A 66722-nucleotide genomic window follows, 5' to 3' on the forward strand; every position below is an offset into this window, starting at 1 on the left:
GCGGAGGGAATTAGAGTGGAATAACCTGCCCGCTGTGGTCCGGGGAGGCTGCGGCAGCAGACGGTCAAGGCAGGGCTGGGAGGGGACTCTGCCTGTCACGAAATGAGCTGATGCCAGTGCCCAGGGAGAGGGGCAGATGGCCCTGTGGACCCACCTGTGGGACCCTCTGGGGGTGGAAGCCCAAGGGTGAGCCCCCGAGGTGGTTATCCTGACGTGGTTAGGATGAAAAGCCTCATCTTTCCTCCGCCCCGACGATGGCATCTCTTTGCACGGCAGTGCCAGGGCGGTGAGCAGCGTCCCGCCAGCCGGCTCCCAGGCATCACTGCAAGGTACAGGCTGTGCCGCGGGGGACAGAGGGCACTCACTCGGCTGCTCACACCGTCACCCAGCCCGGGTGGGCTCCCGGGCACGGATGACCCCATGCTGGGGGGAGAGGACGGTGTGTGGGGTCGGGATTACCCATGGGCAGGAATATCCCCATGGCTGCGGCAGCTGTAGGGATATTCCCCACCGCAGGATCGCAGCCACGAGGGGGGACACTTCCCCAGGCCCTTTTCACCAAGCTCCCTCCAAAGGGATGAGAGGGGACCAAGATGGGGACTCACTGCTCCGGACAGGCTCCGCCAGCGCCTCCTTGCCCATGGACTGCGCCTCCCGCATCTGCCAGGGGAGAGGAGCGTTTTCCAGCCTGTAAACCCCCCGCAAGCACGCTCCAGAGCCCCCCCAGGCAGCCATACCTTCATCTGATCTTTCAGGTACTCAGCTCGGGCCATCAGGGTCTGGATCTGGTGCAGAGAGAGGAAAGTCCCTTCAAAGCCATGCCAACGGGGACACGCCGCTGTCCCACGGCGGGCACTCACCTCTGCGTGGAGCAGCTCCCGTCGCCTCCCTGCAGGCTCCGCTGCAGAGGGAAGAGGGATGCGCTGTCACATCGGCCACAGGCACAGGATCCATCCCTGCCCTGCAGCACCCGCCACGGCCACAACTCACCGGCCAGGAGGAGCAGCAGCTCCCCCAGGCTCTGCTGGTAGAGCTCCAGGGTGTCACCGTCATCTTTGCCTTCCTCCTCCTGCAAGAGACCCTGGAGGTAGGGCTGCAGCCGGGGGGATACACCGGCTCCCTCCCCACCCGGGTTTGCTCTTTCTCTTTCCACTCGAGGGGAGAGGGGACCCCCAAATCCACGACTCACCTTAGCGATGGCTGCAGAAGCCATTTCCAGTGCACTGCAGAGCCGAGGCTTGTCCTTGGCCATCTCTGCAAGACGGGACATTGCATTGGGGAGCACCCCTGGGAGGCACCCTTCAGCCCAAAACCCCATCAGGTGCCCCCTTCCTGCTCCACCGATGCCAGGGGGGTCCCCAAAAACCACTACCTTTAAGGAGCTCTCTGGCTGGGTTCTCTTGCTGCAGGAGGTTCTTGCTGCTGGAGGTGACCAACGCCTTCAGCTCCTCCGCTCGGGAGATGTACTGCCCCACCTGCCCACAGCGCGGGGGTGAGGGGGCCCCCGCCACGGGGGGCAGAGGATGGGGGGCATCTTGCCAAGCTAAGCTGGGCAGGGAAGGTGGGGGGATGCTGTCCCCCACCTCCTCAGGGATTTTTGGCTCACCTTGGCACGGATGGCTTCTTTCCGGCGAGCATCGCTTTCATCTGGGAGGGAGAGCGATCGAACACTGGGGTGGGTGGGCTGCAAACTGGCCTCCCCCAGGGTGCTGCCCTCCCAACGCACCCAGCACTGCCCAGGACCCATGCAGCCCCCTGAAAAGGGTGGACTTACAGTGCAGAGCTGGCACAAAATACTCCAGGGCTTTGCAGTAGAGGGAGAGGGCAGCAGAGGCGTCCCCCTCCTGATCCTTCTTCACCGCCTCCACCACCAGGTCGGTCTGGGGGAGATGAGGTGGGGGCTCAGGGCTCGGCCCCCCCACATCCCCAGGGAGCAGCACCCCAGCACCCCGCTCACCGCCTTGCAGAGGCTCTCAGGGCCAGGGACGTGCTCCATATCCACGAAAGGGTGGGCAAAGAAGCCCTCGAAGGAGATGCGTTTCAAAGGGTCTCTCTCTAAGAGCTGTCCTAAGAGATCCCGACACTCCGGGGAGAGCGGGGGCCGGCTGGGCAGCTGGGGAGGGATGGGGGCTGAGACCACCGGCCCCACTGCAGCCCCAGCACGGGGACAGGCTACGAGATCCCACCCGGCTCCATCCCGTCCTGCGTTACCTCAACAGCCCGGTCACTGCGGATCTTCTCCTCTAGCTCAGCGAAGGAGCGGGAGGCAAAGGGCGGCCTCCCAAAAAGCGCTTCTGCAGGGGGAGAAAGGGAGCGGCGGGGGGAGATGGAGAGGGGGAAACTGGCCCCGAGCTGAACCCCGAGGGGGATAAAAGCAAAAGCCTACCGTAAAGGATGACGCCCACCGACCACAGGTCCACCCGGGCGTCGTACTGCTGGCGGCACACCATCTCGGGGGCCATGTAGAGCGGGGAGCCCCGCAGAACGTGCTTCTCGTCCCACGGTGACATGTGCTGTGCAAACCCGAAATCTGCAGGAGAAGGGGCAAGGAGAGCTCGTGGCGGGGTGGGGGGAGAAGGAATTACTACCCCCAGCCCCTCCCTGGGGACCTGCCCTGACCTGCCAGCTTCAGCTGGGGGTTCTCCGGGGCGCTCAGGAGTATGTTCTGTGGCTTGAGGTCCAGGTGGGAGATGTTGCGGTCATGGAGGAACTTCAGGGCGCAGGCTGGGCGGGCAGACGGGCACGTGGCAGGGGGGATGCCACCGCAGTCCTGCCCCCCAAAATCCCCGGGGAGGGTGCCTGATGGAGCCGGTGTGGATGCTGGGCAGGGTGACCTTACCAAGCTGCTGCAGGAAGATGCGTGCCACCTTCTCGGGAAGGATCCTGCGCATCCGGATGAAGCGGGAGAGGTCCCCCCCAGCGCAGAACTCCATGATCAGGTAGATGTGGTCGCTGTCCCACTGTGAGGCAAAAGGACTCCGTCACACTGCCCCAGCCGGTCCCGTCGTGTGTCCCACCCACGCTGGGCCCACCTGGACCGGTTTGCCCGGTTGCTGGCACCAAGCCCCACAGATACAGCCTTGGGGAGCCAGGCTGGACCCCAGGACCTGAGCTGGACGGGTGTTGGCTCAGTGTCCCCCTCGGGAAGCCCCCAGCCCCACCTGGAAGTCCTTGAGCTCCACGATGTGCGGGTGGCGGATGGTCTTCAGGATCTCGATCTCCGTCAGCAGGTTCTCCACCGACGCCCGGTTGAGGCTCCTCTTGCTCACGCACTTGATGGCCACCACTTCACGCGTGTCCCTCTGCCCAGGGGAGCTGACGCTGGAGCCCCCCCGTACCCCCCTCACCCAAACAGCCACCCTGGGGGGCCTTCCCCAGCCTGCCAGAGGGGACCCGGGGGGGGGGGGGGGGGGAGCCGCTAGCAAGGGACAGGTCCCAGGCTGGGGGCAGCAGGTCCCATAGAGGGGCTATAGGGAGGATGCCCCATGCGGGGGGCTGTGAAAAGGGCGGGAGGGGCGCAGAATTAGGGGGTCTGGCGGGGGTCCCCGCAGCGGGCCCGGCCCTACCTTCCTGTAGGCCTTGTAGACGGTGGCGTAGGTGCCGGCGCCGAGGCGTTCGGTGAGGATGAACTCGTCCAGGCGCGGCGGGGCCCAGCCGGCCCCGGCCATGCCCGCCCCGGCCCCGGCCCCGGCCCCGGCCCCGCTTCCGCCTTCCCGGCGCGCCCCGGCCCCGGCCCCGCCCCGCCCCGCCCCCGCCGGCAGGAGGGGCTGTGTTGAGCACATATACATTTTATTATTAGTTTGTTTGTGGGTTTGCTTTTTTTTGTTTTTTTTTTTTTTTACATGAAAAGATCAGACGCGGAGGAAAAAAATAATACATGAGGAAGGGGGTGTAAAAACGCTGATTTCTGGGTGAGGAGGCTGGGAGGCCCCCGGCCCTGCCTCCTGGGCAGGAGGGGACAGAGGGTCAGCCCCTCCTGGGCAGGAGGGGACGCCAGGCGGCGGGTCAGCCCCTGCCCCTCAGCCCCCTCCAAAGGGTCGCCCCCTCTCGGACGCGGCTTTCGAAGCCAAACGCTTTCCCAGCTGAAAAAGAAGAATGCGTGGGAGGAGGAAGGCGGGGAGGAGTTGTCCCCGGAGAAAAACGCATTGATGCTCTGGGCTGGCAGGCGCTCAGGGACAGCGCGGGCACCGCGTGGTGTTGGAGCTGGCGTCTCCAGTGCCGCTGCTCCCGAACAAAAATCCCTCCTCCCCTCCCTCCCCTGGTTTAAGGCCACGGTGAAGACTCGGCCCCGCTGCTCCCTTCTCCCCCCCTCCGTGCCTGGGGCCACGGGTGCTGGCGAAAGGGCACAGGAGCCCCGAGGGCCGTCGTCTGCAGGATCCTCCTGGAAGCGGAGGGGGGATCTGCCACGGGGAGGACAAGGGGAAAGACAAAGACGTTTCCCCTCCTCTCTAACCACCCGTGCTCCCAGGTTTTCCTTCGTGCCACATCACCCTGACCCTCAGGAAGCCGAGCAGTTAAGAGGTCAAAATACAGCATCGTGTAAGCATAATAAACCAAAAGTACAGTTTCTGCTCTTAAAATTAACAACAAACTACATGCAAGTTACAAACCCCCCCCCCCCCCCCCCAAAAAAAAAAACAGCAGATAATCAAATTCTTCATAGCAAAGGCCAATAGAAGAGAGAAAGTAAAATCAAAAACCTGCTTCCCCCCTTGCCTTCCTGCTATGGACAGGGTGAGGGGAGGAGGAGAGACAAACACTCAGTATGTCCTGGATAGAGAAATATATTTGCTTCAGAGAATGTCTCCCCTATCTCCCCACACCCTAAAACAAGACAGGGAAAACTAATCGTCATAAACGTAGGCCAGCTGAAGCTAAAAAACCAGACCTCTTCTCATCCAGAGTTGGCATCACAGAGCTAACATGGTACCCCCAAAAAGTGCATCTTTAAAAAAAAAAAAAAAAATGAAGGTTGGGGTGACGATGGCAGAGGAAGCGAGGGGGAGGCAGCCCTGGGAAGGGCTAGTTTCCCCGGAAAGCACTCTGTGCGGCTGAGGAGGCTGCCCCAGCGGCTGCGTTCTGGAAGCCCCTGTTGGTGAGGATGCCTTGGGAAAACTCTTCCTGGGCCCTTTGGAAACTGGCTCCCGTGCGCCGATACAGGGAATGCACCTGGGAAACAGAGAAGGAAAAAAAAAAAAATCAGCCTGCAGGTACGGGTTGTGCACACATCTTGCTTGCTTCTCCCTGGCCCTGTTGCTAACCAGCTCTCTTGGCAGCTAGAAAGGATGGGCTGGAGCCATTGGCTCCACATCACCCAGCACATGATGCTGCAGATTCCAGGAGACCCTCATTTGTGGTAAAACGTGGAGCTCTCAACAAAATGGCGGGTATCAGACCAAAACCTCCTCTCCCTGCACTGTGATGGTATGGACACTTAACCCCTGCATTTACAGACACTTGCAGGGCAGGACCTGAAGGTGCCTGCAACTACAAGAATCAGGTATTTCCTTCAAGATACAATTTAGGAGAAAAATAGGAGGAAGCAATAGAAACAGAACCAGTTCAGTCTGTCCTTGCCTTCCCCAAAGCTACACTTCTGCTGTTAATTGCAGAAATGCAACCCTCGTGTGGTCAGTCAGAAGGAGGAAGCGGGGCTTGTGTTTGGGAGCCAGCAGGAAGGCACTCATTTGAATCCCACCAGGCTTTGAGAGTCCCACAACATTGTGATAGCAGTGATTGTAAAGCCCTGGATACCCCAACAAAACAACCGCCTTCTCTGCTCAGCCAACTCTGGACAGGCTCAAGCTAAAGGGAGGTGCAAGAAATTTGATGTTCATGTTTGGTGAAGGTGACATTTGGGACCTCGCTAGCCATCCTCTCTGGACAGCAGCCTTACTACACCCTCCTTTAGCCTAAAGTGCATTTGAGGCGCTTCACATGCATGGTTAATTCCTGCACCTGGGAAAACATAATCCAGGAGTGCAGCTCAGACTGGGATCCACCTGGCTGGAGAGCAGCTCCATGGAGAGGGACCTGGGGGTCCCGGTGGACAGGAAGCTCAGCATGAGTGAACAGTGTGCTGCTGCGGCCAAGAAGGCCGATAGGATGCTGGGTTGCATCAAAAAGGGCATCACCAGCAGAGATAAAGAAGTCATTATCCCTCTCTACTCAGCGCTTGTCAGGCCACACCTGGAATACTGTGTACAGTTCTGGTCCCCATTATACAAAAAAGATGCGGACAGGCTGGAGGGGGTTCAGAGAAGGGCCACCAAGATGATCAAGGGTCAGGGAAGCCTGCTGTATGAGGATGGGCTGAGAGAGCTGGGCTTGTTCAGCCTTGGGAAAAGGAGGCTTAGAGGTGATCCCATCACCATGTACCAGTACTTAAAGGAGAGCTACAAAGATGGAGACTCCCTTTTTACAAGGAGTCCCATGGTGAGGACAAGGGGTGATGGGTACAAGTTACTCCCAGGGACATTCCGATTGGACATGAGAGGGAAATTTTTCACAATGAGAACAGTCAACCATTGGAATAATCTCCTCAGGGAAGCAGTTGACTCCGCTATGCTGAACATGTTTAAGACTCAGCTGGACACGGTGCTGGGCAATCTCATCTAGATTGTGCTAGAAAGGTTGGACCAGATGATACTTGAGGTCCCTTCCAACCTGGTATTCTATGATTCTATGCCTTACTGAAGCATCTGTGCCTCTTGTTCCCTCCCCAAAGGCTACTTTCCCACCTGCAAGTCCCCTTAGTGTTCAAGCAACTTGGCATCAATGCAGGAAGCACAAGCAAAAATACTTTCACTAAAAGCTTGTGACCTGGCAGTCTTACATCTTCAAAAGCAAGCTAATCCCCAGACAGATGAGAGGAGGTGGTAACCCTAGGACACCCTGGGAGCAGCCTGACTTGCAGATCTGCAATTCAGACAAGACCTTGCCTTGTCTCCGAGCCACTCACCTGCTTCAGGAGGAAGAGTGAGAGAACTGCACACAGAGTGAAGAATCCTGCCACCACCATCATGATAATAGTGACGGCCAGGTTCCCGTGCACCTCAGACAGCGCAGCGATCCAGCCGCTGCAAGAGAGAGGAGAGCGGGGTGAGCCTGACGAGCATTCGATTCACAGGATGAGATGGAGCAGAGCGAGAAGCAGCACCGACGGTTGCACAAGAGCCTTTTGGAGAAGGTTACAGGGAAGTGCAAACCCAAACATAACGGCTGTTGGAACAGGGACCCAGAGCTCATCCAGGCACTTGTTTGGAGGCCAGAATTTCCATTACCATTTTTAGAAGCAATCCACCTCTGCACAAGAGAATCGTGCTCACCCCACCCACATTACAGCCCTGGCCCCGGACCACTCCCCTTAGGCAGCAATTGGTACCCTTGGCACTGTCATAAATCAAGTCACTTCCACGAACACCTTCTCAAAATTCAGCCAAGTAGTGTAAAGATAGGCCAGTACATCTAAATTGTAAGAGATCAGCTGGCAGATCTGGAGCCTAGACCTACATGTCACCTTGACAGCTCTGCATGGACAGGTATGTTGGGAGGGTGAGGAAAAGGAAGGAAGGGATGAAGTAAAGAGCTACAGAAAAGAAGAAACTGGCAGTTGTTGAAGGGAAGGGGTAGGGAGGATGCTGGGAGTTATCAGTGCTTGGCTGTGGCCGAAAATACCAAGATGCCTCATTCAACACCCCCTCCTGGGTGCTGGAGAAAGAAATCTTTCCAACTGCTAAACAAAGCAAGCCGTGTGCCACCAGGAGAGAGGGAACCCAAGTGAGCCCAACCATCCCATGTGATGTGCTGCACAACTCCTTGCTTATTACAAGGAAGCGGAAAGGCACACCATGCACTACAGCCAAAAATAAATGCGCTGTCTGGCTCAAGGAAACAGCTGAAAGCTCAACGCATGCCCTCCAAAGTCAGACTAAAAACGGACTGCCCCCTCCCAGTCCTCGATGACTAAGGCAGCACCAGCTAGCAGGGGAGGGAGCACGAGGACAGCTTTGCCCGTGAGCCCTTCTGCAGGCAGCAGGCAAAAATAAACAGCAGTTTCACTGCGCTCATCACCTGAAGGCTCCCCCTCCAGAGAAAAACCACTAGCTGTTAACCTTTTCACTGTTCACAGTAACTCCGGAATCTGATCTGCAGCCAACGCAGCAAGGCGAAAAGAAAGCCAGTGCTTTCACTGCAGGGGGCAACTGCTGACAAGAGGCCTGTTGGACCCACTCCAGAAGCCCAGACTCACCCTTCTGTGCAATGCCATCAAGGAAGGGTGAGGATAAAACCCTCTCCGATTATTTTTTTGAAGCACAGCCCACCAACAACATGCTCGAGAGAAATTCAGGAAGAGTTTGCGGACAGAATCAGGCTGCTAGCAGCAGTATTGAGTTAAGCCGTACCCAGACTCCAGGTCAGATTATCCCTCACCACGCCACTACATCCTCTATCAGGGAAGGCTCCATTTTAACACAAGGCAGATACGGTCAACACTAGAGGCTCAGCATCAAGAAGGGATAAGTATTATATGTATTAAGTGAGGGGGAAGGCAGCAGAGGAAGTGTGGAAGATTTCACATACAACTTCCAGCACTGGCCCATAGCAGCAGCAGCCGCGGTACATGCCTTTGCTGGGACTAGGACAGGAGGAGCAGGGAAGAGAGGCAGCCCAGCTGGCACCTGCCAAAGCTGGGTATCAGGTGAGAGGAAAACCACAGGATAAAGAACAGACAGCTGTCAGAAACAGACCCCAAAGCTTTTGACAGTCACAGCCCTGGTGAGAAAAAGCATCTGTGCAGAGCTGTGACACGGCAGCCCACGAAGCCACGCTTACCTGTCTCCCCAGCCAGGAATGCCGACAGCCTGGATGATGTAGATTGCTATTTGGCAGAAGAAGATGAAAAAGAAGACGAAGAAGCTGAAGGAGCTGTCAGACCTGCAGGAGAGATGGCAGCAGGAGTGAAACCCAGGGACATGATCCCCACACTTCTCTACAAGGAGGGAAACAATCTCAGTGAACTCCTTTCTCCAGTGGAAAGCTGCTAAGGGGAGGTGATTTCAGGAGGAACTTATGCAGCAACACTACTTACAACATGTCCACTGCATATCGCAAAATCACCGCTCCGCCCAGTGCAAGATGGGGTGAAGGCAGCTTCCTTAACGCATGCAGTGTGCTCAACACATTAACGTACCAAACAGTTTCTCAGAAATTAATGAAAAAGTAGGACCCTGTGATTGGTCAGGCTTGGATTTCAAGACGAAAAAGGACCACCATAATTAGCTTCCACCAGATACTTCTAATATGTTTATGAACAAGTGGGTTTGATCTATTTAATGATGCAAAGAGCTGGAAAAATCCTGCAGGCAATATATGATCAGAACAGATAAAACCAAAGCTCCTCCCACTAAAAGATATATCCCCGTTACAGAAGAAAATAGTACTTGCCTGAAAGCCTTGTAAATTGGTCGGTACCAACAGAGAAAGGCACAAGGAGTGAATAAAATAAACCACAGGATCGAGAGACCAAAGTCTACTCCTCTCTCCGCCTGGACTGTGAACCACGCTAGGCAAGCAAGCAGGTTTAGGAGCAGGGTAATTGAATGCACTATTCAGGATGGGAGAGAGAAAAAAAAAAACACCAGTAAGTTCTTGGAAAACTCAGCAGCATCCCTAATCTCTCACTGAACACATGGAGCTCTGCAGAAATTAAAGGAGACTTTGGGCCATCTAATTTCCTTGCCTCCCTTGAAAGGAAAATGGAGCTTAACCCAAGAACCTCATCTGATCCTGCTGCTTACAACCAAATCTTAAATCTTTTCAGAGCACCAAAGCTGACAAATACGGTTGAGACTGTTTTGCACCCAATCTCTGAACTGCGCTGTCTGCTGCCTTTCAGAGTCCCAGGAGAGATGTTAAAGTCTCCATTAAACAACCATCAAAATTCTGTCATGAACAAACTATTCCCACAGCATAAACCTGGAATCCTTTACATCTGCCTTCATAAAAAAGGAAGGGAGACATTATTTTACCCTTGCAGACAACACCTACAGAATTTCCTGTAGGTCAAAACTCAGCATTTGATACTGAATCTTCCTGGAAAGAGTTTTTATTGCAGTTCAAGCTATTACTTACGCATCCACAAGTAATACAGCTTCTTGCATATCCGCTGGTAGTCAGCTGGGATGTCGGCAGAAAAATCCTGATAAAAACACGGCTTGATCGGACACTTCTTGGGAAGAGGTGGCCAGTTGTTCTGCCTCGCTGTGGAAAGGAGAAAGGAGCAGTTCTTTACTTGCTCCTCTCTCACAGAAAGACTAATTCGCAGACCATAATTTCCAAGTAGCCATTCATATAGATGGACATTAAAAACCTCAGAAGGGGCCAGGTCTTGGTAAGTAACTAGGTTTGCGCAGGCAGCACAGCAGGGATGCGTTAACTCTGCTGGCAGCAGTGAGGCAGACCAGCCCAGTTCGAGGGCTTTCCTCTGTGGGAGGCAGAATTCCCCTGCAATGGCCAAAGGGGCAAACCATTGCCACTCAGCACTACAAGTCCAGATTCAGCCATTTAAAACTAAGGTCAGGGGAAAATATTGTTTTGCTGTGGTTAAGAGAACCTCGAGACTGGGAAAAATGCTTTACTGCTCTCAGTGAAAAGCCTTAACGCAGAAGCATCACACAACAGCTCAGACAGGGACACGAAACTGCTGTTTGAAGAACTTAACGTGGCCAAGTGTGGATGCTGAGAGCACGCTCGAGGGCAAAGGCCCACCAGAGCTGGTCTCCAGCATCTCTTCTCTGAGCTCGTTTCCCACCTTGTAAGTTATGGGATGACAGGTACAATCCCAAGAGGGTTGCCAGAGCTCTGAAGGACTAGAGGAAAGACACGCGGCTTGTAAAAAGCTGCACACACTTAGACAGACTGAGCCTTCATCAAATCCTGACAAACTGAGCGATCCAGGCTTCCCTGGGCATCGTACTCATTGCAGGCAGGGCAGGAAGCATTACTCACGATTAATGCTGGCTGAGTTACTCTGCAATTCCCTTTCCTTCTTCTCCAACTCGGCTGCCTTCCTCTCTAATTCTGCCTGCTGCTGAAGAAGCCCAGACTGTGCTGCTGCAGCCACAGCCTAAAGTAGGGGGAGAAAAAGGTAAGTCCTTCCCTAACCAAGGCAGTGGCAATACCACCAGCAAACACACCAGATGCCAAACTGGAACGGAAGCAAAGGCAATTCAATAGCAAAGGCTGAGGACAATTTGAAAGCTGAATACCCATGGCCGATCTGAAACATCTTGAGGCTTTCTGCCTTACCTGCTGGAGGACAAAATCCAGATCAATGCAGAACTCCACTTGGATGTTCCTCTCTTATCCCATGGGAAGATAGAGCTGGAAGAGCCCTCAAGATGCTATCCAGTCTGTTGCCCATCCTCTACGCCCTTCCCTTTCAGCAAACCTATGCTTTTCTGCAGCTTCCTCTACCTCCTAGCTTGCCTCATTTCTCCAAGTGCCTTGCAACAGAGCAGTGAGCAGGACTCCCGAGTTTACCAGGATGATTCCTTTCCCAGCTAGGAGAGGAGGTTCAAAGGAAAGGCAAGACAGCCTTCTACCATACATCTTAAGCATCTCTTCTACCTGTTTGCTATTCTGAGAACTGATCCTTTCTCCTAGCAGCCTTGGCTTCTCTGTTCTTTGGATGAGGTGGTCCTGGCAGTCAGGTACTTGCTAGCCAGTCTAAGCAGCGGCTGCAACATATAGCTAGACTGCATTTACACTCGTGGAACCGAGCGTGTCTGACCAGTCACCAGAACTAAGCTAAAAGCATTAGCAGGATGCATTTCAGTGTTTGCAGAGGGAAGCCAGAGCAAACAGGATACAAGGCAAAGTGAGCTCTGCCACCAGAGGGACAGGGAAAAGGCATAAAAAGAACTGCATGTATGTATTCCCAACAAGAGATCTGCTTCACAAGGTAGGTACAAATGCAACTTTAAAAGATCACACCCAACCCCAGGGAATCCCCTTCCCCTCCTATTCCCACATGCCTCCAGAGGCCCACGGGAGCTCCTTCACGCTGTCCAGCCCAGCTCTTGGGAAGGAGGCAGCAAGGGGTTGCCATACCTGGGGAGTGGGCTCCACAGACGTCTGCAGAACAGCAGGCTGTGAGCGGCCAGAGGGCTGCGTGGCTGGCGTCGTCCGTGCTGCATTTGTCTGCATATAAGTCACAAGCAACACGGCAAAAACATTACATATGGCTTCTTTTAGCAAAGGATAGTCCAGGTTTTAACACTACTAAAACAGAAAGCACTAGCAGGAAGCAACTCTGTGTTTTCAAAAGTTTGGTAGTTCCTTAATGCACTGGGGGAGCAGCACCTGAGGATTACAACTATTAGGCAAAGGAGAAACAAAAAGGGATTTTGATCAGTTGTTTAAACTACAAATATTGCTTTACCCCAGTTTCCTGTTCTCCTTTTCCCATCTCACACATGGCAGCAGCCAGGAAATAAGAATAAAAGTTCTTGCAGCAATCCATCAATGATATCACCACAGCAGTTCAGCTCCCAACCCAGAGACCAAATAAATATTGATGCCTCCTGCCACAAAACATCTTCCCCTTCACACTTCATATAGCTTTACTGTGAGCCAGCAGCGAGTTTGATAGGAGCTGTTCCATGCGAGTGGAGAGCTCCAGCTGGGACTTTATTAGTGCTCCAGTGCAGGAGCAGTCGCTTGCAGCTTACCAAGCACACAACGAACTACTGTCTGTGGAGAAATCAGTTGCAAACACCTCACTCTTTCAAGTTGCACCTGCCAAAGGACCTTCTACACTGCTAAAACCACCACCAAGATACCTAGCGCAGAAACACATGGCACGTACCAGCTGGGAGCTCTCAGAAAAGGGGTTGAATTCATCCAAGCCACTTTGGCTAGTGTTTGTGAGCTGTGTCACGGAGGGATCCTGAAAGGAGAGAGAACAAAGAAAAATCAGCAGCGGACACAGGTTATCATTAGCTTCTCTGTTATCCACACTGCCTGCCTTCCATCCACTTGTTAACTGGGAACAGGATGGGGTGAAACACACTGCCGCCACCAGGAGACGGCCTCGGCTGGCGATGAATTTAAATAACCAAGGTGACGACTATCAGCAAGGCAAGACCTGTGGGCAAAAGTAATCTCCCGTTCAGCCAAGAGGTATATTTGAAGAACTACAACAAGTTTTTGGCACAGGAGCCCTTTCTGCAGATTACTACTTCTTACCTACAGTGAGTTATTCCTAATTTCCAGAGACCTGAAGCCAGACAGGGATTCATTCACCCATGGTCAGAGAGTTACTGGACACCTGGGACCACCTCCCAGACCTCACCCGTACCAGAAAGCAAGTGGGGATCCACAAAGCACAGCAGAGCCTCACAAAATGAGTTTCCAGGTACAACTGGTCCTGGCTGATGGGTGTCAGCTGCCACCCAGAGCATTTGGACCAGCAAGCAAAAGTGCCAATGATTGCTCTGAAAAGGCAAAACACCCAGGAAAGTTGAGGTGGAGGTGTGATACCAATTAGTTCTGGAGGTTTTAACTCTGCCAGCATAACAGCTGCATTCACCTGTACTCACAGCATCTCCTACTTGTCTCCATCAAATAGTCCAATTGTTTAAAAAAAGGCTCTCAGCACCTCTGCCAAACACACCTTTCTTCCCTCACCTGCAATGCACTTAGCTATTTTTATTTCTTCTTTTATATTCACTACTTGCCATGAAAGATCCCTCTTTAATAGCCAGACTTGGACCTCTGGAGTGTTTCTCGCCCCAGTTATTAGAGAAACAAGGTACTTTTTGAACTCAGATATCCTACTGCAAGAACAGCCTGGCAACCTGATAGCTGGGTGTGGGTAAAAAAAAGTGGCTTTCTATCCCTCTCTCCCCCAGTAACTCGTGTCTCAAGATCAGTCATTATAATTTCGTGGTTAATGGGGTGAGAAGCAATTGAGGCTGTGACAAGGCAAGAGTGAGCAATTGAGGTATGCAGAGGCTGACCGAGTCCGTGTGCTGCAGAAAAGTCATTTGGTTTGTCTGCAACCTGCTGAAGCCATTCCCCAGGGTTTTAGCACAGCCTTCTGCTGAGCAAGATGCGTACAGAACAGTTAATGAGTAACTTCACACATCTCCTCGATAGCAGGCACTCCCTACGCAACAGGTTGCACTAGTTTATGAATCACCCCGGGCTGAGGGATCTCAGATGAGGAGGTTTCGGATGCTGCTTGATGAAGTACAACTCCCTAGCCAGGCAGGGCTGTAAAAAACGGGGAGCACCAGCCGAACTGCCACACTGGAAATAAGGACTGCAAGGACTCGAGGCACAGTTTATTTCACTCCTTACTCCTCTGGAGGCTTTAGCTTAAACAGTTTTGCAGACGCATGGGCTGTCGACACAAGCTTACAAGTCAGTTAACACATGATAGCTACTGCGTGCTAGCACAATACCCTTTAATCCAGATCAGGCGAGGTCCCAGCCTGACTGAAGTCCAGCAGAAGATGACTGCACAAGGAAGAGCAACTCCCTTAAAGGTATGGGCAGAAGAAACCAAAGACTGCATAACCACTTTAAGAGCTTGAACGGTCAGGCTGGGAGGAAAGTGCTCAGAAATAAGGAGAAGCACTAGAATACTGAGGCAAAACACACATTTTTCTCTTCCCATCACTCACCTCCATTCAAAAAGAAAGCTCCCAAATTAAGCAGAGGCTCACCAGCGCAGCACTGCTATCGAAAGGGCAGGCTGCCAGTGGCCTAAGCAGGGCAGGGAGAGAACATCACTGTTTCACTGCTTTCAGCTGCAGAACAGTTTGATTTCAAAGGGAGATGACTCTCATCTTATTGCGTAGCTTAAAAGAAAAAAGTTACTTAACTAGGCAGCATGGCCAAGGCAAGGCAGCTCAGCTTAACTTGCTTGCTATTGTGCAAGTGTGTCTAAAACAGATATACAAAGAGCATGGAATCTGCAACAAAGCTGAAGTGTGTTTGGACATGTGCCTCTGCGCCCTGGATAGGGCAGGAAGGAAAACAGCAGCTGTGAAACAGGGGCTGATATAAAGGCACCAGCTTCCGCAAGCCTGAACTGCACAGCGTGAAGGATGAGTAAGCACGAGAAACGCAGAGGAGATGAATGAGAAGTTGCCCACAAACTTCACATTTTACAGTTATTTTCTGCAAGCTACAAACTAAAAACCAGTTGACCCTCCTGAAATAAGCACAAGCCTGGCTCTTTATGCTGTGAAACAGGGACTTAATTTAGTCACTGAACCACTTGAAGCCACATTACCCAGCTGTCCCTCCTCCGAAGAAGTAACGGCACTCTCCTCTCCGCTCCAAAGGCCCCACATGCCTTGCCTTTCTGAGGGCTGAGTTGTTAGGATCCTCTGTTAAACTCGAGCAATTCTTCTCAACTTCTTTCCTGCTTCAGAGCTAAGGAAGAGCCTGAGCACCTGAAGGCTCTCTTACTTCCCCAGCTATTCTGTTTCATTTAATAACTACCTCCAGCCACAAACTTCAGGCTCACAAGTCAATGATTAGATTGATCGGCAGAACACCAGCGAGCAGATCCCCATTTGTCACCCTTCCTACCATCGCTTGCACAAGCAGTACGGATATGTGATGTCATTTTTCATGACTTCAAATTCCCCAGTGCAGAATAATTTCGTGTTTGGACCAAATTGCACTGACACAAAGATTAAAACTGTTTTCAAATGCAGTGTTTAATGCAAGTCCAAAGTTGCTGTAGCACTGTGCCAGTTGTCAGAGCTGCTAGAAGATTTTGATACAACAGGTTTGTACAAGAAAGGATATTCTTCCATTTCTTTCTGCTCCCACAGGCTAAAGAAACAAAACGAGTTGCCTCTCTAGATGAGATCAAGGCAAGAGAACTCAAACAACAATCACCTGGAACTTAACATGGTTGTCTACATATCACAGTAACTGCCCCAAATATCGCCAGTTCAGCAGTCAGCCACCAGCACGGGACCTCAGAGCACCGCCACTGCCTGGAAGATGCATTGAGAGAAACCTCAAGGATTTCATTATCGATCTCTCTAAAGAAGATGGAAGTTTCCAGCCCTGTCAGAAGCTTGCATCAAAGTTTTGGAGGTAGCTGCCACTTATAGCAGGTTACTGAATAAACCAAGGCAGTTAATCATCTCTCGTTAACCAGTTACAATAAGTAACAGAAAGAAGAGCCAGAGACATTTTTAACAGGACCAAACCAGCTTATTTTATACCAAACTTATTGAACATCATGAACAAAGTCTCCTTAAAAGGCAAGGATCCCCAGTTATGTCAGGATTCGCAGAGCATGAAGCGCTGTACTGGGATCCACAACAAGGAAAGACAACCCTGGTGCTCTGCCCAAGAGATATTCATCAGCGTGACAAGGCTGGGAGGGCGAAGACGCTTCTAGTCTTTCAGCAAGATCTCCAGAGCACATGGAAGGGGATGTCAGCGCCTGCCGGGCAGGCAAACCGTCCCCCCAGCCCTGCACAGCACCAAGGCAGAGCGTGGATCCAAACCCCGGCAGGGAATGGGCTCGTTTAATCAGATTTACTAGACTGGGGCAGTGCTGTCCTACATCGTGAGAAGCCATTTTCAAATCGGAGAGACATTTAAGGCTCTGGGCAGCAGCAGTTGGAGATTCCTTGTGTCCAGCTGCTGACGACCGGGGAAATTTTTCTTTAAAGAAAGGGACAAAGATGAACACAAACCTCACACTCCAGAAGAAAAGAGGATATAAAACCTGCCACAAAGACCAGCTGTAGCTGCAAAGAGCCATCAGACAACCGCAGGGGCATCCATGGTGTGACGAATATTGGTCCTCATTAAAAAGTAAGCCTGACATCAGAGTTACCTGTTGTAAATTCCATCCAATCTTTTTTGTTTAAACAGTGAGTAAAGTGCAAGCACGGCCCTGTTCGGTCAGATACCAGGGCAGCTCTAATGTGCGTAAGGCAACAGAATATTTACTTCCTCAGTGTTGAAGCAATAAATCCCTACAGGAACAGTGACTGTACGTGTCAGCCACCCTACATTCCCCCCCACGAAAGGAATGTTACAGGAACACGGTCATCCGAACCCTTCCCGAGACACAGGGGAGGACCTCAAAATGAAGGTGAGGGAGAGAAAGGATTTTTCTCTTCCGATTTCACTTTGATTCCTCAAAACAATGAGCCCGATCAGCAAACAGTTTCGTTTTGGCTTGGCCATGAAATCAGAGGCCAGGAAATCACCCCTTCCTGCAGATTACGTCCCAGCCAAACAACAAAGGTAAGGCAGCATCTGCAGCCGCTCGCTGATGAGAGTCAAAGCCCGGACACGGGTTTTCACGCCACCGCCACACCGGTCGGGTCCCAGCGGCCGCTCCCGGCCAACTCCCTGCGTAAATGACCCCACGTTTCAGAGCACGGAGGTTAATCCCATAGGGGAGAAACCCAGTGAAAGCAGACAAAGTCTCCAAGAACCTCAAAAGCCGTGGCCCCTGAAAAAACACGCTTTTTGCCTTACAGGCTCAGTGTTAAGAGCCGACACGTGAAGAACGGGCCCGAAGAGAGCCAAGAGCGGGTCAGACCGCCCTGCAGCGCCGCCGAGAGAGGTCTCCTGGGGGATTATGTTTAACACCTCCACAACCTGGGCATCCCCAGCCCTTTCGGCGTCCTCCGAGGCAGGGCCGGACCCCCCCCCCAGAGCCCGGGGGGGGGCGCGGCGGGGGCTGGGAGCGGAGGAGGCCGTGAGACCCCTCCTCGCAGGGAGGAGGGGAGAGACGCGGGCTTCCAGCCGGCGAGGGCGGCGGGCAGGGCTCCCGGCGCCCGCGGGCCGGGCCCCGCCGGGATCACAGCGGGGGCTGGGGAGGGGAGCGGGGACCCGCAGCCACGGGCGGGGGGGAAGCGAGGCGGGAGCAGGGCGGCGCCGGGGGGCGCGGGGGTCCCGGCCCCGCCGCACGGCCCTGGAGGGGGTCCCGGCACGGCCCCCCCAATCCCGCCCCCTCCCCCTGATTGGCCGCGGCGGGGAGAAGCGGCGACGCCATTGGCCAGCGACGCTTCAGTCAGTGCCACGTCCCGCCGGCGGCGGGCAGGGGGAGGAAGGGGCCGCCCGGGCCCGGCGCCCACCTGGAAGGGGTTGATGTCCACCGGGTCGGCGAACGGGTTGGTGTCGAAGCCCGACATGGGCGCGGTCCCCGCTGCTCCGCTCCGCGCTCCCGCCGCCGCACCAGGCACTTCCGGGGCAGCCGCGGCGCCTGCACCGCCAGCCACGTGACTGACCCGCCCGCCGCGCAGCCGCTTTGGCCCCGCCGGGAACGGGGCGGCTCCCGCGGGGCGGGGCCGCGTGACGTCACAACGGCGGCTACCGCCTATAGCGCGGGGGGGGGGGGAGGTTACCCTAGGGGCGGGGCCGCGGTCCACGAGGGGGCACCTATAGAGGGACCTATGGGGGGGCAAGCTCTGCGGGAGGGGGGTCTCTGTAGGGCCCACAGCCCCTCCCCTATAGCACGTCGCCTATAGAATGTCCCCCACAGAACGTCCCCTATAGCGGCGCCCACAGCCCCCGCGGAGGTTCACGCGGACGGGCAGTGCCGGCGGGCGGGCCGGTCGCCGCCGGCCGCGCAGCCCCATATACCGCGCTCCCCATGTACCGCGCTCCCCTATGGCCGCTATAGGGTGCGCGTAGGGCGCTGCCCCGCCCAGCCCGGCCGGGGGAGGCGGTGCCGCCACCGGAGCCGCCGCCGCGGGACTACGGCTCCCGGCCTGCCCTGCCCTCCCCTGCCGTGCCGTGCCGTGCCGTGCCCTGCCGTGCCGTGCCCTGCCGTGCCGGCCGAGCCATGGCGGAGATCCGCGGTGAGCGGGGCCCGGAGGGCGGGGGGCGCCCGGGGCGGGCAGCCCGGGGGGATGTGAGACCCCCCTGGCCCGCAGGCCGTCCCCGGGGGGGGGGCACCCCCGTGGGGATGGGGGCCCTTGGGTGGGAGGGTCACCCCCGCGGGGATGGAGACCTCCCCGGCGCGGCGGGGCGGAGGCACCGAGAGCCCTGCCCGCAGCCCCCCGAGCCCCCTAAATGATGGTTTCACATTGCCTCCCCCCCAAAATACACCCTCCCTCCCAAAGCCCTCCCTGCCCTGGCCCCCGCTCACCCCGCACCGGCGGGCGGGGGGCTGCCCGGCTCACGGCCCCACCGCCGGCATCCCTGGGAGGGTTTGGGGGGCAGAGAGTTATTTCTGCACCCCCCCATAATGTCTGGCTTCCCTCCCGCAGTGTTCCCCCTCTCCTGCGCCGTCCAGAGCTACTCCTGGGGGAAGGTGGGGCTGGAGAGCGAGGTGGCCAAGCTGCTGGCCAGCAGTGACCCCCTGGTCCAGATCCAGCCCGACCAGCCCTACGCGGAGGTGAGTGCCCGGCCGTATGTCCATCCTGGCCCATCCGTGTGTTCATCCCAACCTGCCGCGGTTCCCAGGCCTGTAGCCCTGGCGAGGAGGAGAGGAGAAGCCCAGCGTGACTCAGCCCCCGAGGGAGCTGCCTTGGCCGTGTCGATCGCGTCCGGGGCCAAAAAGCCTTGAGAAAAGCCCAAGTCATCCCGTTGGCTGCCTGGCTCAGGGGTCAGTCCGTCTGTCTGTCTGTCTCCCGCAGCTCTGGATGGGTGCGCACCCCCGGGGAGATGCCATCATCCGGGATAACCGCATCCCCCAAAAGACCCTGGGCCAGTGGATCGCCGACAACCCCGCCTGCCTGGGGGCGAAGGTGAAGGACGCCTTCCAGGGTCGCCTGCCCTTCCTCTTCAAGGTGCTGTCGGTCAACACCGCCCTCTCCATCCAGGCGCATCCCAACAAGGTAGGGAGAACCCCAGGGGGGCAGCCCCGGCTGGACCCCGTGTCCCTGGGGAGGTCACCCAGCTCCTCTGCCCCCCTCTCCAGGAGCTGGCGGCGAAGCTGCATGCCCAGTTCCCCGAGCATTATCCCGATGCCAACCACAAGCCCGAAATGGCCATCGCTCTCACCCCCTTCGAGGGCTTGTGCGGCTTTCGGCCCGTGGAGGAGATCGTCTCCTTCCTCCAGAGTAAGGATGGGCGGTCGCGAGGTCGGACCCCGATGCCACCTTCCCTCCCTGTGGTGGGTTCGGGGTGGGGACGGTGGCCGTGATACCTTGGGATGGGGGTGCTGGGCTGCCCCGTGGTGGCGGCCGCTGGGGATGACTTGGGTTGGCCGCCCCGGCAGCCGTCCCCGAGCTGCGGGCGCTGATCGGGGAGGTGGCGGCGGAGCAGCTGGAGCGCAGTGGGAGCGACGACCCCCGCGGCGTCTCGGCCGCCCTCCGCGTCTGCTTCACCCGCCTGATGAAGAGCGAGAAGAAGTTCTTCGTCGACCAGCTGAACATGCTGGTGAAGAGGATCTCCAAGGAAGGTGTGTCCTCTGCCCACTGTGGCCTCCCAGAACAGTTTTGGGGGGACTGTGTTTAAGGGAGGGGACGGGGCACCCCCCCCAGCCCCCTCCCCAGCGTTGTGCCTGGTCTCTGCCCACGCAGCGGAAGAAGGGAAGGACACGTCGGGGAGCAACGGGGACCTGCTGCTGCGGCTGCACTCCCAGTATCCGGGGGACATCGGCTGCTTCACCATTTATTTCCTCAACCTGGTGAGGCTGGAGCCGGGGGAGGCCATGTTCCTGGGAGCCAACGAGCCCCACGCCTATCTGCACGGAGGTGAGCATTGCGGTGGCTTTCCTCACCCAGGACCCCACAGGGACTGTCCCCCAGGGTGGCCACGGTCTCCTGCACAAGGTTGGACCCCCCCCAGGATGTGCGGGAGGGGTGGGGTGGGCTGACAGCGCTGCCTCGTCCCCGCAGACTGCGTGGAGTGCATGGCGTGCTCGGATAACACGGTGCGTGCTGGGCTCACCCCCAAATTCATCGATGTCCTCACCTTGTGCGAGATGCTCAACTACACACCAGCACCCAGCAGCTCCAAGATCTTTCCGGCCACACAGAGCCAGCTCGACCCCAGCGTCTACCTCTACGACCCACCCGTGCCAGACTTCGCCATCATGAGGATAGAGGTGAGCGGTGACAGGTCTCCTTTGGGGACATGGTGGCGACACCAGCTTTCTCCCATCTTGCCTGTGCTCTTGGTAGGACATCTAGGTGTTGGCTGGGGTTTTCTTGGCATGGGTTTGCTCGCCTTTGTAGCTAGTGCTCCAGGGAGGATGGAGGGATGCTTGGGGCTGCTGGGGATGCTGGTGTCACCCCCAGGCAGTGCTGCAGGCTCCTCTCCCTCCCCTGTTCCCCCTGCCTAGAGCTCACTCACCTTCTCCAGCAGCTCTGGGCAGAGGGAGGACCAGGAGGAGGTCTCAGGGGTGCAGCTTGGGTGTCCTCAGCTAAGCTGAGGTCCCTGGGCTTGGGCTGCTGCAGGTGCAGGGTGGCCTGGGCACAGCAAAGGTGGCTGCAGGGTGGGAACAGGGATGACCCTGTTCCACCTCTCAGGAAAGAAGAAAATCCGTGGGAGGCTCAATCTGCGGTGACCCTTTCCATTGCAGATCCCCCCCTCTATCAAGCTGTACCTCGTCTCTGCCGTGGACTCTGCCAGCATCTTGCTGGTGATCCAAGGGACGGCCGTGGGCACCTCCACAGCCGCAGCCTCTGAAATGACTCTGCGTCGTGGCTCCGTGCTCTTCATCTCTGCCAACGAGAGCATCTCCCTCCACCTCTCCTCGCCGGACGGGATGCTGCTCTTCCGAGCCTGCTGCCTCCTCTGAGCAGCACCCGGACACCTTCCCCCATCACTCCACATTCAAGTAGATAGAAACTGGCCTGACCAAAGTCATCTCGCTTGGAAGTTTCCCCTCCATCTATTAAACGCCCAAAACAGCCCGCACACGATGCATAGAGAGCGATTCCACGATTCGACTCCTTGGACGTGGCACAGAGCAGAGTGGGCAGAGGAAAAGCATCTCCCCTCGCAGCTCATTAGCTGCATCCACATAGCATCATCCCCTCTGGGTGCTGCTAATGCCATATGGAGACTCTTATTATTTTTTCCCCTTTCTTCTCACTGAGAAGCAGCAGGGAGGCCTGAGGCCTGCACCCCGGGTCTCGAGCATCTCTGCCCGGCTTCTAGGAGCTGCTGCTCTCCCCTGCGAATGTGATGCTGAGGCTTTCTGCTGCTCCTGGGTGCCTGCTGGGCTCTTCCCGAGCCTGGCTGATGGCAGGCAGTCCTCTGAGCCATGTCACCCCTTCCCCAGCTGTAAAAGGGGGCTGCTTGGCAGGGTGATGGAGCTGGAAAGCCTCTGGTGCTGTGAATAAAGTGGTGACTTTGTCCTCGGTGCAGGGCAGTGTGGTGTAGGGAGCAGGAGGAGGATGGGGAGAAGCCATGGTGTTTGCAGGGCTTGGGAACCAGAGATGGAGGCTGGCGGCAGCTTCGGCATCCCCCCGGCACGGGCTGCGACCTTCCCCGCATCGCCCCGCGGCAGCATCAGCCCAGGTGACATGGCAGCTCCGCAGGGAAACAGGACAATGGGGTAAAATGTACCGAGGGAAACCAGATTGCTCTGAAAATGCGCCAGGGTCAGAGAAGGAGCCCTCCCGAGCGGGGCTGCTGGTGGGGACCAGGGCTCAGCCCCCCACCACAGCACCAATACAGACTCTGAGTAATGAGATCCAGTTTATTGAGTGCTCCCTTCAACAAGGAAAATACAAAAAACCAAAAAACAGTTCAGGTCTCTAGACATCAAATATTTAAATAAGGTTCCTTTAGAAGAAGCTGATTGTCCTCTATGTAGTATGGCAGGAGCATGATTTAAGGCAGCTTTTAAGGTTCACAGCAGGTAAACTCCCCAGCCACCCCAAATCTGCACCCAGAGGGACGTGTGCAGAGCTGGCGCGGGGGTTATGCGCTACCCCTCGCCTGCATCAAAGCAACTTTGGGGAGAACTGGAACAAGCCACTAGCTCCAAACCCAGAACCGATGGACTTAATGGGTCCCTTGAGAGGCAGAAAGCGGGGAGGTCCCAGCCCGAGCGGCAGCTGCTGGTGGATATAACAAATGCAGATGCTTAAAGCTCAGCAGCCTGCCCCAATCTGCTCCATTGGGTTTCTCCCCATCTTATCTTCGCCACCAGCACAGCAATCTTTGGTTCAGGTCAGCCCAGGCTTTGGGAGGAGGAAACCTGGCAGCAATTAATTGCAAGCAGCACAAGATAGGTAAATGAAGCAGCTCTCTGCCAGCCGACCCTAACCTCACTGGCTTGGCCTCAGCCTGCCAGGGAGAAGGGGTGACTAAAGTGAAAATAAATAGAAAAGGGGTCTCAGGGCTTCCCAGCCTGGTCCCACACCATGGCAGTTCGACCCCACCATCAACCACTCCTTCATTAGGGAGGGCTGAGGAGGGCAACCCATGTCCAGGGCCAGGTCCTAATCCTCGACATGGCCAATTAAAGGAGGAAAAGGGGAGGTCAGGCACACCAAAGAGCATTTGCTGCTGCACCTCCCAACTCCTTCCCTTTATACCCCCATGGAGGTGCCCGGGCTCTGCCTGTCCTCCCTCTCCACCCCAGCCAGGCAACAGGTCCCATCCAGGCCACCTAAACGTCACCGTGCCACCCCTCCCTGATATTGCTGAGTGTAACGAAAGGTCCTTTGGAGTTGGTTGGCTGTTGCTGCTCACCACAAGCAGCATCACAGCATCATTCAGTCTTTGTGTCACTGTCCTGGTGTGGGACATGGACACCAACAGCCATCCCACGGGACAAAGAAACTGCTGGCTTTTGACCTGTTCTTGCACGGCCCCGGCTGAGCGGCGTCTACTGAATCACACAGGAAAGATTTTCTCCAAAACAACAGGGGCAAGAAGAAGAAGCGACAGGTTTTGGGGGGATGAGATCCAGATCTTCATCATCAGGGACCTCGTCAAGGTGGTACCCATCCTGCAGCAGCTGCCGGCTCAGGTCCTGGTTCACCTGCTGGGGGGAGGGGGGGGCGGGGAACAAAGGAGGCTGAGCTGGTTAAAATTAGTCCCAGTTTAGTTAAAATTTAGGTCCCAGGGCTTGCAAAGGGGAGGACCGCGAGCAAGAACAGCATCGCGTCCTCCCTCCAGTGCCTTTGCATGGGGAGAAGCAGCACAACCAGAGCAGAGAAGAGGAAAGCAAAAGACCAAAGAGCTTTTCCTGGGCTGCAGCACCCCGACACACACCCCGTGCACCCCAAAACACCCCACAGGCTGCGACCTGTATGATAGAGCTGTACAGCTCCCCTGCTGCAGGGTCTGGGGGTAGACGATGCTTTAGGTGCAAAGGGTGAAGCAGTGACGGCCAGCTGGGGCTTGCAAAAGGGAGATTTATGCATGGCTTAAATGTATCGGGTAGCAGAGGCAGCAGTTTGCAAAGCAGAGCTCTGCTGGATGGACACATACATAGACACCCCATAGGGCGATGCTTCATTTCAGCCCCTAAACAGACCCCGAGGTGTAACGGGGGCAAGGGAACCCGTGGGGACCGCGCCGCCGGGGTCAAACCCCTGGACTTGCCTCGGCGGAGGAGTAGCCTGAGGAACATCTGGATCCCAGCTCCTCGTCACTAAGAGAGGAAGGAAACAGTAAGAGCCAGCTGGGAAGCAGTGCCTTTGCTTGGGATACAGACAAGGGAATCTCAGTGGGGGGAGAAAGGGAGCCAGCAGCGTAACACCAAGGGATTTGTTAAATTTGGGACAACAGGAGTGTTTGGCTGCTGAGAAGTGCCCAGTGCCATTGGGGATGCTCTACAAGTGACAAGGAAAATCAATCCCCAAAAAAAGCCAGCTCTGAGCCTGCAACAGCCTCCACCCAAAATCCTGGGATATTCACCCAGTCCCCACCTGTCCGAATCGAGGGAGACCAGGTTTTCATCCGCCGTCTGGCTGAGCGCCGTGTAGCCCTTGTTAAACTTCACGGACCTGCCGGAAAGCAGAGGAACGAGCCCGTGAGACATTTTGGTATGGAAATGCAGCCACAGAGCTGACGGGCTGAGGAGCCAGGGCAAGAATCCTGGTCCTGAATGTCCCTTCCCACCCAGGCATTGTCCAGGGCCACCACCAGCTAAGAGTAAACTCCATCTAAGCTCTACGCTACCTGATTAAATCCTTAACACCAAAGCATTCCCAAAACAAAGAGAAGAAGGAGCACAGCCCCTGCTAGAGCAACTCTTAGCTTTTGCAGGAAAAGTGCTATCTTTTATTATATTGGATGCTCGCTGGCCACAACAGAGCCAGCAGACTGAAGTCCCAAACTCATTTTTCAATCCTCCGAGTTTCCCGGTCTCCCCAAGGAATGTGAAAACTACATCTTGGGAAAAGAAAAATGGGATCAGACCTTTTAGCTGCTGGCTTCGGCTGGTGCGGCGCGGGTCCCCCCAGCAGCCCCTGCCTTCGCAGCGCTGCCTTCGCCAGCTCGCGCTGCCTCTCTGAAAGCCAAGCACAGGGGCAGAGCTAAAAATACCCAAGGGTCTTCTTTTGGGGGGCAGGGGGCATTGCAGGTGGGTCCTAGGGAGAGCATGGGGGCATTACAGTGCTTTCCATAGGCAGCGCCTTTGGGTTTTTATGGGGTTTTTTATGGTTTTATCCCACCAAGGAATAAAAAGGCTTTCGGTGACTCCTGCCCTGGGCAAGAGGCGCAGATGACTCCCCAAATCATGGCAGAGTCCCTGGAGTGACACCGAGCATCACTTACGCAGCTTGGCATGAATGGAGGGAGGCTTGCTCATGATGTAGGGTCCCCTTTTCTCTACCGCATCTGTAGCCTTGTTCAGCCTCTTGTTTTCAGCCCAAATCAGCTAAAAAAAGGGAAAGAAGCAAATTTAGTAGCATCTCTCTATGGGGATGAAGTAAAGCGGAGTCATCTCAGAGCATCTGGTCATTCCCGGGAACTCAGTGTCAGCAGGGAAATATGCCACCACGTTGGCTGGGAAGAGCTGGGAGGGGATGGCTCCTCCTCCCCAGCCCTGTGCTGCGGCCAGAGGAGGGAGAGGAAAAGGAATAAGCAGATCTATTAGCAGATGAAGGGATTATTTGGGAATGGCGATGCTAAATTAAAAGCGCACATGGCGACCGGCAGTTTCTTTGCAAGCCTAACTCCAATAATAGTCAGGAGATGAAAAGGTGGAGGAGATTTAACTAGCAGGTTCATCAAATAAAATATAAGGATACTTTATTTTAATTTCTCCGCAGGTTTTGAGCCTTTCAAGCTTCTCCCCATGCAATAATAAAACCACATCATTAAAATGAAAGCAGTGTCATATAATCAGGTCTGAGAGTCAGGGCTTTAAGGAAAAGCCTCCCCCATCTGTAAGGCACTTATTGTCAAGGAGAGCCGGCACTGCTGAATGACAACAGGCAGGAAAATAGTTCTACAAATATAATAACTAATAAAGACAATAGAGGAACAGTCAGAAAATGAGCAGAGTCGGTGCAGGAGGGACAGGGAATTAGAGGAAACAGTTAATGAAGAAACAACGCAGAGGACCTGGGGTGGCGATCATCGGACAGCACAACCAGGATTAGCGTCAGTGTCTTAAACCGGAATTAGCAGGGCAGAGCCTGACACGCGGGAAGAACTCCATGCCCAGGTTGCTGGGGCCGCCCGAGCCAGCGGGATTCACCGGGCCAGCAGCAAACTTCTGCCCGCGCCCCCCTATCCCTCCGTACGCGCTATACTCCTCCCTATACAGCCCCCTGCACGTGCTCTGCTTTTACACTGCCCCTACCCTACACTGTGCCTCCACGCCTATACCCCGCCTATACCCCCTCACAGCCAAATGCATGCACTTGAGCCCTATATTGCTCCTCTGTGCATATGCCCCAGCCGTATACTGCCTCTGTGCATATACCCCAGCCCTGTACCCCCATGCACATACCCCATACTGCCCCTATGCATATACCCCAGCCCTATACCACCCCCATGCACACACCCCAGCCCTATACCCATGATGCACACACCTCATACTGCCCCTATGCACATACCCCAGCCCTATACCACCCCCATGCACATACCCCAGCCCCATACCCATGATGCACATACCCCATACTGCCCCTATGCACATACCCCAGCCCCATACCCATGATGCACATACCCCATACTGCCCCTATGCACATACCCCAGCCCTATACCACCCCCATGCACATACCCCATACCGCTCCCCATGCACAGATCCTATACTGCCCCATACACATGCCCCAGCCCTACACTATACTGCCCCATACCACCCCCCATGTATATGCCCCACGCACGCACCCCACCCCGCCGCCCGCCATGCACACACCCCATGCTGACCCACGCACACGCCCCGGCCCCGCACGTACCCCCGGTCCCCGCCGCCCGCCGGCTCTGCTCGCCCCGGGAGCGGCCCCGGCCCCGGCCCCGGCCCCGGCCCCCGTCGCCATGGCCGCTCGCCGCCCCGCCCCCGCGCCGCCCGCCAATGGCAGAGCGCGGCGACGGGGCTCAGCCAATGGCAGGCGGGGAGGTGGCGCGCCCCTCCGCCGCGCATGCGCAGCGCGGCCCCCAGGCGGCGGGACACGGGGAGCCACGCCGGGGCCTCCCGCCAGCGCAGCCCTGCCCTGCGCCCGCTGGGCAACGGGGAACCGCTTCCCTGCCGCATTCATGTTTTTCCTGAAAAATTCCCTTTTTCGACGGGGGGAACAAAAAAACACAAACCATAATAAAATAAAGGATTTTTGCTCCGCCCCCCCCCCCTTTTGGCTGACCACCGGCTCTTCAGCGCAGTGCCCATCCCAGCCGAGATGGCCAGCCCTGCTAGCCACCAGAGAGCACGCCCCTTGCAAACGGGAGCCTCCCACCCACCTCGGAGGCTTCGTTAAGCCCCGACCTCATCAGAAGGGAATTACTGCTCCGAGGGCCGGGCGAGTTTCGCAAGTCCCCCAAGCTGGGCGCAGGAGCGGGTCACCGTGCCCTCCAGCGAGGTCCTTACCTTGCCCTTCCCGAAGCCGGAGCTAGGACACACGCTCTGCCAAGCAGAGAATGATTCACAAGCTCTTACACGTACTCTCTTGGGAAAGCAGATTACAGTTTGTTTCTTCCTTTTCCCCATAAAAGCTAAGCGAAATAATCACACAAGCCACCGCTACTACATCAGTCAAACCAGTTTTTCCTTTATTAGGTCCAACTTCACATCACATACATTGTGACTCAATAAAGGAAGAAGTTATTTCAAATAAGGTAATATTTTAACATTTGTGTCTCCAGGCGACTGTGTACGATCAGGTAGCATCAGTAAAATGCTTGAGTAATGCACCTGGAACAGAAAAGAACAGAAAAGCCATTAAAGCAGCAGCCCATTATCTCCACAAAGTTTCCATGGGGTCTCAAACGTGTTATTTTCATTGCTTGCTTTTACACTCCAAGCCCAATTTAACCATGCACAGCTTCCAAATGCAATGACTGCATTCCCAACTTCATATCCCAGGGATAGAAGAAGGGGAGGGACTTAAAGATCCAGAATGAAGTACTATCTGCAGCCTGACACCTGATAGCTCTATTCTAAGCATAATATTAAAAAAAGAAAAGGGCTGGAACATGACACTGCCCATCTCCTGAAGGAACTGAGTTAAGAGACTGCCTTTACATAACTTCACTTCCATGAGGATTTTTATTTAGGGCTTCATTTTAGTCTGGGATTATAGCATGTTAGGTCTTGCCTATACTTAATGACAGATCCTCATTAACCAGAGAAGCTGCTGCTTAGTAACAACGCCTTCATATGCTGCAGTTCATGCACGAGCCTGGCATTTGATGTACATCTAAATGTCTTCGTTATAGTTGTTTTCAAGTTTAGAAAGTGCTCAGAAGTTCAGCTCTAAAAAGGCAGTAAAACAAGTGGCTTCCCAAGACTTGAGGCCACTGCAATCAGGATGAAATACTACATGCACTGCTCCTGAAATTATCTACTGAGGCTCATGAGTGTCCTGCACACAGAGCAGTTAAGTTCTGGCTATGCTACAGCTGATCTGTTTATTCTGTAAGCAAGCCCCCCCCCCCCCCCATTAGTGTTTAATTACAAAAAAAGATGCTATTTTAAGTGTAATGGGAAGAAACTTCAGTGTTGTTCAGTGACTACCATCAGTGGGGCTCATTTTCTAGCATAAGCTAGTAATTAGTGTCTCCCAGTTTTCTAAATTGGCTACGCTGTGACAATAAAATGAAAAGTTTGTGCATTTCCAGAGGAAATGATCCTGCCATTTGCTAAAAATGTTTCTGGGAGAAAAGCTGATGAGGAGCAAAGGTCGAGACACTGCAAACGAAGTGCTGCAATGCCTGTTGTCTCGGCAACTGCTATCTAGAAATTTCTGGGAGGTTGGGTATGGTTGCCAATCACCCTATCCCTTCTCAAGCACCTGCACTGCTCTTTTTTTAAGCCTTCTTTGAAAAGGGTTACTACCTTTTCTAGGAGACCCATAATTCTAGAGATTTTTGGAGAATCATGTTACAAGCCTGAACCTGACAGCCTTTCACAGACCCATGAAGGCAAGGAAGAGGACTCTGTCTTGCCACAAGAGTTTTAGGGTACAGGAGTCCCATGCCAGGAGCCTCGGCAGTGACCGCATCCCTTACCGGTAAGGTTTATGCTTTGTCCAAGCCCAGCTCCTCTGGAGTGGAGATTCCCAGTTCACTCAAAGTTGGTCTAAGTTCCTGGATAACGTAAGGATAGATTTCCTTGTGAGGTCCTGCCTTGTCCTAGATGAAAAGGAATGGCGTTATTTCGACAGCAAGCCGTTGTCAAGGTCCACCGTACACCGGCCAGGTTTGCAATCGAGATGTGTGTTCACAAAAGGGTCCGTGGCCTGATCCACCTACTGCTCCTGAGGACAGGAGAGCGTAGCCCAGCTTCATCTGTGTGTCAAGTAAACAAGGCTTGCATACAGCTATACTGGAAAGTCCTCCTACCAATCAACCGTAGCTGCAAAGCACCCCAGAATAATGCTGAACTCCCCGTTGGGAGATTTGCAGATTATTCTTAACACTTGACACCCTTCCCTCGCTTAACATAAGGTTGATGTGACCCGTGACATGTGTGTCACACCACACAAAACTAAAGGCCAAGCCAAGCTCCTTGAACAAGGGATGCTTTGCAAACCAGCCCAAAGACCGCTTACACCTTAGGAAACGGAATGAAAATTATAACCAATCAGTAAAACAGGAAAAATGAAATCAGCTTTTGGGCAGACCTGGGAGAAAATTTAACTTGCTTGGAAATCAGGGGAAAAATGTCACCCCTTGAGTAATATTTAGGTGGAGCTCCAGGAAGAGCACACGCTTGTCCCCAGCTGAATTGTCCCCTAGATGGTGGGGACAAAAGGACAGGAAAAAAAGAAAAAGAGATAAGGAAAACATACAAAGATTCTTCTATTGGTCTCACATCTCTAAAACCACTGAAAGAGTTTCAGTTCTACAGAAGAACGCAGGAAGCAAAAATAGCGAACTGCGAAGCAATTGATTGTGGAGTAGACTTTGAAGCAAGTGGCTTTAACAGCTAGCAGCAAAGACCTCCACGCCAATCCTCCTCAGTTGTGGCAAAAAACAGTTGGAAGAGCATAGCTGCTAGCTTCTATGACTGAAATAGAAGAACTGTCTCCACTCCCACCCGTTTTAACTCCCTGTTACGGGAAGGCTGGACTCAGGTTTCAAGGTGCTGGTTTCTGTTGGTTTTCAAGCCTATGCAGCTTCCCGAGTTACTGCTCCCATCCAGCTCAGTATTCAGTACTTTAAGAGGCCAGTAAGCTGCCTTTGCTTGAGATATTTCTAGTAACGCTTATTAAAAAAAAAAGGAAGAAAAATCCTTAAAGACTTTCCCACCAGAGTCAGCATCAGGAAAGAAAAATATGAAAGTAAGAATGTTATACTTGTGAAGCTGTGCTGTTCAGTACTCTTGCCTCAAAACAATTATTTCAAGCCACCGAGCACGTGTTCATAATGAAGCTATTGATGCTGGCAGCAGGAAATAGTGGTTTCCCTTTGTACCACTAACAGTAAGCCAAGAAAAACTCTTCCACTGCTGGGCTCTCAGCAATGCAAATGCAGCAGTTATACCCTAGGCTGCTGTTCCACTCACCTTTACAACTTCTAAGATGCGGACAGCACTGGCAAAGTCATTTAACCGTCTGCATGCCCTCAGAGCTGCATCGATGATTTTTGGTTCCGGAACCAGGTCATAACCCACAAGCGTGTTTATGCCTGTGGATATAAGTAAACACCAACAGGAACTTGGCATCAGCTCATCGTGCTATCAAAAGGAACCTGCTGAGCATTATTTTGCTCCACCTCATGAAAGAATTAAGTATAACCACAACGCCAGTCGCCATTAGAAGCCGATTACAATTTTCACTGCTATTTTGCAGACACACACACACACACGGCCAATGGTTTTCTTTTGCTCTTTTCCCTCTCACTGTTGCTCACTACTGTAGATTTTAAGATTTTAAGTGGATTTCATGAAATCCCAGTGGGCCAGTTTCATCCACGCTCCCAAAAGGAGTCATTGCCTGTACCACACCATATCAGTTATGGAATCATTAAGAAATCCAAATTACTTAATTCCTACAGGTATAGTGAAACTAGAACTCAAGCTGCTGTCTATTCCCTTCGTCTCCTTTCAAAGGGAAGAGGCCAACACCTAGTCATCCAGGTGATGCTGGAATGATCCCTCTGGCTGTTATGCAAACACATTTTTAAGCCCTAATTGGGGTAGTTTAACAGGAGCTGGCAACTCCACAGCAAATAACAACCGGAGACAACCAGACAAACAGTCTACAGTGAGTTATGGCCAAGCCATTAAGTCAAAATCCAAAGAAAAATGTGTGTGGTTAGACACTAAGCAACAGTTGAGCTCAAACACACTTTCCTCAGAGCAAATGTTTCTCTCCTTCCTACCCAGGTGTTAAAATGTGTATTCCGGGGTACTAAAATTTACAAAGCCTGGACTCCCACTGCCTTGTACCCCCACTCTCCCTCATTCTGCATGCCATGGTTCCTTCCCACCCGCTTGTTTGGTTGGTGAGGTACCTTCACCTGCTGCAACAGGCTCAGAGCTGAGCAAACAGCAGCACGCCAACCACAGGCACACATGGCCAGATGACTCAGAATCGATAAAGAAAGGCTCACATAGTGCCTTGCCCTGACTGGGTATTTACAGGATTGCTCTCCTACACCAAACTCCCAGTTTTCATGGTTTGCAAGAACAGTGGGTTCTTGCCTCTATCACATCTATACACTGAACTATTTTTGCTTTCCAAGAGCGAAGTAAAAATAAGTTGTTATTTCTGGTCACAAAACTATTACAGAGCAGTTATATTTACTCTATGTTAATCTTCCCTTTTCATTCAACATACCTTTCCTGAGCTCCCAGGCATCAATATCTGGCTTGTTGAAATATGTCACCCAGCGAGCATCAAATTCTTCATCTGATTCTTGTGACCCATGAGAGTAGCAGCGGGCATGCAGTACAGCTGAATGCAAAAAGAAAGGAAAAGGCTTTGAGCAAACAGAAAATAGGTGTACTTTAGTCCTGATCAAGAGACCAAAAGCCATAAAACATGTATTTCACTCACTAGTCAATCCAGATCAGTCCTCAGCCTGGATAAGCTCTGGATGAATATCGCTTATTAAATATCTGTTGTTTGTTTTGTGGCAAAGTGTGTATTTTCTGTTTTACATCAGAATTCCAAAGTGTTCCCAGATCCTTTGGTGAGAGCAGGATTATTTAAGAGAGATGGGGAAATGCAAGAGAAACAATTCTGGATAACCAGTCTTTAAGTGAAGTTTTTCTGTGAGCACTGTTTCCATAAGATACAGGAATCCTCCCTCTTCTGAGAGCCAAGCAAGCCAGAGAAACATAACATACATGTACTTCATTAACAGACACTCTGAAGGAGCCCAATTGTTCTGTTCCCCACATTCAATCCTTCTCAAAACCATAGGACTTGTCTGTGCAGTGAGTTTAGCTATGTGCATCAGTTTTTCAGTGGCATTCCTTCCAGAAATAAACCCCTATATACTATTAGTTATACTGTTATCCACTTAAGACGAATATGCTGGTTTACTCTGGAGTAACTTCCCACTGTAGACAACTCCTGAAATTGCTCCATAACCAATTTTGTAATCCAGGAAAAGCAGATTTCCCAACCAACAGACTGACTGCGATGGATGACTCAGTAACAACGAGCTGCAGGTCTTTGATTCCACCACGAGTTCAGAGCTGATGAAGCCTTGTTTCAAAGTGTTTTTGGGAATCTGCACAAAATGACCCGAGCCCAATTATAAAGGCTCTCAAGAGCACAAGAGACGAGAGCTATTACAGGCTATTGAAGAGTTGAAGTAAAAAACAAAATTACTGCTGTCTCTGTGTCTATCCAAGATAAAACTCCTGGATCTCAAGGTTGTAATTGCATTAATATTTCATAATTAATAAAGCACAAAAGTGGATTGTACTCCAATGGGCAAATAAGGTTGATATGATTACAAACTCATTTCTTCCCTCAACACTACTCTATCACAAATTGCTTTTTTGCTGGTCTGTTTTTCAATCCACAAAGGTTGGAAGAGTTTTCCAAAAGGAATGAAAACCTAGGGTACAGCCAGCTCCGCCCACATCAGAGCTGTCCTGGGTCCTCCCTGCAAAGTCTGAGCATTTTGCAAGCGCCTTACTGGCAGCACACAGCCTGGCTAGGGACTGCTTCCTTTTCCCCGCTGGTAATTTCACTCCGCTAATACTTGCAGAGAGGTCATACACCAGATATGACCTTGCCAATCTGAAGCTCCACTTCAGAGGAAGTCAGATATAGCTAGCCGCTTTTTCTTTCTTAACCTAGCATGAACTATGCACGCCAACCAACTACAAAGTTTTATTGAACAGAAGAAACCCCCAAACCGGGTTGCATTTTTGCATCCTTCCCAGATATATTTTTCTACTTTGAAGATCACAGCGAGTAGCATACTGTGAAGCAGCATCCTAATTCTGCATAAAACATAATGGAACAAACCACAACAATTTCAAGGAATATCTTTAGTCTCATTAAATGACAGCCCGATCAGGATGCAATCCAGATTGTTACCAGAATTTGACATGGTCCAACATTTCAGCTGCAATTCTGGTGTATGCAATGCTTCCCAAGCCATGAAAATGTTTTTCCTTGTTTTATCTACATAATTAGGTAAGGAAAGAGTAAATGACAGGCCAAGCCAGAATTATAACGCTCTTTTGCCATTCTATAGGAAGATTCCTCATCCTCTGCCCAGCTCCAAAACAGATCTTTGACCCTGCTTTTTCCAATAAATCACATGCACAGCTGAGCTCAGAGCAAGGGCACTCCTCTGTAAATGCTCCTGCGCCCAGGCAGGGAGTGAGAGGACACGGCTGAAAAGCCCTCAGATGCTGGCCGTTTAGGGGAGAACACTTTTTTCCTAAACACAAAGCAAATCCTACAGAGAAGTAGCAAATCTCAGTTTGAGAAAAGCCTAGACTAAAGCTCTCGAATTACATCTTTAAGTCAAAAAACTAAAGTCTCTTTTCACTGAGCGCTCAGCAAAACCATTCCTTAAACAAAGGAACAACTTGGTTAGACTAAAAGGATCCCGAAGAAAAATAAAAAAAGACCACAAGAATTTGAACTCTGGACTTCCAGGAGGCATTTTTCGATTGCTGCTATGTTTCTTTGCCACCCTTTGTTTTCCATACTACCATTTACGTCTACATACTGGACTGGAAGCATATACTGGAGACCAGCCTCTGTGAGCCACCCCGGCAAAGCAGAAGCGCCGCAGGAGCCAGCCGGGTGCCTCGCATTTCAGGTGGGGTCCATCAAGGTCACCGTCACACACGATGTGTGTGTGACAGTCAAACCATGCCAACGCATCCCTGTGGAGATTCCCAACTCAAGAGGCAAAGGGCACATATGTTTGCAGAAGCACATTTTCAAGAGAACTTCAAAAGCTTCAGGAGTCTGAGAAGCCTAAAATCATCTAACATTACACAAAAACGTGTTAAATCTTCCTTGAGTGCCAGAATTTGTCAGCTTTCCCTGTTAATGAGCACGGAAGACAAACATGCATCAAGAGGAACACTAATTTACTGAAAAAGGCCAGACTGGCAACAACAGCCCCGGGGTGCACGTGCATTACACATAGAACATTTTGCTGCATTACATAATGTAAACCTAAACCCACAGGGAGAACAGCAGAGCACGGGCTCGCGAGATAAACCCAGTGCATTAGATCTGCCAAAACACAAACCCCCAAGGCCGCCAGCAAAGGCAAATCGGGTCAGAAGTGTTAAGCTGGGCATTTGTAATACAAGACCTTGGAAAAAGAAGAACATGGAGGTTGCTCGTTAGCAAAGGCGTGGAGGAGCAGCTGGCGTCCAGCACAAAGGCACTGCGGGCAAGGAATTTTAATGGATTTAAAAAAAGAAAAGGTTTTTAAAAAGTACCCGAGAAATCCCAGCATGCAAACAGAACGACCACCACTTATTACTTTGCATTTCTAAAAAATGCAGCAATCCACTCCCTACGGCAACTGTTTCATTCACGTGTGCGACAGGAGAGGCACACACAGGTTTCCAAGCGTTTTAAACATGATCGCTGTCTGTTAATTAGCTATTAATTGAGATGCACAGGCACCGTCTTCCCTGCAGTCTCGGTATTTTAGAGCCGGTTCCCCGGTCAGCATTCACGCCGCACTGTCTGTGGCTGCTTTTGTTCCTCTTCCTATTAATGAGGGTGTTAATAGGGAAAGCGAGAGGAGGCCAGGAGCGGGAGCAGGGCTGGCCTGCCCCGATCGCCGCCGGCGCCGGGGCCCGGCTGCGGGTGCCACCGCCGACCTCCGTCAATGTCACCTTCGAGGGAGGCCCGGGGAGGGCGCGGCCGGCCCCCCCGCTACAGCCCCCGGGAAGGGGCCCGGCGCCCCCTTGGAGGCGACGGGGCCGGTAACGGCGGGGGGTCAGCGGGGGCGGCGGGAGAGGGGCAGCGGGCGGGCCCGGCGGAGGCGGCGCGCACTAGGCCGCAGGCGCGGCCTGCCCTCGAGTGCCGCCGCCGGGTCATTACAAGGACACGGCGCCGCCGGCCGGGCCCCGCCGCCTCCCACCCGCCGAGGCCGGGTCCCTCGGGGCCGGGCCGGGCCGTGCCGAACCGGGGCGGGCGGGCGGGGCAGGCGGGAAGGACGCGGGCGGGCGGCCGCTCACCTGCGGGGCCAGCGGGCCGGCGGACGGCGGCGCGGAGGCCGGAGGCGGCGCAGCGGCGGAGGAGCGCGGCGGCGGCCAGCATGGCGGCGGGGAGGCAGCACCGGGCAGCGGGGGCGCGCGCCGCTCGCTCCTGGCACCGGACCGCGCGCGCTGCGGGCGGGCAGGCGGACGGGCGGGGAGGGAGGGGGGAGGGAGGCGGCGGCGGCGCGGCTACGGCGGCGCCGCAGGGACACAGCGCGCCGCGGCTGACGGCGCGAAGGCTGCAGGGGGCGGGGCTTAGCGCGTCGCCCGCGGGGCGGTGCCGGCCGCCATTTTGTGGCGGGGACGGGGCGGGGGTGGGTGGTGGCTGGCTGTCGGCCTCTCCCGCCTCGTAAAAGGCCGTAGCGGCAGCCCTTGAGGCGTCTTAGGGGTTGGGGTGTCTGCTCGGCCGCTGGTGTGCGGCCTGGCGGCCCCGTTAACCGAGCTCATGCGGGCATGGCCCCGGTGTGGGCTCCCATGCGTGTCCGCTCATGGGTTGGGGCCACAGGGAAGCAAGGGGGCCCTTCCCTGTCCCTGCTTGTGACCACTGCTTGCCACCAACTCCGGCAAGGGAAAATTGCCTGACTTCTTCCCAGTGAGCGAGGGGGAAAATGGGACCCAGCCTGGCTGTGGCAGCACAGTACCCAGCAGCTCTCCGAGGGTTTCTGTGGCTCTGCCCCAGGGCCAGGCCTGGCACCCATGGCAGCCCCCGTCATGTCCTTGTCCCCAAACCACGTACACCCTGGCCGCAGGGTGCTGCCTTCAGCCGCTGGTGCCCCATGTGCCAGCAGGAGGGTAGGGCTGACCTGGCCACCATGAGGGATGCCACTGGGCTCACAAATCCCCCCGAAAATTGCTCTTTGCAGGTGCCTGGGGCTGTTCCTCAGCAGTGCAGCACAAGATCATAATGATAATTTTGCTCGCCATGTCCCCTTAGAGCCCTGTAGAGCCAGATGCCATCATGCTATTTTAAATGCTTCATATTTTGGGTTACAGTCTTTTTTTTTTTTTTTAACCATTTTCTCATGCAGGAAATCCTTGGTCTGCAGCCAACAAAGCGAGGAGTGTAAAATCCCCAAGCTCCTGTTGCTTCCAAGATTGGAAATTGCCTGCACAGAAAATCAATTAAAAATAATTTTGCACATTAACAAAATAATATGGAGAAATGACTGATCTTTTTTTCCTGTTTTTCCTTGCTAGGAGCAATGTGAGATGGCAACAGCGGGGCAGGGGCAGGAAGGTGAAGGGCTGTTAGTTCTCAGCTGCGTGGCCGTGGCAGTCTTTCGGCACTGATCAGACCGTTTACATGGGGTTTTATTTATTAGCGTGATTTTTAGTACATTTGGGGTAGGAGCCCATGGCCGGTGCTCCCCTCATCTGCGGGGCAGAGGGTTGAACGTGAATGGTGTCTGCCCTGGGGATAGGAGGCTGGCAAGAGTGGTCACGGGGTGGGATGGAGCCCAAAGCTTTCCCAGCCCCAAACTCACAAAAAAAAAATCATAAAAAAATAACAATTGGAAATTAATATTCAACTACATGGTGGCAGATAAGTGAAGTGAATCAATCTGCGGCAGGGCAGATAAGCGCAAGCCTCGGGCCCGGAGGAGCAGCTGCCTGCTGCAGGAGATAACAAGGTCATCCCCAAACAAAACAGCCCCCTGCTTCCTCCTCCTCCTCGCTCCCCTCATCTCCTTTCATTCCCGCTCCCAGCCAAGCAAAACGCTTGCCAAGCAAGCCCTTGACAAAAGCAGGGATGCTTGCCATCCCCGGAGAGCGGGAGCGAGGCAGGGAGATAACGCAGCTGCAGCCGGAGCATCCCTCCTGGATGGCTTTCGGGAAGGGTACGCTCATTAATAGTGATTTAATTCATCCCGCAGTGCCCCCGGGGGCCGCCTGGGCTGGGGCAAGGGGAACCAGGTGGATCGGGGCTTGCTTGGCTCCCATAACACGTCCCCTGCCCTCCCCGCATCGCCCCGCTCCCCGCTGTGCCGGCCGGGGGGGGCTGGCACGGGGGCTTTGCCAGGCTCTGCCGTGCCGGCGGGGGCCAGGCTGCTGCCAGGACACGTAGGAGAAACTGGTCCCAATCCCTTGGGACAGGGTTTGGCCGGGATCCCCTTGTCCTGGCTCAGCGGCAGCAACAGTCCCACCCTCACTGTGCCGTGGTCGGCAGCCAAGACTATTCCCTCATTTTCCCATAGACATATTTCAACTATTTCTAAAGAGCTTTTATTTTCCATTTGTGCTCTTGTACCCCCTGAAAGAAGCAAGGATTTTGTTCCGAAGGGCTTTCCCAGGGACCCAGCCCGCGGCAAGGGCCCTGCAGCCAAGCCCACGACCCCGAAACCTCCCCGTCCTGCACCAGACACTGCACCCAGCCACGACAACAACCCACCCACTGCCCCTGGCTCCCGACATCGGGGCTTCACCCCAGCTCCAGACCCTACGAACACCTCCGGGAGAGCAAAGACCTGAATATCTGATGTGGGAAGAAAAAGAAGGGTTGTTTTATTTTCTTCTGCTGTCCCGCAGGCAGGCAGCGCAGTGCTCGACTCCATGGGTGCGGGGATGGAGCGACCCGTCTGCTTGTTTGTGTGTTTTATTCGGGATGAATCACGGCGCTGTGGGGCGCTGAGCCCGGCATTAATAAACCTGACAGCTCCTCGCCGGGCATAATTGCAGCGGTTTGATAATGAAGGTATTACTTCAATGGGCTTGGGGCAAAACCATCTCTCCTGATGGCTGAGACATCATAATGGGGAGCGATGATGTGCAGCCGCCGTCGCTGGTCCGGGCACCCCTCGGCAAAAGGCAACGGGTGCTCTGGCTCCGTGGGAGTCACTGCAGAAATGTGGCTGGTGGTGGCATTGCCTCTGGGTGGCCGAATGCAGGGTCAGCAGCTCCCCCCAACACATTGTGTGTCGTCCCCCCCCTTCAGGACATAACCCTTTATCCCTCACCCCAAATCTGGAGACGTGGTACCCCCCCAGCAGCAAGCCCCCATGCACAGGGGTCACCTGGAGCCGCGGCAGCGTGTCAGGGGGAGCCTGCAGCACACCGGTGACCCTGGGCAAGCACGGCACTGCCTTTATCCACAACAAAGCAGCTAAAAACCCCGGAGTTTCTCCAGCATACAATCTGCTGCCTATATAGAGAGCGTATCCCTGCCTATATACCCAGCGTATGGCTGGTTGGGGCGGGAGGTGGTGGGGTCAGTGGTGGTGGTCCAGCTGGCGGTCCGTGGACCCTGAGCCCCTCGGGCTGCCGGGTACCTGTACCTGCAACTTCTTGGTCAGCAGCTCCTCGTGGGGAGGTGGCAGGGGCCGCTTCAGCCCCTTGGTGGAGGAGCTGGACGTGTCTTCTCCTGCCTCGCCAAGCTGCGTCCCCAGCCCGTGGCAGGGCTCCGGGGGCTGGTAGCCCGTCTGGTTGGGATCCAGGGGGTCTCGAGAGAGGAGGATGCAGATGGAGGGGACGTTCTTGTGGACGGTCAGGTTCTGCGCTGGGCCACCGGGCAGTGGGTCCTGGTTCTCCCAGACCTCCAGCAAGGTTTTATAGCGCACCTTGGTGACCTGGTGCAGACCTCCCAGCTTCCGCTTCATGATCTCCACGCAGGTGATGGTCTTGGTGACTGCCTTGCCGCAACCGCTGAAGACGATCTGCCGGCTGCCCTTCAGCTCCATCTGGGCCATGGCGAAGTTCATCAGGTTCCTGATCTTGCTGCCCTCCTTCACTTTCATCTCCACCACGTCTGGGGGCAGGTCAGGGAAGGGCAAGGGGCTCTCCTCCTCCGAGGTCCTCACCTTTCGGAAGTTCTCCATCCTAGACTGGGTGACAGGCTTGGCTCCCCCTCCTTCAGCAGCCATCCTTCACCCCTTCCCGATGGATCTGCTTGGGCTCCTAGCCCCCCGGGACCATGGCAGGGCTGACTCCACTGCCCTCCAGCCCAGCCCGCAGGAGGGCTGAGTTTAACCCTGCATCCCCGGGACCACCAGCCCCTTCCCCTCTCCTTGCCCGGGGCTGGCTGCGGAGGAGCCGGCAGCAGGCTCGGTGGCTGTGCCAGAGGCTGTCCCCTGCGGGGTATGGGGCTGCAGGATCCCCTGGGTGCCCCCGGTCACTCCCAGCAGGGACAACGGCTGGCTTTGGTTCTTGGTGATGCTTGGGCTCCTCCGCTCCCACTGCAGCACTCGCTTCTGCTGCTCTTTGCTTCATTCTGGACTTCAGCAGCCTCCAGAGCTGTTCTGTGTAATTAGCAGATCCTCCCCCTCTCCCTCCCCTTCCTCCCCTCCTCCTCCTCCTCCCCTCGCTCAGCCTCCCATCCCAGCACCCAGCTCCTGCCTTCATCCCTGCCCAGCACCGAGAGCCGGGGAAGGCGAAGGGGAGGGCAGGGAGCCCAGGTCCCCGGCTGGGAGCATGCAGGCAGGGAAGCAGCAGGCAGGGAAGGGAAGGGAAGGAGGGGAAGGAGGGGAAGGAGGGGAAGGAGGGGAAGGTGGAAGGCAGAGGGAGAAGCTCACTCTTGCCTTCATGATGCTCCCGGAGTCCTGCCCCCTTAAAGAGAACCTGGTCCCTTCTCTCGGTGCTTGTTCCGCTCAAGGACGCCAACTGCTAACTACAAATGTCAGCAGAGTGCGGGCACTCGTCCTGCCTGCCTCCCTGCCTGCCTCCCCTGCACCCTCTCCCCGGCAGCATCCCCAGAGGGATGAGGAGTCCCAGCCACGCTGCCCCCGGGGATGGCATGCAGATGCAGGAGGTACTTTGGGAATGCTGGCAGCCTGAGCTCAACCCTCATTAGCCATCAGAGAAGCGACTGGGACCTGCAGCCAGGAGATATCCTGGCAGATGGCATCGCGGCCGCGCCTGTATTTTGGGGCCGGGACATGCACCAAGCATGCTGGGGCTCTGCTCCCCTCGCTACCCCGCAGCCTCAGCGCTGGCTCTGCCTGCAGGAAAACCTCTCCATCCCCAAAGCCCTGAGGAGCAGATGTCACAGCAGAGCCGTTTTTCACGGGTGATTTCTCTCCCTCCTCCTCCTCCTTCCCCATCCCTCCCTCTCCCTGCTGCTCTCCCAGACCCTGTCCCTTGCTCATCTCCATGTCCCCAGCAGGGAGCTGCCCACCATGGGGTCACCATTGTATTTACTGGCAAAACATCCTGGGAGATACCTATTGCAGGCCAGAAGATCTCCCCTTTCTGCCCCCAATCCCTTCCCCGGGCAGAGGCCATGTCCCTGCCCCAGCCTGGCCCTCTGCCTGCCCCTGTCACCTGCCTGTCCCCTGCCCGCCCCTGGCACCCCCAGCCTCCCGCCCCGCTCGCTTGGGGATCATTGCACAGTGGAAAGACATGCTGAGTATTGACTTGCAGTCAAATCTTATCGGCCTCTGGAGGCGCCTGGATTGTTTTCACTCCAAGCAGGGCTTGAAAAAATACATAAATAAATCAATTGATCCGATGCCCGCAGAGGTGAAGGCTGTGGCAAAGCGGGATGTGGCCATCCCCTCCCGGCCAGGGCAAACCCCTGCATCCCTGTGGTCCCCAAAGCAGCTTTCTGTGGGTACCACTGCCCTAAATGGGGGGCAGGTATGGGACACCCCCTGATCCGACTGCCAGACTGGGGTCTGCAGGTGATGGGAGGACAGCACTGCTGTCTCACCCATGTGGGATGGGATGCTCCATCTAAGAGCAATGCCCTGCTGTGCTGGAAAACCCAAGGGAATGGAGAGTATCTTTTCCTGATCCAGCTAGCACCCCAGGAGGTCCCTTTAGTACAGCGGGGGAAACTGAGGCAGGGCACACGACGGTCCCGGGCTCACCCCCAGCACTGGCTGCAGGCTTTGAGCATCCCCCAAGTCCCGCCTGGCGCTCTGCAGTAGCGAGCATGCCTAGTCGCTGCGGTTCCACCATGAATCCCTCGCTCATACAAGACAAAACGTTGTTTTTCCCCCTTTTTGCTTGATGACTATTCATGGCATCCTTGCAGAAGGCGCTTGGCTTCTTCCTTGGGCAGGCAGGGATGGATTAAGTCTCTCAGGGAAATTGCTGCCTTCAAAAGATGCTAAAACCCTAGGAAAATAATCAGGAAGGATTTTAGCAACGATTCACAGAGCGTGTGTGATCAAGGGAGCTGAGAAATCCCTCCGAGTCGTTATTCAGGTGTGCAAACAGCTGCCAGCAGCATGGGAGGGTTACATGACCACCAAGGGCCGGCAGTACCGGGGCTCCAGGCGAGCCAGGGCTGCTCGGTGCCAAACCTGCAGCCGGATTAATCCCTGGTGCTGGGTGCATCATCCAGCCCTTCTTTCCTGGCCCAGGACCAGCTCCTGCCTCTCGTGGCCCATTTTTTGTGGCGTTGGGACGCCTTCCTCACTCATCGGATGATGGAAGTGGCAGCAGCTTCTCCCCCCGCCTCTAATTGCAGCTTAACAAAGTGCTCATCACAGCCTCCAAAATGGAGGCAGCCGAGGTGCAATCGCGGCCAAGCCTTTCTGCATCCCTCAAAGGGCTGCGGAGGGTGCGCTCCCCCCAAGGCAAAGGCTGTGGTGGGGGGACATTAATGACAGGGTCTTGCTTTTCCTCTGCAGTGCTTAAAATGTAAATGAAATTCATTATTAGCAACTCCGTTGCTAATTACCATCTGAAGCCATTCATTAGCCTGTCAGCTTATTTGTTGGAGGACAACAGAGTGGATCGGTTATTCCAAGCGAAGGAATAGCTGAAATGAGCTCAGCCGCAGGGAACAGCGGGGTGGGAGAGGGAGGAGAGCAGGGATGGGGGGACAAAGGCACAGACAGCCCCAGCCATGGTGGGATTGGGAGAAAACCACTGGGAAAGAGGATGGGGAGTCATTTAAAATGGAGAAGAGGCAACTGATAAGGCAGGAATGGAGACAAGAAATAGGAATAAAGCAATTACACGCTGCATATCATCTATCTGTCCTCCCTGAGCATTCAATCTGGTCACACGGGACCCAGGGACTGGTTTCTTCCTCCCTTTCCACATTACAGTTTCTCTCTGAGCATCCCACATCCCAGTGCCACAGGACTGGGGGTCCCATCCCAGGGGGGTTCCCCATCCCTGCGGGACCCTCTTGCCTGGCCCCAACCCCACTTGGAAGGGCCGTTTGGCAGAGGAGCTGAGAGAGGAGGGCTGGCAGTGGCAGGGATGGAGAGGGCTGCAGGGGACGATGCAGAGCCAGAGCTGACAGCAGCCCCGGCCAAGCCTGGGAAAGAAGGGCGGGGGGAAGAAAAAAAAAAAAAAATATTCCTAACAGAGGGTAGGGCAGCTGGAGAGGAGCAGTAACCTGAGCCCATGTCCTCCACCTGCCCTCTCTATATTTTCTTTCATCCGAGGTGGACCTGCATGGGAGTGGGTCGGAAAGTCGAAGCATCCGATACAAGGAAAGTCTCGGCGCCGCCATCCATCTCTGCGTCACATCGGCCCGGCTCAAGTCTCAGGTGCTCATCACGTTGCACTCGGCAGCGGGCTGATGCCCGGGCTGATTGCAGTCCCAGAGAGGGATGCTGCAGCCACAGGGACCCTCTGCCCCAATCCTAACCAGGGTCTGGGAGCTGCTGCTTCCTGGGACCAGCCCCCAGGGCATGCGACCCCAGTCTCCCCAGGGTGCAGGGGCTGTCTCAAGATGCCAGAGGAGTGCTAGGAGCATCCTAGGGTGGCACCAGCTCTTCACTAACTGAGCCAGCAAGAGAAACCACTTGTCCCTACTACGAACAGAAAACAGCAGAGCTCGAGATAATCTTCATTTTGAGTGAGCAGGCAGTGAGAGAAAAGGGAAAAAAACCTTTTATGGGACAAGTCCCTTTGCAAAGCTGCAACACAATGCACAAGGGAATGTTGTAAGTGCCCTGAGGGCATTGGTAAACCATAATGGTCCTGACCAGCCCCACCTGGGACTGCTCACCCACATCCTGCCCGTGGCCCAGGAGCTCTATTTGAGCCCAGCCCAGGGCATTTAGTCTTAGTTTGAGCTATGTTGTGGCTGGTCTCTGGTTCAGCTACAACCATCCTCATACCTGGTCCCTGCTGCTCTGGACATCAACCTGTGGACTGACCCTGGGCCTGATCTGCAGATTGACTTTATGGCTTGGTTTTGAATCTGTCTGCTTGCTGTGAACTTAGTGGTTGATCTGGACTCTTGGTTGAACCTGACCATCCTCCTCAGCCTGCCTTGCTCAGGTAGTGTGGGATGGGCACTGGGCAGCAAGGCTCTTACCCTGGCCTTGTGTTATCCCCTTGGCTCCCCAGGCATTTTGGGCCCCTCACTGCAAGAAGGACATTGAGGTGCTGGAGCGTGTCCAAAGAAGGGCAATGAAGCTGGTGAAGGGTCTGGAGCACAAGTCTTATGAGGAGCAGCTGAGGGAGCTGGGGGTGTTCAGCCTGGAGAAAATGAGGCACAGGGGAGACCTGATTGCTCTCTACAACTACCTGAAAGGAGGCTGTAGCAAGGTGGGGGTCGGTCTCTTCTCCCAAATAACAAGTGATAGGATGAGAGGAAATGGCCTCAAGTTGTGCCAGGGCAGGTTTAGGTTGGATATTAGGAAAAATTTATTCACTGAAAGGGTAGTCAGGCACTGGAACAGGCTGCCCAGGGAAGTGGTTGAATCCCCATCCCTGGAGGTATTTGAAAGACGGGTAGATGTGGTGCTTGAGGACATGGTTTAGTGGTGGACTTGGCAGTGCTGGGTTGATGGTTGGACTTAATAATCTTAAAGGTCTTTTCCAACCTTAGTGAACCTATGGTTCTATAATCTCCCCATGATCAAGGGGAGCACACATCCATTTGATTTCTGAATATCTCTTCCTGTAAAGCCTGCAGGCAAATGGAAATATGGTGGTGCTGAGGGCAAGGAACAGCTCTGCAGTTGGCCATCTCCAAAGCTTCAATGGGATGGGAGGGTGCTGGGGGACCTAAGGCAGGCAATGAAACAGGTAGGGAGCAAATCCAGATCAGAGAAAGCTTGAGAGACAAGAAATAAGGATGGTAAAACTGGAACTGAGTTGAGTCTGATGAGAAATCCTTCCCCGGGAGCGGGGCTGGGGTTTGTAGCCGGGGTGCTCAGTGCCTGCAGGGTGCACGGCTGCCTGCAGGCAGGGCAGTGCAGGCAGAGCCAGCGCAGGCAGAGCCAGCACAGCACTCCAGGTCTCAGAGCACCCCCGTGAGGGCTCACATGTGGGTGAGCAGCGGCGCTTGGCAAGTGTGGGGATCCACAACCACGTCCCCTTCTCCCCTTGCTGTTTGTGTTCCTGCCCCTTGCTCCCCTGCTGTTCTGCAGGGGATGGAGCTGGATGCATGGCGGTCCTGCTGTCTGCAAGGATCTGCTCAGGGTCCGAGACCCAGAAGGTGCTTGGAGTGGACAGCTGGGCGCTCAGATATGGGGTCATCTGTGGCACGCTTATTTTCCTGCTTCCTTCTATTTTACCATCTGTGAAATAGGTGTCTTCCCTGTTTCTGCCAGGTTTCCTTCCTAGCATCCCCACAGAGTGATGCTGTTCGTCCGCCAAGGGTGTTTGGCGACCAGGGCTCACTGGTGTACAGAGGGACATAGCTGCTGCCCTGCCCTGCTCTTCACACCTTCCCATGGTGGGATGTTGTCCTCACTGACCCTCTGTGCCCAATAAAGCATGGTAGTGTGCTGATGCTTGAGGCTGGACCCTGGGAAGGGTGGATGATTTAGTTGCAAATAAAGCCAGTTCTGTGATACTGCACTGACATGCTCACAAGCACTGATGTGGGAGGTCCAAGTGGTCTGTACACGGCTCCTTGCGATGCTGCTGAGGACAAGGGACACTGCCTATGGAGTCCTCTTCATGTTGCTTGGAGTCCTCAGGCTGGTTTGGGATTTAGGTCTTGTTTAGGAGCTTTTTGTCCCTGTCCTAGCCCACCTGTGAGTCAATCCAGTCCCTTCCCCTGCCCTTTGCCTCCCAACCTCGGCATCACTGGCAAAAGCAATCAACATATCCTCTGCCATTTGTGCAAACCATTAATTAATTACTGCATGGAGCAGCACTGGGTGTGAGGCAGACCATAGTGGGAACCCAGGCAGGCTGATGGGGATGGTGGCTTCAGACCTGCCTGCGACAGCGGGAAGCTTCCTGCTCTTGGAAAAAGTGATGTGGGTTTTTGGTGTCCCAGCGAGCAGCCCTGCAGCTGCATGGCTGAGCTGAGAGACGGGGGGAAAAACAGCAGCATGGCAGCTCCTCCAGCAACCCGGGGAGTGGGACTGGTGGTGACCCACAGGGACAAATAACTCCTGTTGCATCACCAGCACGCTTGCCGCAGTGCCTGGGTTTTCTTAGACTGTTTTCTCATTAAAATACCAACTTCCCTGACCTCACTTGCAGGTGATGGCAAACAGCCTGGACCCTGCGAGCCCGGCTCCTGTCTGTTTGGCGGGGTGCGTGCTACAGAGCCCTGGGGCACGCGTGCACACATGTGAGCTGCGTGTGGGTGTGTTACCCGCTGCTGCAGCTCCCTTGTGTGTGGTTAAAGGACGGATAAGGTGGCTTAAAAAGTAGTAATAGTCCCAAAATGCTGGATAGTGTGACAGCTGTGACACAGAGCTGCAAGGAGGGCAGTGTGGGCAGACACTGGCCCTGTGGGATCCCGGCCTGAAGTGCATCAGGGTGTGGACGTGGGGTCCCCAAAATTTGGTCCTGCAGGCTGCCCTGAAGCCTCCTAGGTACGGGCAGCCTGCCTGCCCTGCCAGGGTCTGTCCCCCGGAGCCCCTGCCCCACGGGGGGTCTCCTCCTACCCACCGTGCCTAATGGAGGGGCTGCCCTGCCCCAGGTAGGGACCCCATAGAGCCCCCCCGCCCCCCATGGGGCCCCGCCCCCTTCCGTCGGCCCCGCCCCTCCCCGCCGGCGGCAGCAGGACCCTGGACAGCGGCGGCGGCTGCTCTCGCGAGATCTCGGGACTGCCCATAGCCGGGCCGGCGGCGGCGCCGCAGTCTCGCGAGAACGCGGCCGCTGCGGCAGGAGCAGCGCCAGGCGGGCGGGCGGCCGCCGCCACCCGCCGCGGGACGGGACGGGACGGGTCACGCCACGCCACGCCGGGTCACGCCACGCCGGTGAGTCCCGGGGCCGTGGGGAGGGAGGGCCGCGTCGGGGGGGAGCGGTCGGATGCTCCCCCCGAGGGGGGAGTCCGCCCCCTGCACCGACCCCCCACCCCTGCACCCCACTGCGGGGGGGGGGGGATGCGTGGCGTGGAGGCGCCCACGGGGCCGCCCGCACCCGCGTGGGTGCAGTCCCCTGCCGGGGCCCGAGCGTGGGGCACGCCGCTGTCCTCCCCTGGGCAGGCCGCTGCTGGCAGGCCAGCGCCCGGCCACGGCGGGGGGGGTGCATGGGGTGGGCGGCCCTTCGCCCGTGGCAACCCACGGGCAGCAATCCCCGCCGGGGCCGAGCCCTGCTTGCCCTCCCGGAGCATCGCACCGCGGGGCTGGCACCCCTGGCATCCAGAGGGGACGTTGGGGTGTCTCCTCGGTGTTATCACCCATGTGGTGCATTGCAAATCCCCCCCGAATTTTGTAAAATCCCCCCCCCAATTTGCAGCCCTCCCCCAGTTTTGCAAAAGCCCCTTGTTTTTGCAAAAGCTCTGGCAGCAGCAGGGCAGGTGTCGGGCCGGGGGGCACGCCCGGCCGCCTGTCCCCGCTCCCGGCACACGTGCGTGGGGGCCGCGTCGCCCAGCCGCCGCCTGGGGAGACGTCAGCCGCGCAGGCAGGCAGCTCGTATTTATAGCGCCGGGGAGATGGAGTCATCCGTGGGCCGACGGATGTCGGGAGACGGCACGCCGGCGAGCCGTGGGGGTTTGCTTTGCCTGGCCAGTGCCTTTGGTGTTGGGTGATGGTTGGAGGGGCGGGGGGCTGCCCTGGCAGAGACCCCCAAATCCTCCGGGGAGCCCGAAGCACTGAGCGCTGGGACCCCGTGTCGTGAGAAGTGTGTTTGCTGCTGCCATTCCTCTGCCTGAGATAGCCTCGGAGAGGGCAAAACCTGCAGGCAGCATCCGGCAGAGCCGTGCAGGCGGGTGGGGATACGCAGAGTGGCCGTCTTCACATTTATATTTAAAACCTCAGCTCTTCATTTTTGCTTTAATTTTGCTTAATTTTCACTGCTGGGACAGGGCCGAGCATGGCATGGTCTGAGACCATCCTGGGATGCTGAGCTTGCCCCTCTCCCACCTGCAAGATAACACACAAGGTGCCAAATGACATGAGTAACCGTTAAGCCAGCACTCAAGTGACTCATTAGTGACAATCACCACTGATTTTTTATTTTTTTTTTCCAGCTGATATTTTCAGCTGATTTCCCTGCTCCCTTTCGGCCTGGTTTCTGGCTTGGGCTTGCAGAAATGGGAGCTATGATGCCGTCAGGAGGCAGCCAGGTAGTTCCCTGTGCTGGAACTCTTTGCAAAAAGAAAAATTAAAAAAAAAAAAAAAAAAAAAAAAAAAAAGGTTTTGGGCCAGGTAATGAACTTGACGATTTCAAACTGGCCACAGCTGCCCATGGTGGGGCTACATCCCTCCCATCCAGCCCAGCCCTCTCCTGGGGCTGGATGTAGGTCAGTTGGGAGTGGGAGGTTAAGCCTGCGCCCTGCCCCACATCGCGGGATCTTCTCTTAATCTTCTGCCTTAACTGGTGCGTAAGCCTCGGGCCGTAGGAGCCAGGATTTATTCTGCTGCCAGCCAGGTGCTGGCGGCAGCCCTGGACATGTGAATACTGTAGAGGAAAGTGTCTGCATAAATAAAGCAAACTGCCCTGTTATGGTGCTGTCCTTGAGCTATTTTGGAGCAGTGGGAAGGTGAAGGCTCTTTGGGGAGGTACCTGACCACTTCACTTTTTCTCTTGTTTTCCTCCAGCTTTGATAAAGCTCTTGGGTTTTTTTCCCTACTTTTCCTGTGGAACGGAGAGGCGGAGTGTGTGCCGGCATGGCAGGTACGGGGAGGGTCTCTGGTGGGGCTGCCCCTCGCCTCTGAAGCCCATCTGGGGCTTTACTGGCCATAATGTCACCTTGTTAGTCCTCGGTGGGGTTGCAGGTGTCCAAGCTTGCAGGATCCACGTGGCCAGCTAAGGCTAAATTTGTCTTGATGCTTGTGGGTGGGTTGTTGGTGGTTATGAGGGGAAATCCTTAGATATCCTTAATTCCTGCATGAAGCTCATCAATTCTTGGGGTGAATGAGACTAATTAGGAAGACTCTTGATTTACATTCAGCTCCATGCAGTGCCCAATGCTGGTGAAACTTTTTATTGCAGAAAAAGTGAACAACTTCCCTCCCCTGCCAAAGTTCATCCCCTTGAAGCCATGTTTCTACCAGGACTTCGATGCGGAGATCCCGCCGCAACACCGTACTATGGCCAAGCGGCTTTACTACCTCTGGATGCGTGAGTCGCTGGGCAGGGAAGGGCTCGGGTGGGTTTGCGTTTGCCTCTCCGCAGGCTGCTCCTCTGGAAGGCACTGGTTGAAAGAGCAGAGCAAGATCAGGGGAAGTCCTTCTGCCCCTTCAGGCCTTGGTGTCTCCTGTTAAAACCCATTGGGGATGGGATGGGGGCTGCAGCATCCCATGGGTTTCAGCCCTCCCAGCCTCCTGGATGGAGGTGTGGAGCTGGCTTGGTGTCCGAGGGCCATCAGTGGTGACCTTCACGTCCTGCTGGAGCCCGCCGTGAGGAGGAGACGGCTCAGCACCCATGCGTCCTCCTGCCGAAGCATTTACTTCCCTCTTTGTCTCACTTGGCTGCTGCCCTCGCCCTGCCGGAGAGCTGCCAAGACTCTGCTGGGTTTCTTTGGCAGCCGGGCTGGGGAAGGGCTTTCTCTGCCACCCCAAGCTCCTCGTGAGCCCTTTGGCAGCGGCCCGAGGCTGAGATGCCGCTTGGACTGGAGGGCCTGCTCCCCAAAACAGTGGAGCCTGGGGCTTCCCCCAAAGCCGGGTCTTGCCTGTTCCTCTTGCATGCCTCTGTGTGCCGTGCTGTGCTAACAGAGCTGTCACCATCTTCTAACTCCTAAAACTAGCCCCAATCTCTGCCGTACCAACCCTGGGCGGGGAGAAGAGCCGGAGGGACAGATCACACTCTGACATATGTGGAAACATATGTGTGCAGCTCAGGGCAAGCTGGCACCATCGTTTTATTTCTTTTTAGAAGAACTTAGTTCCTTAATCAGGTGTTTTCCCTGAACTTTGGAAGCATCCGTGCCCAGGGAGTGCCTTGTGCTTTGGAGGCAGGTTATGAGCTGAGCTGGCACTGGAGAGGTCAGGCGTTTCTGCTTTCAGCGCGGCGCCAGGCTGGCACCCCTGGGGCGGTGCCTTGCTCCAGCTTTTGGGGACCACGTCCCGTCAGGAAGGTGACCCTAGGGTAACTTCCCCCATCACGTCAGGAGGGTTAGCATAGCTTTTCTATGAAGGGGGAGGAAAAAGAAGTTCTGCTTCCCTGGAGAAGCTGTCTTGGGGGTGTTAAATCCCCTCTCCATGTCAGTCTGGCTGTTCTTGCTCTGCTTAATTTAATAGAGCTTAGTTCTTCCTCCAGCTTCTCCCACAGCACAAGCACCAGCTCTCTGAGCCAGTTGCCTGTCTGTTGGTTTCTGTCTCTGGAGCTCCTCTCTGGATCATTTTCTCCCCAACTCCCCCGCAAACACCCAGCCAGACGCAAGCGCAGAGAGGCTGAAAGGCCCCCTCCGTGTCCTTGGGGGCTTTAGGGAGCAGCGAGTGCCTGGTCAGCCCGGCCAACTGAGCTCCCTTTCTTGCCAGCTGCAGTTCTCTTGCGGGCGGTGGTGGGAGGGTTTTAATTCTCGTTGGAATAATGAATCATTCTCAAAAATTGGAGGCGTCAGAATGCAGATGAGCCTTCTCTGCTTTGTCCTGTGTCTGCTAAGCTGGGCTTCATAGTAATAGCCCTTGTATCGCCTAACCCCGAGCAGGGGTGGGAGAAGCAAACATGCCACCCCCCTAAACTGGCAAGGCAGGGGCCAGGAGTTCAGGACTTCAGCTCTCAGCTCAGGGTGTGTTAGCTCAGGGAACTCTTGCACAAGTTCCTTCAACGAAACCATAGCTGGAGGCAAGTGGACGAGCTTCATTGCGATTCCTCCAGTTTCCTTCTGCTGGTGGAAACGTGCCCTGGCTCGCTGGCAGCGGGAGGATACAGCTCATCCCCGTTCTCAGAGCCCCACGAGCCCTGGACCTGCTTAGGACATTACAACTCCAAGCGATATTTTTTTTTTTTTTTTTTTTCCCCCTCCTGCTCCTCAGCTGAGGTTAGACTCCCTTTGGCTGAGCCAGCCTGGGGATGCTCCCCCAACTCAACCAGCTTAAGTTAAGGGAAATCCAGCTAGAGTAACACATTGCTGGCCAAACCTGCTGGAGGTCCGCCCTGCATGGGCATCCCTAGGGTCGGGGTCTCTCATATGGCACCAATGTCCTTGCGTACACGCTACTGTGCTCCCTCTGTGTGTGTGTGTGTGTGTTTGCAGTGAACAGCATCACCTTGGCGGTGAATCTCGTTGGCTGCCTCGCATGGCTGATTGGAGGCGGTGGAGCTGTTAATTTTGGACTGGCAATTCTCTGGCTCATTCTCTTTACGCCCTGCTCCTATGTCTGCTGGTTTAGACCTATTTACAAAGCTTTCAAGTAAGTGGTCACACCTAAGCCTGGCTTCTCATAGTATTTTTTTTGTTTTCCTTCCTAAGCCATTAGCGCTTAGCTTGGGGCGTTGCCTGAATATTTGGGGGAATTTCTGCTCGTTCTGTCCAGCCCTTTAGCTTTACTTTCTAACCTTCAAAGCAAGGGTGTGTGGGATTTCCCAAGGGTCAAAACCCCAACCATGCAATATAAAGACACCCTATGTGTGCCTCTGCACAGAGTCGGGGGAGTGGTGAGGCTGCAGTTGGGGTGCCAACTTTCCCTCCCCTCCCACCCATCCTTGAGGCTTCTTTTATATTTTCCATGAGTCCTCGAGGTGCTTATGTTGATTATCTATGCTGCTGAGGTCAATCCCCAGTGCAGTATCCCCAGATCTAGAAAACTGGTGGTGTATTTCTTCCCCATGCGGGAAGGTTGAGTCTGATGGCAGAGAGCCGTATCTGAACACGGATCCCTCTTGCCTGATGCGCAGGTGCCCCTTCACCATCTTCAGCCTCTCGCAGTATCTCCCTTGCCTATAATTTTGCTCCGGTGCCTGCTGTCTGCAGGCAGCTCCACTTCGTACCACCCTCTTGCTACACCACAGCCGCTTCTGCCCCGAAAGTGTCTGAGATGTGGGAGCATCTCCCTTCCCTCGCAGTGCAGCAGGGATGGAGGTGTAGGGAGTGACCGAGCCTTCTCTTGCAGGACAGACAGTTCCTTCAGCTTCATGGCCTTCTTCTTCACCTTCATGGCCCAGCTGGTGATCAGCATTATCCAGGCAGTGGGAATCCCTGGCTGGGGCGTCTGGTAAGGAAGATGCTGCTCTGTGTTGGGTGCAAGGACAGTCACTGTGGAGCTGGTGCTGTGGCCTCTCGGTGTTTTAACATCCTGGGTGCTTCGGTAGCTTCTCTCCTTGGGGAAGACAGTTTGAGGAGCTGGGAGGGTTGTAGGGGAGGGACGCTGGCAGGCTGCGGTGTGCAGAGGCAGCCGGGAAAGCCCCAGGCTGCTGAATGGACCAGTTGTTTTCATCTCTTTGCAGCGGCTGGATTGCAGCAATTTCCTTCTTCGGGACCAACGTGGGGTCGGCCGTGGTGATGCTGATCCCCACCATCCTGTTCACAGGGATGGCAGTCTTCTCCTTCATTGCTCTCACTATGGTACGGCAGGAGAGGGGGGTGCCGTGCTGCTTCGGGGAGCCCTTGCCGCTACTGTGGAGGGTCAGCACGAGCTGCAGTCGCTCAACACCTCTGGATTTTCTCTTTCCAACCTTCTACAGGTGCATAAGTTTTACCGGGGGAGCGGGGGGAGCTTCAGCAAAGCCCAGGAGGAGTGGACCACGGGGGCGTGGAAGAACCCCCACGTCCAGCAGGCAGCACAGAGCGCGGCGATGGGGGCGGCGCAGGGGGCCATGATGCAGCACGAGACGCAGTATTCGGCCACCCCGAACTACACCTACTCCAATGAGATGTGAGCAGCAGGACTCTGTCCTCAGGCGAGAGATCTGGGGGGGAAGGGAGGAGGAGGACGGCTGAGCCGAGTTTCTGCAGCTATTTCGGAAAGTCGGAGTGTACCATAACGGTTCTTCTTTTCCCATTCTTTGTAATGAGATTGTTTGGGATTTTTTTTCTCCCCCCCCTCCCCCGTTATTGTCTTGAGCTCTTCTTTTATTTTTCATTTTGAAGAGGCCGTGAGTTGACCTGCAGGGCTCTTGTTGTACGTGGTAGTAAGTGTACGTTCACGTGTCTTCTTTTTCCCTGTGAAATAGTGTATGGTGGTGGTTTTTTAATTATTGTAGTGATAGGTGTATGTTAGAACTACATCAGCCAAAAGCCACCCCCCACTCCCCTCCCCCAAAAAGAAAGATAAAAATAGCAACCAGCACCCATCTCCCCTCTGGGAATAAGCGCCGAACCACAGGTTTCCGATGTGTGTGAGTTTTCTCTTTCAGTTGGTAGTGTCCAGCCACTTGCCACTGTCTCAACAAGGGCAAGCAATCCCGGGAATTCTCCCTTTTCTTTTGTTTTTTAACTAGCAGGTGGCTGGCTGATTTAGCATTTAAAAAAAAAAAAAAAGGAGGAAAAGAAAAAAAAAAAAAAAAAAACAAAAAAACGAAAAAAAACAAACCCCTAAATCCTGCTGTTGATATGCTGGAAGCCAAGAGATTCCTAATCACCCTGGCTCAGGATCTACAACTTCTCTCAGCGTGTGGTGTTATAAATGAGTAGTTCACACTTTGATGTGGAAGACCAGTATTTGTGTGTGACTGTGGGCAGGAGCCCCGGTGCACTGTGTGTGTGCGTGTGTGTGTTGGGGAGCGAGGACAGGTTTTCCCTGTGGGATACAACCGTCCCGTTCCAGATTCTGCATCCTGAGTTTGTTTTTTAAAGGCTTCTATTTTGAAAAGCGGCTACAAAATTGGCAGAGTGTTTCTCAGAGGACCTATTCTTGGGTGAGGCTCTAGGTCAAATCTAGCCACCCTGTATGCAAGCACATACAACCAGTCTCACTGACCGTGTAAATGGCGAGGCCAAGATTTGTCCCCATTAGCTTTTGAGGCCTGCACTAATTTAAGGCTCTTTAGGAAACCTCCAGGCTGGTGGAAAGTTAGGGGAGGTCGGGCTTTAAATAATGATCTCGCACCTTAGTGGGAGGCAGCTGAGCTCAGACTAACACCTCTGGGGCTGTGGCAGCTGGGGAAGGTGACTGGCAGACCCTGGAAAAGATCAGCTCGTAAATGGGAGCTGATGGATGCTGCAGGGCAGGAGTAGGTAGGGAAAGCTCCTTCTCAAGAGATGCTTTTCAGACTCTAAATGCACTTTAAATAAGCCAAATTTTTCTCTAAGTCCTAGAAAAGCAGCCCAAACAGAATCCAATCTGGCTCCTTGGCTCAAAGATCTTCTGCCCGCTGCAGGCAACAAGCTCAGCGTGCCACCGCTCGTGCCCGCAGCTAGCCAGAGCTGTGCAGCTCCCCAGCCCCTCACCCCCCGTCCCCTCTAGCTGTCCGGTGATGCTTGTCTGTGACTCCTACCCACGAGAATCACCCCGAAGAGGAACTTCTCTTTTCCAGCAAAGCACACCAAGAATAGTTTCCTTTTTAAGGGTATCACTTCAGTCATTCTGCAGTAGGCAGTTGTCTCTTGACAAGACTAAAATGCAGCTAATGATAAAATGCCCGTCTGTGTGTGTGTGTGTATATATATGTATAAAATGTAAGGAGAAAAGTAATCCTTTGATGAGCCTATTATGTACTTAATCAGGTTTAAATATTGTGCAATTCATTTATAGCTAGCCTAAAACTTACTATGCCAAATCACGTGCTCTGTCATCCATGTCTGACAAATGATGGATTAAGTGACTTCACCTTTTGCATTTACAATCGATGCATAAATAATAACTGTAACAAGCTATAACTAACAGACATTGCTTCAGCATCTAACCCTCCTCTCCGGTGTGTCTCCTGAACGTGCAAGTGTTGACCACTGAAAGGTGCCCCCCTGGCTCCAGCCTTCCTGCCCTGCCAGCAGAAGCCGAGCAGGTTACCATACCCCCACTCTCACCGCGCTTATTTTTAATCTGCGACTGCTTTAGGTGGAGGCTGCCTTGGTTGTGAAACCCGCAGATCCGCAGGGTGGGAGAGCCGATGCTGGGTGAGGAGGCAGCTCTGGGCTAGAGCACGCTTGAGGTTTTACTTGATGGCCTCTGCCACTTTAGTGAGGTCCTGCTGTTGCTTTTCACGTCCCAGAGTTGGCGAGGCGCATCCCTCTGCCTCTTGCCTTTCTTGCTGCTTATTTGTAGCTTACAACGTTTCGGGGGATGCCCAGAGAGCACCCTGGGAAGGGCTGGGGACCACCTGCCACGTGCCGCCCCATCTCTGTCCTGCTTCTGCTTCAGACAATAAACAAGCACTGCTCTAACCCACTTTCCCTGGCCAGCTCTCTGCGGCTGCCCTGAATCCTGTAGGAAAGCTTTCACTCCTGGTCTGTAACACCTCCCTGAGCTCATCTGTCAGCGGGAGCTGCCCGCAGCCTCTTGTGGGGATCCAGGAATAGCCGATGGCCCTGTGCCCCTCCAACACTCTCCTCTGCTCAACGTGCTCTCACCCCGCGCTTTTTTTCCCCTAGCAGCGAGCTTTCTGTTGCCCTCCGACATCTCTAAATCCGTGCCATGAGCTAGGATCCTCCCTTAAACGGCTTTCTGAGGGGCCTGAAACCACCTGCCTGCCCTTGCAGAGATCCCCAGCGCTGCGGAGCGCCGTTACCGGGGCGCTGCGGGGAGCAAGCGCCCCCGACGCGCGGCCTGCGAGCCCCTCTCGGGCTGCCCGGCAGCGCTCGAGGCGGCGGCACGGAGCCGCAGCCGGCCAAACCCAGCGCTGCGGGGGCTGGCGGTGCCGGAGGGGCAGGGCGGGGGGCGGGACGGGCCCCGGGGCGGGCAGGCGCTGTCCGGGCCGGGGGGAGCACGGAGGGCCGCCGCCGCCTCAGGGCCGCCCGCCGCGGCGCGCATGCGCAAGCAGCGCCAATCAGCGCTGGGGCGGGGCCAGCATTTCCCGGCGTGCCCTGCGCCTTCCGGGGCGCGGAGGCGTCGCGCCCCCGTTGCTGGGCGACGGCGGGGCGGGGCGGGGCGGGGCGGGTCGGGTCGAGGCCTCCGCGGGAGCAGGCCGCGGCCCGGGCCCTGCGGTCGCCGAGGCTTGGGCTCGGGGGCGGTTATCGCCCTCCTGGCCGGGCTCCGTCGTGCCTCTACCGGTATATTAGCGTCGCTTGTTTACTTTTTGGAAATCTCCGGGGTTTCTCGGTTCTGTTCTCTGCCTCAGCGGCCTTTTGAAGCTGTTTTCAGCGTAACCGTGGAGTTAAAAAGCTAATGAAATAACTGAGCGGGCCTGTAAGCTGCTCGCTTTCTAATGGCTGCTTAGCTGATTCCCCAGAGCTGCGTTTGGGTAAGAGGAAAGCACGGCCCGGAACATAGCGCTTTTGTTTTATCACTAATAGCCCTTTTTGAAAGCTGCCTATTAAAAAATTATGTCTTATTCCCCAGGCTTTAAGATGTGGATGCTTCGGTGAATTAATTGTCATTTAGTAATCATAGGGGAAGTGGGTGTTTTCCTTGCTGTGATGGCATTAACTTAATTAAATATAGATAAACATGTAAAGTGTTGCAGTAGTGTTGAAATCGCCTAGCCAATGTGCATGCTGGATTTCCTTGTGTCTAATTACCCTTGCTAATCAGTGCATAGAAGCTCGAGCTCATAACGGGCTCCTATCCTAGCAATTTTTTATAGACACACTGAGAAACCTCACAGGCCAAGTTAAAGATATTAATTCCAAGCAGAGCGTGGAAAAAGATGTTATTGCCGTTGTGTTGGAGCTGGTGGGTGTGAGGAGGGCAGAAGGGGCGCTTGGGCTCACGCGTCTCGGTTCAGAGGGCAGATTGACAGGGAGCTGCCTCACAAGCATCATCTGAATCAGCCCGCGGAGGGTCCTAAATGAAACCCGCTGCTGAATCGTCCCAGCAAGGGACTGAAGGGGTTAATTCCTCTCTCTTGGGCATCCAGCCCCCTCATTCCAACATCTGAGTTGGTACCAAAAATAAGGGCAGCGTAAGCCTCTGTTTCTTCCTTTTCATTCTACCCAAAATGCTTCCAAGTAACTTCCTCCGACTAATACGGATGTCGCTAAAATGGAACAAACTTTACTGAATCCCAGTGTAACATCTTTGCTAGAAACACATTTTTCAGATTTTTCAAGAAGTGGATTTATTCTTTGCTAATTACTCATTAAGCAGAGATGTTGGCACCGATTTTGCGGAGGAGTGCTTTTCCTCACCAGAACGGTCATTTCTGATTTATCGGTATGGCAGCAGCACAGGGAAGCTGGGCGGAGGCAGGAGACCTGAGATAAAGCTGCTGGCTTGGCCTGTCTTTGGAAGCAGATCACTTTGCTCGTTGCTGCTGGGGAAACCAGCAGTTCTGACATCTCTCACATCCCTGAGAAGGTGTTTTCACTCGGTGGCTGTTGTGTTCTGCATCTTATTCACTGTTTTCGGTTTTTCCCCGTCTGCAAGGGAGTAATTTCTAGCGCTGCTGTAAATACGTAGTGATACAATAGGAAGTAAGATGATAATGCTTGCCTTAGGACCCCCAGATTTTTAATCATTAAAATGTCTCCCTGCATTTATTACTCACCAAAGAGCACAAAGGGAGACCGGCTTAGCTGGGGGTTGCATGTCTTCCCAGCAGGCAGCGTGAAAGGTACATTTATTGTAAATTCTGTGTTCAGCGCATGAGAGTGTATGTTTGTTTTGGGAGCTGTGGGCTTATACCAGAACACGTTTGTGGCCTCCCTGTGCAGGTTTTAGCGTTTTGTTTACCAGTGTCCAAGAGAAAATTGTAACTAAACGGGAGAAGTAGGCTACTACTATGCTTAAAGCTCTGCTGATGCTTGAGAGCTTTGTGGATCAGAGTCTGAGTGTTCATCTTCAGACTGAATTACTCTGGGTCCTGCATAGCCCAGGCTTAAATCTGTGCCCTCGGGGATACACTGGCGTTGGAGCCCTGCTGTGCTAGCCTTGGTTGGAGGCACCGTTAGACAAGTGGCTTTGTTTTTCTGTGCTTGTAGAGTTTGATCGGAGCATGGAGCCCTTCTCACTGCCAGAACCAGGGCTTCCTGCAGAAAAGAGCTCATCTGTGCCGCAGAAAAAATCCCACGTCCTGGTGGGTGTGACTGGAAGCGTGGCTGCCCTGAAGCTGCCTCTCCTCATCGCCGAATTGCTGAAAATCCCTGGGGTGAGTAAATCTGCTGGTAGAAGTCTTGTAAAGTTGGTGTTATCCGGTTTCTCATTTCGAGGAGAGATTACATGGCCTCTGTTGAAATGAAAAGTTCTTTCTGGCTTTGAGCCCTTTAGTTTGAAAATTTGTTGGAGGAGGGATCCTTCTGTTTTTAAAAAGTAATTAATACTTTTTCCTATCATTTCATACTTCTTAAGAGTTAGCTTTAAATGAGGTTTTAAGGGCAGTAACTGTTCCTGGATATTTCCATAGGCAGACATTTAGATTCTGGAATATGAAAGTAGCATTGTTCAGTTCCGCTTGCTTCATTCTCTCAAAAATGATTGAATAGGTCCTTGTTTTGGTTTGGGTTTTTTTTTTGGTTTTTTTTGTTTTTTTTTTTTTTTCCCCCTGAAATATGTCCTTGTCAGTCAAATTATCAGATATGGCTACAGACACAGGTGGATGCTTTCTGGAACTTGAAATCTCTAATTAGGACCTTGCAGTTTTCCATAGGTGAGGTCTGGAGTTTGCAAAGATGGACACTACTGTCTGACCAACAAAGCGAAACCAGATCTTGTAAAAACAGAAATAGAAAATACAAGTGGCTGTATATGTCTGTGCATTTTTTTTTTTTTTTTAACTAGAGTTTATTGTCTGGAGTAACAGAGGTGTCCAGCAGAGGCCACTAGTGACTAGAATCAGGGAGGGAAATGTGCTAACTTTGGGTGTAGAATAAAGTTAGAGGAAAACAGAGAAAACGTTTAACTTTTAAGAAATGAAGCAAATGTGTTGGAGCAGTGAAATGAAAGAGTGGCAGGAGCAAGAGGGTGCATGTACGTATCCAGATACATTTGTTAGATTGCTTAACAAATATCCTTTTGGATGGTTTAGGAGGCTTTACCTGTAGATGCATTAACACAGAGTCAGAAGAGGTGCAATCCCTGAGTAACTCTGAAGTCCCTGGTTGCTGTTGATATCCAAGCTGGAAAGGGTACCGAAGATGTGGCGAGCTGTTGGGCACCTGTGCTGCCAGTTGGGCTGGCCTTGTGGGTTGCAAAGAGGGGCCTCAGTTAATTTATTACTTGACCTGAAATGAGTAGTGAGGCCAGAGGTCCTAGCCTGGAGTGAGAGGGCCAAAGACAAATGATGTCAAGGAAGGGGGGTGACAAGACCAGGGCCGGCTCCAGTAGTTGTGTTCTTGTTAGTGAGGGATGCAGGATATGCATCTTCTAATCTTCTGTCTCTCGGGCGGACTTTGCTGTTGACGCTTTTCCTTTGCTCTTGGTGCTTGGCACATCCTTCTCTGCAGATGACAGGAAGAATGCAGATGATCTGCTGTAGGAATCTAGGTCAAACGCGTTCCTTCTCTCTGAGCATTTGATTCATAATTAAAAACTGCGGATGGCTGGACCTGAATTCTCTGTGAAGGCCCGTAGGTTCTGTGTCATCTGTTGCAGGCTTTGCACCCACTGGTTTTGGGCTTTTGTTGCATAAAAAGTGAAAGTGAAGTATCCAGTCCAGGAGCTTCTGGTACTTAATTTGTTAATTAAAATTATTTATTCACTCGTTTCTGATGCGATTTCAAGACCTGATCTAAAGCCTGCTGAGTCAGTGTAACTTTTCTGTTGAGTTTGTTAAGTCCTGAACAAGCCTGTTGCATCAACTTCTTTACTGATGGAACAGAACATTAAAAAGCCATTGGCAGAAGCTGGGCAGGAGCAGAGGAAGGCTTTGATACCAGAGGAGATGTGGTCAGAGGCTCGCAACTGGAGTGGTTAGTTTAAATTGGTGTTTTGGCTAAGATGGTCCTCGGTGAACAATTTGGCAGTGTGATTTTTGCACTCATTAAACTTCAGCATCTCCTTAAGGGTGGTAATGGATGTGACTACATCTTACTGCCTTTTGCTTAACCTCTTTGAAGATCTAGGAAATTTATACAGCATCAGCTTATGCCTTTCAGGTGATTACCCTTGCACCTGGTGTTGTGGGGAGACAGCACATAGTGTCTCGTCAGGACACTGCGGGTAACTCTTTTGGTTGTGCTAGACTCACACACGTTGTCTCAAGCCGATTCCTAGGATGGCCTGGCAGGAATACGATGACAAAAATCACATTGACAGGATATTGGTTAGTCATAAAGAAAGGAAACGGCAAACTTTTCTGTTAGTGAAATGTGTTGCTCTTGAAGGTACAGGATGTCATCTGGACTTCTAGGTTTAAATCACATTGTCCTGTCATTTCATTGCGCTCCTGCCGGGTAGCCTCTACGTCAGCTTGTAGGTGCCATTTAACAGAGGAGCTACTCATTCTCTTCTGCAGCAGCTGTTGCCAAAGCTCGGTCTATCTATCAAAAATTTTGCTGCTAAAACTGAGAAAGTTATGAAAAAAAATCATACACACACCCTTACCCCAAGCAGAAATGGCTGTGACAGGAGAATCATCTAACAGAGACCAACAATATTGCGTGAACACAGGAGAGCAGTTTTGCAGTAAAGTTGATTCTGGAGAATAGGCTTAAGTGGTCCAAGTAAAAGAACTCTAACTAGTCTAAACTGTCTCCAGTAAAGGAGTTTGAGTGTGGCTAGACTGACTTTACTGTTTAAGCAGAGATATAACCGCAGGCAAACAGAGGGTGTGCCAGGTAAATAGAAGGAAAAAACTATGTAGGCTAAAGTGATCTTCAGAACACTGATCTCTTTCCAACATAGCTGGAGGGACTTGAAGGACTTGCTCAGAACAAGGGATCCAGGAGCCCACCCCAGCAGAAAACCTTAATTAGGGAGAATATTTAACTAATAGAGTTCTAACTAATAGAGTTTCTTGGGGGAGTGGTGGAGTTACCACCACTCAGAGTCCTTGAACATATCCCTCTGGTATGCTCTAGCTTGAAGTGGGTTGGATGCAGTACTCGATAGCCAGCTATTCCCTGTTCCTGAGCTTATGCTTTGAAGAAATACGTATTTTTTAAGATTGGAGATGGTTATGAAACGATCTTAAAAAAATGACCAAAAAAAAAAAAAAAGCAGGGTGTCTTTTGGGGATCTTTGTGTATCTTTTGGCCTTAGGTAGGTATTTCTGGTCTAGATTAGAAAATTTTGACTAATGACGCAATTGAAGTAGCAAGCAACAAAATATGTCATCAGGTAGATAGAGCTGGATCACCTAAAAGTCCTTGTATCATTATGGCTAACTGTAAAATAAGAATACCACTAACAAACATTACTGCTGAAAACTTTTCGTGCAGACCTGGCCTCCTGGTACCATTTCAGAGAGCAGACGTGCCCTTTTAAACTGCATGTTGCTGTTTAAAATCGCCAAATAAATAGTATCTTGCAGACTGCAAGGAGGTTAACACCTCCTTGAAGCCCATGGCATAGCAGAGAGCAGCGTTAGCACCTTTGTGGGTGTTGCTGCTTGGCTCCAAACGGCTTCCTGTGAGGTGAGGTTAACATGGAAACAATACGGTTGATGGCTGTGAATATGATCTTCACACTCAAAAGCACTAGAAGCACAGCTGTGATTCCAAGCTAGGGTCGCTTGAAAAAGAGCAGACATCTAGAAGAGGCAAAGAACCAAACGTATAGTACCAAATACTGGTGTTACGTGCAGCTATATTTTCCCATTACTTTTTCTTCAGGAAATGGGAAAAATTACCAAAGACCATGGTATGCTAAGGCTGGGATTTTCCACTGCTCTGAGCTGTTATTCTAGTCATGTAGTGTGCAGATAATCAACACTGCTCCATTCCCAGTCGAATAGATAGTGTTGGGGAGATAGGTTAACATGTTTTGTCACTTCAACCACTGAGTTGCAGACCGAGTGCTTCATCAGTTTTGTACCTCAGGCCGCAGTTTTCTAGCGGGAAGAGTTGTTGGTGAGGCTGGTTTGTCCCCATCTCTCTGTCGCACTAACAGAACCATGCAGCGGGTTGCACTGTGAACTGCTTGAAGGAGCAGACTGTGGTCGAAAGTGGCCAATAACAAGGAAAAGGGTTCTTTTTCACTGTAATTGGTGGCCTGAGCTGCATCTTCCACAATAACAGTCTTCTCGGAGCACTCCCTCCATGTGTTGGCCCATCTATTGGCTGTTTTTAAGGTACATCCTTGGGAGGAATTGCAGACAGAAATACGGTTGCATGTGCCACACGGGTGGTCAGTGCATGCAGAGCCACTCCAACACCGTCTCTGCGTTGCAGCTGATCCCGGTCGGTGCAGAGCACCTCCGCTTCACTGCATGTGGCAGGCAGCTGTTTGTGACATTTGTCATAGCTACAGCTTTGAGCAGGTCACACGACATGTAGAAACCAGGGGAAAAAAAAACACCTTTTCCACTTGTTAAGATTTCTGCAGGAGGAAACGAAAGGATCTCATGTCATAGGGCGTCTTAGCACCTCATAAGTGTGCATGTCAAATAAACGTCCAAGGGACACGATAGGATTTCCCCAGTATCTACCATATAACTGAAGATTCCACTGGCTTTCAACAGGGCAGGCGGGTTTATCTAAGACTTCAGAGAGAACCTTTGTATACTTTCACCCAATCTCTCTTTCCTTTGTGGAAGCCACTGGTTTACTGTTTTAGCTGCACAGAAAGCCTGTGCTATGAACATACCTACACAGAGGTTTTCCTTTTTCTTGATAGGAAGGATAGCTGGAAGACACAACCCCGACTTGTTTCTGGTATTTTGACCCTTGGTTGGAGCAAGTCTGATGAACACGGTTGTAAAAAGTAGTATCCAGTAGTCTGTAGCTACCTCCTCGCCTTTGTCACCAGGAGATCATCGAGAGAGAGAGGCAGGGGCAGAAAGAGACAGAGAGGTGCACAACATGGTCCATTCAACCAAGAAATCATACTCTGTCTTCCAAAGCCACTCTTTCTTGTGAAGCCTTGTGCAGCAGAGGTGGGCTTGCTTTGCGCTGGTGGTGCTCAGCCCCAGCTAGCCAGCTTGTCCCTCAGCAGGACTTTTGATCACTCAGCACTGTGCTTTCTCTTGGCAGAGAGCTTCCTCTTGGCTCCAAGTGTGGGAAGAGTGATCCTGCAAGTGCTGTGTAGGCATGCCACCCCTCGGCACTCCTCTGTGCTGTGATTAAGGGAATCCACTGAAGCAAGATGCTCTCCTCCTCCTTTTGGCAGGTGTCTTTTCAGATTTGTTGGGCATCTTTCACAGAGCTTTGGTTTGCTGCTTCTTACTGGCTCTTCAAAGTTCTGTGCAGAACTGCATCTCATTCTGACCTGCTCTGTCCCCTCTGCTGTCCCCGCTGTGAACTGGCCATGTGAACATGTTTGGCAGGTGGTGACTAATCACCTGCCCATTTTAGGGCTGCAGTGAAATGAGTCTGGCTCATGGTGAACACCTGCAGTGGCCTTGGTCTTTCAGCTGTGAAGAGGTGCAGTTATGCACATTAGGGAAAAGTCCTCCGAGAATCCACACACCTTTCAAAATCTTAGTCGCTCAAGCCCTCCTCCTCTACCCAGCTTTACAGGATTGTCCTCAAGTCTAACTATTGGTCTGTCTCCGTCTTTCTTTTCTGATTAGCTCGAAGTGAAGGTGGTCACTACTGAGAGAGCAAAGCATTTCTACAGTGTCCAGGAGATTCCTGTCACCCTCTACAGCGATGAAGATGAATGGCAGGTGAGTTGTTCTTCCTTTGGAGACGGCAAGGGCTTCTGCCCTATCCCCACTAGCCACGTGTTTTGTAATTCAAGTGGTTCTGTCATGCACTCGTGCCTTCCAGTTCCAGAAGGCCAGTGGGTCATGCTTCAGAAAAAAAACGGGCTCCCTGGGAGGTTCACTTAGTTGTTCAAGTGCTGAACAGAAAACAGAAGTGTTCCTCTAAGTTTCTTTGCAAGAGACCACATTTAATTATTTTTTAACCCTGGGCCAAGACTCACTTCTTTGTTCTAGTAATGTATGCTTTGGAATATGGCTTTCAAAGAATGTGGTTCCAACCGTGCTGTAAATGAGGAAGAAAAGAAAGGCTGCCCTGACTGTACCAGAGGATTTTGTCCCTCCCTAGCAGACTTGCAGCAGACAACGAGGGTAGAAGTGGTCTCTCACCACCCTGGGCTCAGCCGCTATCCTCAGCTCTGAGAGGGGTATCAGGAAATGTCAAGAAAGCCACCGCAGAGTCGCGGTGAGGGTGTTTGGTGCTTGTCATGAGTCATACTTGTCATGAAGGCAACAGCTTAATTCTCCTTAACGCTACCTATTCTGAATCTACAAACATCGCTGACTTTCACAAAACTACCCGCACTGCTTTAAAAGTCAGCCTGGTGTCTGACTGGGTACTGGTAGGGCCACCCTGGTGTAGCAGTGCAGAGAAAGGCCAGTACCTGGAGATGTCATGCACCAGTGTAATTGGTGACGAATTTAGAGAGGCTCTCCTGGTGGAACTGGTGTTTATCTCAGGTGTCCACATCTGTGCTTGTGCGCATACATAGAAGAGCCATTCCAGTAAGGGACGGCTCAGTTGTCAGGGCTGTGAACATCTCTAGACCCCGTAAAATGTCTTTTTCTCTTGACTACAGTTTTGCTGACATGCTTTGAGAGTCCCCGAGTATAGAGAGGTTCATTGTATAAACATCAACCTTTGTTTTTCTATACATTTTATCTCTACTTTGCGATACCGATCTGAGTACAAGGTGATCTATTCTTTACCAGTACTCTTGCCAATGTGCTCACACGCAAGCGTCGCTTTTATGTGGAGAGAGGCATGCTAATGGAAATGGTCAGGAAGCTTTCTGGCAGGTCTAGGAGCTTGGTGGAGATCTGCTGAGTCCCAGGGTGCTACAGCTCCAGGCAAAGTTATTTATGAGGAACCCTCGGTCGGGTGACAGAAGAGGAGCGGGTCAGGCTTTGAGGTCTGCTGGCACACTGGAAAGCAGGCATGGAGCCCTTATAACTTGCCGTTCTGACAGAAGGGTGGGAAATAAGCCTGCTCAACATCTGTGAGAGATTTTGTTCTGAAAATAAAACTACAATTTTCAGTGCTTCTAGAAAAAAATAGAAGTGAGTGGAGGAGCTGGGAAAGGTGTCAGGAAGCACCAGCTTTCCGGATGCTGTCTTTTTGTTGTGGTTACCAGTGACTCAGAGAAGGAACAGTTTGTGGCCCTGATGCACCTCTTGCTGGCCTGTGGTTGTATGTCCTCTGGGGATTAAGCACCTGATACTGCTTGCTGCTTCTCTTGACACTTTCCCAGTTAACTGCGCTCTTAAGAAAAGACCAGGACTTTCTTGAGCAACTCGGAGCTTTAGTGAAAATAGAAATATTCACTTAAGAGCCAAGAGTGGAGGGAAGTGCCTAGCTGGCTAAACCTTGTCCATCCCAGAAACAGCCAACAGGACTGTTCCATACTGTAGTTACGAGGGTTTACTTTGCTGCTCTGAGTATGTGTAAGGATGTGTGTCCTAATTAAAAAGTGAGTTGTGCTGTTGGGGTTCTATTCCTCATTAAAAGCCAGTTGACAGCTTCACTTTAAAGAAATGTGAGGCTTCTAAATTGCATGGGTTCCTCAGGAAATGTGACCCCTGGTTTGGTCCTGGTTTGGCTTCACTTGGCTGATAGGATGGAGCTCTTTTCCCCGCTCAGATATGCTATGTGTTGAGGGAGCTCTTGTGAACATTTCTGAAGCTGAGGGATGATGTGAATGGGAAGTGGATAGGGAAGGCTCTTTCCTGTGAGTTGAAATCTGTGGCTGTTGGACATGTGAACTGTTGTCTTTGTGGGGAAAGGATACCCGTTTGTAGAGCACCAAGCAGATACGTGCCATCTGTTAAATGTGCTTCCTAAACGTAGCTGTAACACTGCCTTCGCTGGAGGAGGAGGGAAGTCAGAAACATGAACGCTGTGGCTGCAGTCCCTGATTCCCCATGCTGTCAGATCTTGCTTGATGTGAGAGTAATTCTTTTCCCTTAAGTTTACGTGGTGGTTACTAATGTGGGATTGATAAAGTGCCTGTTGTGCGCAGCATTCATTGTGAGGGTTCGGTAATCTGCATCTTATCTCATCCGCAGCTGTGGAAAGGCCGTTCAGACCCAGTCCTGCACATCGAGCTCAGACGGTGGGCTGACCTCATGTTGGTGGCACCTCTTGATGCAAACACGCTGGCAAAGCTTGCGAATGGCA

At 53.5% G+C, this 66722-nt stretch overlaps 8 protein-coding genes across 15 annotated transcripts in view; 3 read left to right on the forward strand and 5 right to left on the reverse strand.

Moving 5' to 3' along the window:
* Window positions 1-225: 225 nt before the first annotated feature.
* Window positions 226-3686, reverse strand: ULK3 (unc-51 like kinase 3). 3 transcript variants are annotated; one of them, XM_082322570.1, is made up of 15 exons: window positions 3567-3679; window positions 3162-3302; window positions 2840-2960; window positions 2620-2724; window positions 2387-2530; window positions 2212-2294; window positions 1958-2113; window positions 1775-1880; window positions 1607-1647; window positions 1373-1475; window positions 1190-1254; window positions 991-1069; window positions 738-901; window positions 606-660; window positions 226-336 (listed from the first exon to the last, which is right to left on the reverse strand). In XM_082322570.1, the coding sequence occupies exons 1-15, from the start codon at window positions 3666-3668 to the stop codon at window positions 320-322; spliced, it is 1482 nt and encodes a 493-aa protein (XP_082178696.1). In that variant the 5' UTR covers window positions 3669-3679; the 3' UTR covers window positions 226-319. The 3 variants fall into 3 exon arrangements, with proteins under 3 accessions (XP_082178696.1, XP_082178697.1, XP_082178695.1); XM_082322571.1 differs by having other exon boundaries at window positions 261-660; window positions 738-785; window positions 861-901; window positions 3567-3686; XM_082322569.1 differs by having other exon boundaries at window positions 261-660.
* Window positions 3687-4768: 1082 nt separating this feature from the next.
* SCAMP2 (secretory carrier membrane protein 2) lies at window positions 4769-18285 on the reverse strand. Its single transcript, XM_082322577.1, has 9 exons — window positions 18138-18285; window positions 12872-12952; window positions 12115-12204; window positions 11011-11128; window positions 10135-10263; window positions 9448-9607; window positions 8836-8937; window positions 6962-7079; window positions 4769-5169 (listed from the first exon to the last, which is right to left on the reverse strand). The coding sequence occupies exons 1-9, from the start codon at window positions 18192-18194 to the stop codon at window positions 5023-5025; spliced, it is 1002 nt and encodes a 333-aa protein (XP_082178703.1). The 5' UTR covers window positions 18195-18285; the 3' UTR covers window positions 4769-5022.
* A 460-nt stretch (window positions 18286-18745) lies between these two features.
* On the forward strand, window positions 18746-21945 carry MPI (mannose phosphate isomerase). Its single transcript, XM_082321491.1, has 8 exons — window positions 18746-18863; window positions 19275-19402; window positions 19644-19844; window positions 19928-20069; window positions 20228-20410; window positions 20532-20705; window positions 20850-21058; window positions 21536-21945. The coding sequence occupies exons 1-8, from the start codon at window positions 18848-18850 to the stop codon at window positions 21752-21754; spliced, it is 1272 nt and encodes a 423-aa protein (XP_082177617.1). The 5' UTR covers window positions 18746-18847; the 3' UTR covers window positions 21755-21945.
* A 1682-nt stretch (window positions 21946-23627) lies between these two features.
* On the reverse strand, window positions 23628-27404 carry FAM219B (family with sequence similarity 219 member B; the record flags this gene model as incomplete). Its single annotated transcript, XM_082322040.1, has 6 exons — window positions 23628-23953; window positions 24520-24568; window positions 24846-24923; window positions 25339-25429; window positions 25696-25798; window positions 27324-27404. 6 exons carry the CDS (start codon window positions 27402-27404, stop codon window positions 23798-23800), a joined length of 558 nt encoding a protein of 185 aa, XP_082178166.1. The 3' UTR covers window positions 23628-23797.
* Window positions 27405-28110: 706 nt separating this feature from the next.
* COX5A (cytochrome c oxidase subunit 5A) lies at window positions 28111-36397 on the reverse strand. Its single transcript, XM_082322775.1, has 5 exons — window positions 36209-36397; window positions 32364-32480; window positions 31088-31209; window positions 29590-29712; window positions 28111-28273 (listed from the first exon to the last, which is right to left on the reverse strand). Exons 1-4 carry the CDS (start codon window positions 36288-36290, stop codon window positions 29599-29601), a joined length of 435 nt encoding a protein of 144 aa, XP_082178901.1. The 5' UTR covers window positions 36291-36397; the 3' UTR covers window positions 28111-28273; window positions 29590-29598.
* A 3038-nt stretch (window positions 36398-39435) lies between these two features.
* On the reverse strand, window positions 39436-40086 carry RPP25 (ribonuclease P/MRP subunit p25; the record flags this gene model as incomplete). The annotated part of the gene is made up of 1 exon (XM_082322743.1): window positions 39436-40086. One exon carries the CDS (start codon window positions 40084-40086, stop codon window positions 39436-39438), a length of 651 nt encoding a protein of 216 aa, XP_082178869.1.
* A 9069-nt stretch (window positions 40087-49155) lies between these two features.
* SCAMP5 (secretory carrier membrane protein 5) lies at window positions 49156-53840 on the forward strand (the record flags this gene model as incomplete). Its single annotated transcript, XM_082321314.1, has 6 exons — window positions 49156-49162; window positions 49481-49609; window positions 51687-51843; window positions 52543-52644; window positions 52877-52994; window positions 53114-53840. The coding sequence occupies 6 exons, from the start codon at window positions 49156-49158 to the stop codon at window positions 53306-53308; spliced, it is 708 nt and encodes a 235-aa protein (XP_082177440.1). The 3' UTR covers window positions 53309-53840.
* Window positions 53841-56460: 2620 nt separating this feature from the next.
* Window positions 56461-66722, forward strand: part of PPCDC (phosphopantothenoylcysteine decarboxylase) — an 18877-nt gene continuing 8615 nt past the window's right edge. For 5 of the 6 annotated variants that reach the window (XR_014229189.1, XR_014229190.1, XR_014229191.1 and 2 more), the window contains exons 1-4: window positions 56461-56767; window positions 58446-58612; window positions 64133-64228; window positions 66611-66722. The exon at window positions 66611-66722 is cut by the window's right edge and continues 17 nt beyond it. Coding sequence is in view for 2 of the 6 variants with exons in the window: in XM_082321636.1 (XP_082177762.1) it covers window positions 58460-58612; window positions 64133-64228; window positions 66611-66722 (361 nt within the window). In the remaining 4 variants the exon portion in view is untranslated. The remainder of the gene's footprint in view (window positions 56768-58445; window positions 58613-64132; window positions 64229-66610) is intronic. The other variant, XM_082321637.1, reaches the window with a different exon arrangement.

This window comes from Platalea leucorodia (assembly GCF_965183815.1).
Source record: "Platalea leucorodia genome assembly, chromosome: 9".
Taxonomy (NCBI): Eukaryota; Metazoa; Chordata; class Aves; order Pelecaniformes; family Threskiornithidae; genus Platalea; species Platalea leucorodia.

What these genes read in the sequence shown, in the direction of transcription:
- COX5A (XM_082322775.1), bottom strand. Translation starts at nt 36,290, where the DNA reads ATGCTGGCCGCCGCCGCGCTCCTCCGCCGCTGCGCCGCCTCCGGCCTC. An exon ending in CCGGCCCGCTGGCCCCGCAG is followed by an intron (nt 32,481 to 36,208) that starts GTGAGCGGCCGC and finishes TTTTGCATTCAG; the next exon opens with CTGTACTGCATGCCCGCTGC. An exon ending in TGCCTGGGAGCTCAGGAAAG is followed by an intron (nt 31,210 to 32,363) that starts GTATGTTGAATG and finishes TTATATCCACAG; the next exon opens with GCATAAACACGCTTGTGGGT.
- SCAMP2 (XM_082322577.1), bottom strand. Translation starts at nt 18,194, where the DNA reads ATGTCGGGCTTCGACACCAACCCGTTCGCCGACCCGGTGGACATCAAC. An exon ending in CTGTGGAGCCCACTCCCCAG is followed by an intron (nt 11,129 to 12,114) that starts GTATGGCAACCC and finishes CCCCTACTTTAG; the next exon opens with GCTGTGGCTGCAGCAGCACA. An exon ending in CCAATTTACAAGGCTTTCAG is followed by an intron (nt 8,938 to 9,447) that starts GCAAGTACTATT and finishes TCTCTCCTGCAG; the next exon opens with GTCTGACAGCTCCTTCAGCT.
- MPI (XM_082321491.1), top strand. An exon ending in GATCGTCTCCTTCCTCCAGA is followed by an intron (nt 20,070 to 20,227) that starts GTAAGGATGGGC and finishes CCGCCCCGGCAG; the next exon opens with CCGTCCCCGAGCTGCGGGCG. An exon ending in GAAGAGGATCTCCAAGGAAG is followed by an intron (nt 20,411 to 20,531) that starts GTGTGTCCTCTG and finishes CTGCCCACGCAG; the next exon opens with CGGAAGAAGGGAAGGACACG.
- ULK3 (XM_082322569.1), bottom strand. Translation starts at nt 3,668, where the DNA reads ATGGCCGGGGCCGGCTGGGCCCCGCCGCGCCTGGACGAGTTCATCCTC. An exon ending in TGGAGCTCAAGGACTTCCAG is followed by an intron (nt 2,961 to 3,161) that starts GTGGGGCTGGGG and finishes TTTGCCTCACAG; the next exon opens with TGGGACAGCGACCACATCTA. An exon ending in AGCCAGAGAGCTCCTTAAAG is followed by an intron (nt 1,255 to 1,372) that starts GTAGTGGTTTTT and finishes CCCGTCTTGCAG; the next exon opens with AGATGGCCAAGGACAAGCCT.